Below are 71,157 nucleotides of genomic sequence, written 5' to 3' on the forward strand. Positions count from 1 at the left end.
GTGAAGGACCACATTGGAATGTTTGCTTCATTTATTTTATGCCTTCAAGTGGATCTCACACGGTTTGGCACAAACAGTGCTGCACGGGCCTTTGTTTCATTACAAGCTCTTTGCCGTTACGCTCTGGAGGCAGCTCACACTTCTCTGGCTCTTGGACCAGTAGGGAAACTTAAGTTTTCCCACCTTCTTTATAGTTAAAATACACTCAACTTTAAACTACAAGTGTTCTTTCTACCCTCATTCATCCACCTAAATTCCATATTGAGATGATCTGTGTTCCACTCACTTCTATTTTTTTTAACGTAGTAGGAAGAAATTATTTATTAAGAGCTGTATCTATACTAGAAAACTCCTAAGTTCTTTCCAGGTAAGTTATTAGTATCCCTTTTCTTCCTAAAATATTCTCTTTCCCTATGGAATAAAGGGTGGGATGGACAGTTCAAGCTTCTCGGTGATTGCCTAATAGTAAAGAAGCAGATGAGAAAAACCCCCACATACACTGCTTGTGTGCTGTTTAACTGTGACCTGTAGCAGGGACACGCTGCACACAGATATGCAAGTAGCTGCTGTTATTAGCCCAGTGTTGGATACTACGGTCCTTTCCATACTGGTTTTGTGTTTTTCCAGCTGAAGGAAGTGTATGTATATTTTCTCAACTGTTTCATTTTGACTCGGACCATATGAAGCACTTTTTATACAAAAGAAGTCTACAGGGAGATAACTACACTAGTTTTCAGTGATGAGGTTTATCTGTATTTTAACAGTTAAACCTGCTATGTTAATAAAACTTCTGAACAATAATCCTGCTCAGTTGTATTTTCCCCGTTCATCGTATTTTAGAACGTAAGTAGATAAGAATTGTAAAGTACAGCTCCGTCTTTAATGTAGACAAACTAAATGCCACCTTTTAAACTCACCTGGCAGTTTTCTACACGCCAGCTGCATTACTAAAAAAAGACCAAGTTGCAAGTAGCCACTGGGGTTGTTTCACCTGAATTTTTCACTTATTTCCCGAAAAACGTAACTTCTCGTGTCTGAAAGTGTCTATAATCTACTTGCAATTTAAGGAGTTCTACCCAGCTGTATTGCTGGGAAGCTGGAAGGGCATCCCCGCGTGCCCGGGGTCCAGCGGCCGCGCGCTCGGGCCAGTGGCCCCTGTCCCACCACCCGCCGTGATCCAGCCCAAGCCGCAGCCCCTGCTGCTGCACAGGGACCAGACCGGGGGATGCTTCGGTCATTCTGGGGCTTGACACGGAGCTACAGCTTTCGGGGCTTCTTTAATCTCCAGAAGAACTGAAAACAATTCACGTGTTCTGTTGCTGAGTGCTTAAAAATACCGTGTGTTCGGACAAGCAGCGTGAAACTGTACACAGAGATAGATCTATCTCCGTAACGCTTAGTTTAAGAGCGTGGAATTACAAACGAGATGCTGGATTTAAGACAAGTTGTCTCAGAAGTGCATCTACTCCAATCAGTTGACCTGATTTTGGGTTGTCAAGTCAAAGTGTGGACATTTACCACTGCTGGAGCTCCTGAGACAAATATACGGGACTATGTGATTACAAAATCCTTGCCCCGCAAAGGTGCCTGTGAGCTTTCCACTGTATGATGTATTTAGAGATAAACCGTTAAGAATGAGAACAGAACAATGTTATTTCACTTTCCTAATTGACGTTTGACTATATTAAATATGAAGGAATATTCCAGATGAGATATGTTTGAAAGGAATTTGTTCTACAAAGTTTAGATGATATTTTTGTACCAAACATTTAATTCAACAAAGGATTGATTACATTTAAAGTGATGGAATTTGAACAGAAAGTAAACAAAATGCATATTCAAGATAGTTTAATATGTATTTTCTGAATTAGAAATATCACTTTCTTAAATGAATGAGAATTGCTAGTGTAATGATCCATTACTCCCCTCCCCCATCACTGAATTACATTATTTATACATATAATACAGAGCCGATTGCAGTTGGAAACAACAATATTAAAATAAATGTTTAATAGATACAAAGGTTCTTTTCTCCACAACATAGTTTTTCTGGTGTCTGGACACCAATTTTAAAGTAATTCTCTATTAGCATTAAACTATTTAAGTGCAAAACAAGTTTGTTTTAAAAATCTACGATTGCAGCATCCATCTTCCTGAATAACATTTTGAAGCCAGAAAGTAATGACTTTCATTTGCCATGAGTGCATTCCAGGCTGTCTTCTAGCCATCTCTGGTTAAAAAAATCAGTGCAAAATAAACAATGGTGAAGTACTAGTTTAACCATTGAACTTACTTGAATTTAAGAAACATACTTTATTTTACACTATATATATATATATATAACTTTTATTTATATATTTATAGAGAGAGATTAAATTACACTGGACTTGAAAAGTATAAAGAAAACCAAAAATGTTACTTTTTTTTTTCTGCAGCACCAAAGGAAGCATTTTTAATCTTTTTCCAAATGAAAACTCTTCCTTGGGTGAGCAGCCTAGCAGTATTAGCTGTAATAAGAACTCATTACATTATGCCTTTGCAAATTACTATGTGATTCACATAACTCCATGTTTACACTCTACCACATTAGAATTTGTGATGCTCTTTGCCTGAAGAACAGCTCCTGGTTCCACTGTCATTACTTCTTGTCCTGCGTTCAGAGGTTTGCTAGCAGTAGTGTGCTGGCTATACTACAGTTCCACTTGGAGAATTGGCCTGGTTTTGGGATGACAATAAACCCTGCAAACAAAGCAGTTTACATTAATCCAGCAAGAGAACCTGACATTGATTTTATAAAGTTCTTAGCCTGAAGCTAAAATGAGTACAATTTATTTTTACCATCACTTGCTTACTTGAGACATCAGCACCGTCTTTCCTACGACAAATCTAAGCCACTACTGTATCGGTCAAGCAGCACAAAAGAGCTTTCAGTAAGTAAGGAAGCGTGTGCGTTTCGGACACACGATCAATTTGATTTAATCTACCTTACATTCTGAGTCATTGTGAACTGTGAAACTGTAAAAACCATACACCAAAAATGTGATCAGCATTTTATTAGGGTAGCAACAAACAAACCTGTTCCAATATTAACAAGTTTGACACCTAACCTGATACAGGAAAACGCTCTGATCTCTTATATGCTCTTGAATATTACAAGCTTTGAATAGAAAAATAGATTATCTAACCAAATATTTATTTTGGTAATTTTATAAGAGAATGAAACGCTGAGCAAGAGTTCAGTAAAGATTTCCCATCACAATTTAAGCTTGCGTTCAGGAAAACCTTTTTTCCACCAGCTCATTTAACTATGTCACCGGTCAAATAAAATGAAGCTCACTTCATTTCAGACGTAATCCCGCCACTGCACAGCACCACTTGCTAGACAGAGGCTGCTGCTCCGGATTAATGCAACTACACCTTACAGACAGACACCGATGGATAGATCCCATTTTTCATTTACATAGAGTAGCCCCTTTTTAATCACTCACATAAAATCATGTATCAGACTTATGTAGGAAAAGCTTAATATCAAAATACAATTTAGTCCTCTTGCAAAGGTTGATATTTAATTTTAACAAGCGCCAGCAGGCTGAGGAGCACGAGAGCAGCTAAGCTGGAAGCACAAACGAGTTTCACGGCGCGACTCCTCGCCGCGTAGGCACAATAAATGCACTTTTAGCGCTTCCTCTGAACAGCCACCATCACAGGTTCTTACCTCAAAACTAAGATCCTGTGACTCAGATCCATCAAACTAGACAGGCTCAGGCAGCAATTAGCACAATGGAGAATTAGGTCCCATCTTCAGAATCTACAGGAGCTCTTTCTTGCTTGGATGCAGGAGCTGGAAGGTCATGGCTGATGGAAGGAAACCCTGACCAGCGAGGGCGCAGGTGGAAGGAGGGCTGGACCGGCTGCGTTCAGGTCATCACGTTTCCACTAAAACCATAGTTCTTCTTTGTAAAAAACATCTACCAGCTCAGACATGTGATGAACATTTGTAGGATTTACAGCAGACGGTGTGTGTGTATGTATATGCACACGCACACATTTGATATCACGTTTATATATAATAAGTTACGTGGCACAATTTGGTGCTCTCGACAGATCACACCTGCAAAAGGTGGAACACTTTATTTTTGACCTGTTTATGTCGTGGATATCTGATTCAAACACTGCTGAGGTAGAGACTGGAGTGGGTTGGTCTTTAAACCTGATGAACCTTCAGGATGTGCAAAGATACTGCATACTTCATGAGAAGAGAACAAAAAGTTCCCCAGTTATTAGTTACGGAACAGATGGTGAAGACAGAATTTTAGAGAAAACAACGGAAGCACTTCTGAGAATTTTTACCAAGAAAGTTGTGTTCTATAGTGACGAAGATGAGTCAGAACTCTATAGTTCGTTACCAAAGCATTCTGCAGAAGTCTGTTAAATCCAGCAGCAACTGGAAGGCCTTTCTTGCCAGAAAATTGCATCCACCACACAACTTGCAAGTACCCTGGAAAAAGGCATCCAGAGGTATTATCTTCAGCCTTTAATAAATCAGTGATCCAAACTGTTCATATGCAAATAGGTGCTTTATCAGCACACAGAAAGTACTAGGGATGGCATAATACGAAGTGGTTTTCAGCAGGCTCATAACCACGCTCTACGGATGAAGAGAGATGAGCGCTGTTCTAGTATCGATTCACACTGTCATCTAACCAATGGTTGGGAAGCAAAATGAAGAGTCATTCATTTCCCTACAACCCCTCTAGAAACAAGCAGCACGTACAGAAATTCAGCGCGGTGCCCTGTTCCCTGTGAACTGCCAGACCCTCTGGAATTCAGGTTCCAAGACTGGGAACAAGGAGTCGCTCAGTCCTGCATTGGTCTCCCAGGCACAAACACTCCCTGCTTTGAAAAGCACGAGCGCAGTGCAGGTGGCTCCAAGGAACTCCATACTCGGAGCTCCTTGTATTTCAATCCTTGCTCTGAATTAGTTCTGTAACTCCTCAGGCGAGCCAGAGGAACACCAAAGCGGCAAGAAGCTCAACATCAATATCCTTGTGCTACTGCAAAGAGACATTTCAAAAACTTTGCAGGTAGTGCCTTAAAACTTGACCAGGATATTCCAGAACTTCACTTTCGTGACAGAGATCAGAAATGTTATGAGTTCTTCCAAGTACTTAATGTCAGAAGACATCTTAGACCTTAGATGTTAATACACAAAAAGCAAGAATAAGAATTTGGGTTTCAGGCACAGAAGTTTCACCTGAGTGGTGAGTGTTCTCAGGGGATCTCGAGTAACAAAAAAGATTACATAGAATTTTGCCATTATTTCAGAGCCTTTCAAGCAAGGCCATTTAAGAAGTTACGCTGGGTGTAACAGAGGATAAAGCCACGTTAGAAACACAAGTGAGGGCTCAAAACCAGTTACAGTTTTGATACAAAAGTCACTCTATAAGAGTCTGATCTGTAATACAAATGGTGTGGGACTAGAGTATCTGTAAGCACGTTCTCTGGGAATATTACAATGGATAAGGCTATGAAAAAATATAGAAAGCTCCTGCCTGTAAAAAAAAGAATAAAGACATTGGACTTCAGTGCCTTCTGCGATGAAACCACCCAGATTCATCAACCAGGTGGTAAAAGAGGGAACAAAAGACGCCGCAACTTAAAGCTGCGGAGTTTAACAGCCGGGACAGAAAACATGAGCCGAGATGCGCCAGCTGCAGATGTGCTGTGCAGTACCGTGCATCAGCTTCAAGTTTAAGAACTGACAGATCATACTGAGCAAGCAGCAGAAACAGAGAAACTGTTCAAATGTATGGAAATAAATGTAGCTTTTTATTAGTAGTAGCATTTTGTCAGCAGGGGGGTCTAGCAGGGGGTGGGAAATGGAACAGTTGTGAGACCCACGTCAGGAGTTTGGTGAAACAACCTTCAGCAGCACCGCCGAGAGGGCCCTCCAAGCAGGTGCTACATCATCTGCCACCTTAAGAGACTCTCTGGGGCTGAAACGTGCTGCTTGGGCAGAGGCCGGAGCTGTTATTCTCAGGTCAGTCAGCAATGTATTGAGAGTATTGAACACAAACCGCACCCATTGCCGGGGCTGTTCCAAATATACGGGGTTTTTTCCAAATACATGAAACACGAGGTTTCACAACAGAAATTAATTATATGAAAGATCAGCATGTAATTGCTGTATGAAAAAAAAAATCAGGATGATACTATTAAGTAGAAAAAAAGCCATCAGTAACTACCGAGTTAGTATTTTCTTCATACAAATTAGAACAGGATTAATTGGAGCCAAAGATGCAGTCATATGCAGTTTCACTAATCTAGATAATAAACTGCAAGTCTGGACACATGAGCCGGCTATGGGAACATGGAACAGCTCAGCTGACCCTGGGTAACTTGCTGGATGTCCGAGCTCTGCACGGCTTTCCTGTTCTCTGGTTTGGAATTGAAAGGCAGAAAAAACAAAGCAAAGGGTCTAATGTAACAACCAACCAATGTAAAACAATGACAACCAACCAACAAAAACCAACACCACGAACAACAAACCCACCCTTTGGGGCATGTATAGTTTAAAAGGGCTCGTAGTACACTAATGCAATTAAACCAATTTTTAAAATAGCTGAATGAATACCTATACAAAAATGGCACTGATTTGTTAAAACATTTCTGCTATTGCCAGTAAATGAAATAATCAGAATTCATTATTTGAGGAATATTCCATGGGTTGTTTATTCTTGTCCAGAACTGAGATATTCCTGGTGTAATTTGAAAACGTAACCTGGACTGAGACCTTTGCTTGCCAAGAGTCCACAGTCCAATACAGTATTGGAGAAATAATAATATGCTAAAACAGAATGATATTTTTCACATGTATAATTCTGTAGTCAGATCAGCCAAACTGGTTTTAAGATTTGCATGAACAAAATCTCCAACAGTTTCTTATCCAAATGAATCAGCATTTATTAGCATAAGCCTCTGAGCTCCATATACTCACTAAATCAGATATTAATCTCTAACGGAGTCATCATATTAATTAACTGAGAATGTTCAGGGAAGTGCCTGCTGAACATTCACATAACATACTGAAGAGAAATATTTTGTATGGGATTTGGGAGGATACAGCAAAGATACCCATCTTTACACAGCCTACACATTCCCTAAACAGACTCTGAAATACATTCTTTGTCTTCCGTTTGTCTCCTCACCTTCTTTTTTTTGTTCGAACAGTGTTACAGAAAAATAGGAATGTTTAAACCATTTGACACCAGATCTTGTAAAAGCCTGTAGGGGCATCAAGGAGGTTTCACTTGCAGCTTCTCTTCTGTGCAGATAAAGGAGTTTCTCCCCTCACAGACACTTATCACCATTTCACTCATTGTCGACAAACAGAAAACTGAAGGCTGCTAGAAAACCAGCCAGCTAAAGCCACCTAAAAATCTGTCTAGGGGTACGAGCAAGATGACTTCAAGACGAGTATATGGCTGGCAAATGGAAGACATGCATGTTCAAGAGGAAGAAAAGATGCAACTGCTTGTGTGCTGGGAAGCAGAAACCTGATCTGGCTTGAGCAATGGGACCTCAAGCTTCATTTATGCAGCAAAGGCTCACGTGCTTAGAATGGTTGTTTCTCCAGCTTCCTCAGCCTACAAAAATCCGGAAGGTTTAAAATTTTCAGAATTAGAAAATAACAAAGTTGAGATAAACCAGGGAGAACGTCAAAGCAAAGCATATGACTTAAGGCAACCCATTTGGGTTAGTTGTAAAAGAAGTGTGATCTCAGCTGGAGAAGGAATGAGCGAAATTAATTTGATAAGGTGGACCAGTCCCTATCTAAAAATCCAACTTCAAAACCCGGAAAATAAAGTGATCATACAAGTTATTTCCTTGACAAGCTTGTGTAATGTTATTAAATAAAGACAAACAAGATTACACGTCCAAGATCCCAGACATCTTTTGCCCAAGTATCTTCTGCGGCCACAGAGCTCGTGGAGGTTTTGTTTGTGCTCACACTGACTGCTGAGAGACTGGTTTGACCAACCGTTCTTGCACCATTTGATAGAACTGGATGTTCCCAGCAGCTTTCAGAACAGATTTCATTTTGTTCCTGCATTGGCACTTGTTCTTAAACATACATACTTGTTATACATATAGACCACCATAGTGGTCAATCAATACCTTCTGAAGTACCAGAAAGTTCTCATGTTCACATAAGAAAGAATCCCCTCAGCTTTAGTCTACAGAGTATTTTTGCCTAAGAGACAAAGAGAGTCCTGCGTCAGTTGGACTGGGCCCAAAGTAACTGACTTGTTCAGTGAAATATCTCAAAAGTGCCTTCGAAACACTGGAGCAAGTCTCATTGGCTTGGCGCCTTCACTGGTTAACACAGAACCGCTGCTGTGAGGGTGATGCAATTCCTAGTCCACCAGATGGAAGGGCAACGTCTTAAGTCTTTGCCTAAACTGGTTCCAAGAAATTTTGCAACCAGTTTTAGACAAGTTTGATTCTAGTTCAGACCAGTTTAGTTCTAGACTGGCCACAGCTTCTCTAGACAGAAAACAGTTGAATCATCTGAGCGAGCCACGTCCTGAGGGCTGTGAGTTCAGCATTCGTTAGGCAAATGCCAAGATCCAGAGCTGGAACAAAGAACATTCCCTGCACCAGAGTCCATGGCGGAAAGAGCTCCTGTAGAGTCCTAGAAGGAACCACAACGCTCCGTCCCAGCTCCTGTTCGACAGGTAGGCAGAGAGAAGCCAGATACATCCATGTCCATGTTTTACTGAATCTGAGTTCAAGCAAGTTTGATAAGTGGTTTAATGAAGCATTCTATGTCATATTACTCTAGTCCTAAAAAATAAATATAATGAGACACAACCTTATCAGCAAGATTTGAACACCAAAACATATGCATCGTCTTGAGATGAAATGAAACATTTACTCAGAGCAGGTTACAGGATGCGACCAACTTCTTATTTTAAAAGATGGCAAGTTAACAGCTTTCGTTGTGGCCATTTGTTCAGCACAGTATGACAGCGTAAGACTACCTAAGGACTGCAGATAAATTAAAACTCAAATGTGGAAAGGACTATTGAAAGTTATCTACATTTACAGTTCAATCACACATTTTTATTTAACATCAGTATACAGAAGACAACCCCAGCAAGTTATTTTGTAATGTCAAGTATTTAGTAAAGTTCTTCAGCTGTAACAGTGACAATAGAACAGCTAAAAATAAGCAGTATGAAACAAACATGATCTTCTTAAAATTATAAATATACCAACAACACTTCTTAAAGCTTAATTATTGCAACAGTTAAATTAACAATAGTTCATGTTAGAAAGGCTCTATGAAATTTATTCAAGTTGTCAAGAAATTAGATGGAAGTGTAAAAAGGAAATACATATGAATTTTACTTTTGATTTTCACTAAAGGTAGTCAATACAATTTTGTACAGTATCACCTAACACGTCAATCTTGAACAAACTCCAGTATACAGAATTCATAAAATGCAGAAAAAAATGGTTTAATCTTTACATGTAAATTGACAGTAAATTAACTGACACAAATTTTATTATTGTAACATAAGCAGGTCAGCATTTTAAATATTAATTTAGTAGCTTTATGTTGTTAAAGGGGCAGACACATACAGTCATTCCAAGTACATAATCAAATTTTAAGAGGTGATAATCCAGAACATGGGGTTTCTAAAAAGTGTTTAGTAAAAGTCATGTTATTTCCTAATGCAGACATCCTCATCATAAAGCCTTTACAGGGTTATGATCTCTCCTGGCTTTACTGGAGCCACTAGTCACACCTCCTCACACACGCACACACACATACCTTGCTATAAATATCACACCAGTGTACTAGGTTTAAATTCCCCCTGATAATGCGGGTATGCTATGTGCAACTTTGCCATTATGCACATTACAGAAAGCTTCAAATTTTAGCATGGTAACCTGAAGTCATAGAGCTGTGTTTCAGTTTTACTATAATCATCCCTGAAGTTTATACAGATACCGTATCACGTTGAAAGAAATCTATTTGATAGTACTTAAATACCAGCAATTGAACTTCAATTGTAATGATGAAATGCTCCTTTCCACTGAGGAAGAATTAGTATGTATAGCTGCTCATCTCACTCAAATATAGTACATGAATGTTTAAGTACTTTCACTAAAACAGAAGTCATACTAAAACATGATACTGTACTACAATTGTAGTTAACTAGAAAATTCAAGGATGTTATAATTTAAGTCTAAGTTTTCCTGTACAATAAGTCAAATAAATAAATTCCATGTGCATTTGTTTTACAAAATGGTAGCATGTTTATCTTGCTAGGTTATACACGGCCATTTCACCTGCTCATCCTGCCGGCCAATCTTACCTTGAGCTTCCTCACAAAGGAAACAACCCATCGGCAACTTCCATTTAGATAAAACGGAGTCCCTGTACAAGATGGTGAACACTTAATTCTAAAGTCAAACACAGAAATCACATAGATACTTCCTCTGATCGTTAAGTTAAGAGAAAACTTGTTTTGCACATCCAGGTCCCACTTTGGTTTTTCAGAGGTTTTGTGGATTTTTTTTTAACGTAAATGCTTCTGCGGGTCATGTAATTCAGTTTGAAGTAGCTATGAAGATAGCACATGAAATTTACCTTGGAAATTTACTTGGTACCCTTAAAATTATTTTTGTATGTTTTCAGATTCGTGCAACAGTTCTACAATCCCATTTGGGTTTCCCCTCAGGGCCTGGGAAAGACAAGGGGGAGAGGCGGCAGCTCATTGTCGCCACGTTGAGAAGAAAGTTCATACTCTTGTTAAGGCAGCCTATTGTTCTCATCACCCTGAACTTTCTTCCACAGAAACAGGCTAACACAGAGTAAAAAAAAATGGAAACTAACGAACCCTGAGCCTCACTCGTTTCTAATGGAGTTTTGCCATTCACTTCACCTCACTCTGACTGGGAGTTGGTAAAAGAGCTGAGGAAGTGCAACACAAGGATGGCAGATCCAGTGAGGAAACTCAAGGTATGATTATCCGCACACCAAAGCAGTAATTTGGGAAGTTTATAAACAGCCGGGACACTCAGAGCACTGTACAGCCCATAAGATTTCATAAGGATCACAGCTGAAGAGATATTTCTGGATTTTTTTTCCGCTAAGCCCAGCCACAAAAGTGAAGAGAACTTGTCATACATTGTCCAATTATCCAGAGTGTCTTTTGAGGGCTGTTAAAAATGAGAGGCAAAGGTAGTGCTGGCCCAATGGAAATTCCATTAGACACTGCAAGCCTGCTTCAGTTTTCCATCCAATCCTTTCTCTAGGCTGGCAGTGGCCCGAATTTAATGAAGGCCTTTTGAGGCAATGATGGAAAAAACAGCAAGACTCAGAGGCTTTCACTCCAGAGTTGGCAGACAAAAAAGTGACGGAGTTTTAAGATCACTTGGGGACCCATATTTCAAAAGGAAGACTAGAAATAGCAGCTTTAAACCCCAGAGTAATGGAATAGGCTAGGATAAAACAGCTGGCGAAACAGAAATGAATGGTATATAACCCAGTAAGAAAGACATTACCATGAGTGTTTTATACTTTGACAATTTTCGTTAAATAAAATTATTAAGTGCTTTCCTATAAACAAAAAAGATGCTCATCATGTCCTTCTGGCACAAATATTGTCCTATCAAAGCCCTGTAAACATGTCACCAAAATTTAGTTTTTACCAGCAGAGTGAGCTCACTAGAAATGCAAGTGAAAACAGAAGAACAAATTCATTGAAAATTTCTAAGTAAATACTTCCTAAACAATATGGCATTTACATCAGTGTGCAATATATTAATTTTGAAAATGATAACTCAGTATGAAAATTACTTACCTGTAATTAAAGTTTTCCATATTGGCCAATACATAAATCCTGATTTTTGGTACTGCATACTTTATCTCTGAAATATTTGAAATGTCATATTCCAAATCAAAGTCAATACACAAAAATATTTAAGTTATCCCCACTCTTAACAAAACCCACCTCAGCCACTGAAAATCAATTTAACAGTGTAGTGTTCAGTTGTATGCAAAGGGGTTTTAGAACAAAAAGAAAATATAGGTCACAACAGAAATCGGAGGCACTGCTGTACACGTATAAAGTTAATTCATAAGACACGTGAATTGCACTGAGTCACAGAAGCCACAACTGCTTTAGTATTTTCACTTAGGACAAACATTTTAAATAGGTTAGTGTTTTGGGGGTGCTTGCTTTTTCTTTTTTTCCCTCTCCTTAAATTACAGCTGGATCTGTAGTTCTCATGCAAAAAAGCTTTTAGGTAATACTCTCCTCCCTTCTTCCCAGGAAAGGGTTTACAAGTCTTGGTTTTAGATTCAACCTTTAAGTGAGCATTAAGATGCAGAGCAGACATTGCTCTCCGTGTTGTGGCAAATTCAATAACAAACCTACATTATACAAACACTTTTAAGAAAAATTATTCAGCTTAACTTAAAAGCTTATGGCAATGAAGATGTGGTATATAAATATATACAGTACCTCCACTTCGAAAGTCAGGTTTATGAACTAAATGGTTTTCACCTAATGAACATCAGATTTTTATTTAGGTTGTCCAATGTGGCAATATGCAGGTGTTACCAGACTATTTCTTTTTCTTTAGGTGGTAACCTACATTCCATTTCAGAAATTTTCACAAAAATATTGGTCCTTTTTGCTAGATTAACTCTGGTAATGTTTTCATAGCTATATTCCTTTACAATGTTGCTGGCCAACAAAGCTATCATAACACAAAGTACTTTTTAATAATATAATCACGTTTAGCTTCGTTGAAAACTTAGCCTTCTATACATTGGACAGAAGAGGAATAAAGTTTTATCTGTGTTCAAGTGCATTAACAACAAGAATTAAAATTAGTGATCTATTTTAAAGAAGGTTCAACTGATAGAACAGGTGCCACCAAAAAGCACGAGCTTGTCGATGACCAAATTGCCGAACAAAACCGAGTGACGTAACACTGAAGCGTCAAGAAAGCTCTGCGTGACTTTCCCTAACTTTACAAACACAGAGATCCACACCTGGCTAAAAATAGAGTTCCTTGATAATACTGACTCACAATTTCAAAAGCATAAGCTACAGTCAGTAAAATCTGTGCATAAAATGGCTGATGTTTTAATAGGAAGTGGTTTGACATTAATGGCAGGCCACCACAGAAAAGTATGGAGGAATGAAACACTTTGGTTTTAATTTTTTCAGAGGCTCACATTTCTCATTAGACTTAAAAGCAGCAGCTTTTCGTAAGCTACTCTCATTGGGAGCACGTGTTTTGTAGAAAATATTAGAAGGATTATAATTATTTTAGTGATTGACAGGTTTTACTTCAATTTTTACATAAATAGCTTTCACCATATTGTGGTTATGCTTAAGTATAAGAACACTGATCGATAGTTTAGATGCACAGTATTTATTTCTCCTGCTGGAAGGCAACTATACTTAATAACTGTATCCAAGACACTTCAAATCATTCAGAAATATGGCATGCAGTATCCAAAAGTATGGCTCTGAGGATTTTTTTTTTTTACATTAAGCATAAAGAAATTTTATATTCAACATTCATTTATATTTCAAGAAAACTACCTATTCAGAGTTCTAGTTCTTTGATGCAGCATTAAGGATTAAAACTTACCACTTTACCAGGCCTTGCCCATGTGCAAATAAATCCCTCCTGACAAGCAGTGACTATACAGTCTTCAAGAAAAATTAACACAGTCAGTCTTTCATGTGCTATCTTTTTACAGATAAGAGGCTCTAACAAGGGAACATCTTCCATTCGGGGACAGAGAGGTGTTCCCAAAGTTTTAGCTGGGTCCGTTTTGGTTTTAGTAACTAGGTTCAGTTTGTCACTGCTCTTGCTAGATATATGTCCCATGCTATGATTTCTCTTGTGATCTTTTTCGTGGTGTCTTTCCTTCCGATCGTGTAGCGATAAGGTTGCAAATTTACTAACGCCAGAAGCAATGGCACCATCCATGACGCTGCTTTTACTGCCAGCATTTGAGACTGCGGAGTGCGGAAGGCTGTTGGAGCGTGGAAGAGGAGGGGGTACAGAGTTTCCAGGTGTTGTGATACTGTTTCCGTTACTTCCCGGGTTAGTTCCACCACTTCCAGCAGGTGGACTTGTGGCATTCATGACGTTTGTATGTGTCCTTGCTCTTGAGAGGGGTTGGTGGGGGAAGAGGATATCTTCTGTGAGATCCCACAAACAGAGCTGCGTGTCCTGGCCTACAGACCCAAATCTATACGTAACACTTACTGGACGACTGTCCGTAGAGTTCCTTTTGGATAGCCTAGATTGTGTACTATTCGCTCGATCTCTGCCAAAATGAAGGTCTTGGAAATCCTCATCGCTTCCGCTAAATTCCATCGGGTCGCTCTCCTCTACACTAGTGGTATACGGATCAAACGCGACAACGCTGACCCACGATTTATGTCCGTGGCCTCTCGCTATTACTCGACAGTCCACGAAAGACCAAACTGTTACCAAGTCATCCTCTCCACCTGTCACTATGTATTTCCCATCGGGACTCCAACACACACAGAGCAGTCCTCCAAAGTAGCTTTTCATTGTACCATGCAATTCCACTGAATCAAAGTTAAACACACGAAGAAAACCATCCTGGCTCACGCACGCCAAGAACTTCCCATCTGGGGAAAAGGCAAATTCATTCAGGGCACCCTCACCTACTGTCCATTTAAGCAGAGGGTTTCTTGTGGATTTACTCTTGCAAGTGTGAACTGCAAAACTTTCTCCTTGTTTAAGTAGCTGGTAGTGCGGGGCTGTGGTACCACAAGTGTGCTCCACGTTATACAAGTACATATTGCCACTGGAATGAGCTACTAGGAAAAGGCTTTCCGAACCTGGTACCCATTTTACACAGGTTACTCTGGACTTGTCTATTAGTCTCTGTGAAAAACAAAGAAGATACACATCAGAAAGTCTGAAAATTAACTTTTTAATTACTAACTGTAAATCTGAGCTTACTGGGGAGGATGGGGAACAACACAACCAAGGTGAACTCAGCTTTCTGGAAAGGAGCTATGTTACTGTATTTGCAAAAACTTATCATCTTATCAGGCAGTGAAGAGGAAATTATTTTTAGACAATGTGCTACCAAAGGTTATTATTAAGGTCCAGTCACATTGGACAAAGAATACACTTCAATCAAGCCAATCTGTTGTTATCAATCTAAAGGTAGTGTTCTTAGGTTTATTTTTCACTGTGAAGGTTGAAGAGCATGAAAAGGAAACAATCAAGAAAACACAGAATGAGCTAAAGGGGAAAAAAAGACAGTTATTCGTCTGTTCTACACAGGTTACAAATCAACAACAGTAAATTTAGGCTATGGTTTCATCTGAAATCGCAAATAAAATCCATTCTCTGGAAAAAAAATAAAAATAAAAAGAAGGAGGCTTGAGGATGAGGAGCCTTCACCAGCTTTTACTGATTCAGAGAGCAAAAGCTACAACCACAGTGTCCCTGTTATCATGGGGCTGGAAAGTCAGTAGCTAAATGCACAGAGTTCACCAAATTCAGAAGGCACAATGTACTCTTCACCTTGGAATCCCCACCCTCCAATTACTTTTCATTCATTAGTCAAGGACCTGTCAATACTGTCAGTTACCACCTGATTAAGAAGTTTCCTTAAAAGAAAAACATTTTAACAGAGTCCATCATTGCAAAATAATGAACACACACACACACACACAACAAACATTCCTGATCATTATGTCTTCAACGATGTAAGAACCAAGAGATGAAGTTCGACTTTTTGAGTTTGTTAGCATAGTTCTGATGGGCTTCTAAAACTTACCAAGTCAGCCATGGCACCACTGAACTGCAACTTGGAGACAATTCTTTACATGCACATTCAAGATTTGTAATCGGTATGGATTAACTACAGGCTGAAAGAAGAGCTGAGCTACACAAAAGGCAAGAATGCAAATACAAAGAACCACTAGAACAAGTTACAAAAGCATTAAAAAAAAAACAAAGCAGCAAAAAAATCCCCTAAACATCTTGCTATGCTCTTTATCACAAATAAACCCCACCACACCCACAAACTGCTGGATAATACATGGACTATTATCTATTCTAGGCCTGTGACTATCACTGGAAAACAGCACCTTGTCATTGTAGACTATACTTTTGCACACACTTTTGCTGCTGCCAACCTCAGCATAAGACCAGGAAGACTATTCTGTAATCTCTCATTGGTTAAATTAGCCATGTTGTACTTGAAAGCCGAGAAATGTAACTTTGTTCATCAAATGCAGTAGTTTTAAAGTAACATATTCTTAGCCTCTCTTGCAAGATTTAAAATAGTTGGTCATGTGTTCACTGATGGATATCATTCACATCTCAGTAATGGTGATACCAGAAATATTAGACTGAAAGTTACCTGGTATACCAAGGGAATGTGGACAGGGAACATCTGCCCTTGCTTTAGGCAACAGTCTTCTCCTTACAAAACTACCAATAATATGGCAACAAAGTGAAATTATCATTCTTGCTTTCTCTACTGAAGCAGCTCAACCTGACATACAACCTCTGCTCATTAGAGCAGATGCTCAACTTTTACACTAGAAATGGCATTTTAAGTCCATAATCATATTGGGTACATGACCTCAAACACTGTACCAAAATCCTGCAAACCTGATCTTTACCCCAAGGAGGTTTTGAGTAAAACAGACCATTACAATCTGCAGTGAGAACAGATCAGCTCAGAGACAAGATGCAGAGAGACTTCAAACTGATAGGTAGCAAGCGGCTACAACTCATACCCTTCTCAACCAACAGAGCTTTAAATTCAGCAGGAAGATAAAAACTCTGAAGTTACGACCTTGTGAAGTTTTAAAAGCTTCCAACTGGCTTCACATGCTGTTGCAGCACAACAAAACAAGACCTGAAGTCAGTATGACTGGCAAACGCATCACAAGAATAGACTGAATGGAGAATAAAGCAAATCGGTGCAGCAGCTGGGATAAGGAGCTTATGTTCAGTTTAGTGAAAGAATAGTAAGTGAAGGAACTTCAGTCACTACTCAGGAAGACAAGCCAAGTAAGATTATCTTGGTAGCCGTGTTCTGAACAAGCTTGAAGAGACAAAATTACAGGCTACAAAGGCATGAAAAAAAATTAGGCAATCAAGGAATATACACTAAGGTCTGACAAAGTGCTTTGGCAACACAGGTACAGGAAAAGTCGATTAGGAAAAAATGCAGACTAAGGCTTTTGTTTAAATAATAATTTTTAAAAATAATTTAAAAATAAACAAACATAATTGAATTGACTCGCTTGAGAATAACCAACTATCACCTGGAAACAACCGAATCTGTGAGGTTTACTTGGATGGTTTTGGTAATAAGAAAATATCACTAATTTAATTCTCACACAGCTAGGAGAAACAGCACTGTTGATACAGACCGATTCAAGCACGCAGCCACAAGCTGCATAGGATCACTCACCTCAGCCTTTCAAGACCCTATTGTCTTCTACATCAATAGAATTTAAAAAAAAAAAAGGGGAAGAGTAACAAGTTAGACTGCATCAATGCTATTGCATTTTCATGTCAAAATAACCTTCTATGTCATAACAGGTTAAATTGTTTCACACATCACACATGATTAAGTGCTACCCTGATTGCTTTATCACAGGTGATAGTCAAAACAGACTTGGGCTACCTGAATCACTAAATTACTAAAAGGACACACGGTGAATTCTATTACCTCTATTGTTCCAAGACTAGTGCTAAATCTGTCAAAAGATGTAAATACTCATTTAGATCACCTCTACCTATGAAGACATGTTTATTCTCAAACACTATCTAATCTCTAAATATATTCAAAACCTAACAGGCATCTTCATCTTGAAGCAAATGAACTTGCTCTAACATCGATGCTCACTAATGTTTCCCTGAAGTGGCTTCTAGATACAACCCGGAACTTCCAAACAAGTCCAGGACAAACTTCAATATTGTAATTGATACGACTAAAAATACAGAAAAGTTTTAGAATTGATTGCAACTGCAGATAAGATCAGTGTAGGAAACAAGAGTTTGTCATTTAACTCTAGCCTACTGTGCAGGTAGTTCTAGTAGCAGCGAGCAAATCCTTATGTTAGCTTTGTAGAAAATAGATCATCTCCACTGAACTGTCAAAGGATGTATTCCCAGCAGTGAAGTAATACTGGTTATAGCACAGAAAAAAGACAATACTATCTAATGGAAAGTGACTTCAGTGTTTCCACAGTTTGTGAACTACCACAGGAACTATTCAGCCTGCAATGCAGCTTTCTGCTGTAGATACTGGACAGTAACCAGCATCAAGGCATGTACACATGCATTGGATCTTTATGTAAGTATTTCAGCAGAAGTTTTTCCTCAAAGTAACTACTGTTCATCTGCAAGAGTGGGAACTGCTCTGTGATATGAAACTCTAGCTGTTTACAGTATTTCTGCTGTCATTTGTAATACTTACACTATTATCACACAGTCAGAGCTGCACTTACACAAGTAACTCATATCCACACTGGCACTCCCAGGGGCAAAGTTGCACCAGTGACAAAGTTTAGGGTGTTCTGGTTTGGGGTGAGCTGTAGTTTTGGGGGCGGGGGGGTGGTGCTAGTGCAGGGAGAGGGGTGTTAGGACAATGTGAAAATGAACATTTCAGCAACTTAGAGGTTTCTACCAGAGTACTCCAGCATCGTTTCCCACTCAACACATGCAGAGAAAGAGAACAGGTGGGAAAAAGGCCAAGTAAGAAGAAAAATACCCCTCTTCTGATTTAGATGTATCTACTTTTAGAAAGCTGAGGAGGAATTAGACAGTTCTAATTATAAAATATCCCCATTGAGAACAATACTTCAATCTTCTTTGCACAGAGCAAGGCATCATCTCTCTAAGGTGGCAAAGATATGCTTGCTCAGTTTGAAAGCTGAGCAAGGCTTAGGTTCATCTGCAGAACTCTTATCCAGACTTGACATTTCAAAAAAAAAAAAAGACACCTGAAAAGCACTTTGCTATTATCCCCACACAATTCACCTGCAGAAAAACACAAAACACACACCCAAAACACCTAAACATACCCCTGCAAACTACCCAAATTCCTATAGCTTATCATCTGCAGAAAATGCTGTCTAAAGTCCTATCAGTTACCATATTTCTTTCCTTGACAGCATCCAGATGCTTACTCTTCTAAGAATGCCAATACTACCAGAAAATCAGAGCCAGTGGTCTTGTAACTCGGCATTAGTCCACCCCATACTACTCCCTTCTCTCTTTCTTCATTGCACAGCAGCACGAAAAGCAGATGGAGAGTTTCTTCCAGGAACATAACACATCCAAGACCTAATAAGCCTTCAGCTTTTTTCTATGCAGCATTCAGCTTGATATCCCAGTCTTCCCCATGCAAGTCTTTAGTAATTCTTGATACAAACGGTTTCTGCTGTAACGTCCTGACTATAAGGATTGGTATTTTTACCTTATTTACTATTTTCATCAGAATATGTTAATTACATAGGAGCTTAAACGTTCTCTTCTTCATTCAGAACGAGAAGCTGCAGAAACAACTGTAGAGTATATGCAGCAATGTTTAGAATTGTAGACCTTTTTTCTATCAATTAATTGTCATTAACTCTAGTTACTGTATTACGCAAACCAGAAAGTCCTAATTTCTCATCTTAACCCCCAAAAGATTTCTTCATGAATAACATTTCCATGTTATGCCAAGGTATGCCAAGCCAATGAAATAGCTGAAAAACAAAGGTAGCAGCCCAACGATAAGCTGTATAGGCAAACAGAGACAGCTACAAAACTTCAATAATCTGGGATGTTTAATACTACAAATATATTTGCATGCAACAATGTTAAGATTTCTACTTACTTCCTCATTAAATAATTTGCTAGTTTCTTTTTTAATAGGGTCTATAAGTTGGACCTGGCCTGCAGAGAAGCCCACTAGAAGAGACACACTTTCTGCTGTGGCTGTTAAGTGATTGAAGTCATGGCATGTAGGTTGTGTTCCTTTGTATATCCTTTTGTCTATTGGTTTACTCAAGTCCGCAGCCTGCAAAAAGAGCAAACAGAATTAAGACAGTTTATCACACTGCGTGCACATAACCAGTTCTATTTGCAAATAATGTTTATACTAGGCAACAATTTATGCACTCACAAAACCCTACTTTAAAAAGCAGCTTTGTATTTATCAAAGACAACCAAGATAATGTCAAAAGGTTTATCTTTTCATATAACACTATACCCACCATAGGCTTTGCAAGTACGTCACGGGACAAAACAGTGACAACCAACCATTCAGCAACACAAAGGCTCCAGTGAGTTCAAGACCAACCTATTCCCAGAAGGCATCTCCTATCAGCAGAGTTATTCCATCAATAGAGATGAGATACCTTCTAGTTTCCCAGTAAGAGCAGCTTTCTCACTACTGAATCTAACCAATTTTGGACTAAAAATAGCATATTCTCAATCACCTGATTCTTATACTGTAAGCCTATCCTTTTATAACAGGCAAACATAAAACATTGGTCTCATAAAAAAAATTATCAGCTAGATCCTAGGAGAGCATTTTCTAGGAACACTGGCTCAAGATGTTGGTACTGTGATTATAAAATACATTTTAAGCTATGAAGCTACAAAGTAATTGTGCTTCTCACACTGAACAAAGAATTCAAATACAGCTCAGACAAAATAAGTGCAACAGGACTGAGGAATTTCAACATAAACAACTGAAGATCCAGCACTAAAGTGTCAGAACAATCAAAAGGAACAGAAAAGCAATTTTAAATGTTCTTGGTTGTGTAACCCATGTTTATCCCCATATCACTTCTGAACAGACAACCTAATCTTTCATCATCCAGAGATTAAAACCCACACATTTAATATGCAAGATCACACATCAGGTTCAACTTTTTTTTTTTTTTGTTAAAAAAAAGCCTCCCTATTTACTAGATTCAGAGTCTGTAATTAGAAAGCTGCAGATACTCAACAATACCACAATCCTGAGATGCAGCTGTGATTTGGGACTCAGATTCTGATTTTGATATCTACTTCTTCAGTATTTTTAGGCAGAGGAAATCAGGCCAGCAACATAAGAAATAAAACTTTGAGGAAGAGGACAAGCTTCACATTTAAAAAAAAATGCTCCAGTGGATTAAACCTTTGAGGATGAGGTCTAAAGAGCAGCAAACCCTTGGTGTGCATGGAGCCACACAGACGGAAACTAGACCTGACAGCAGGGGAAAATCATAACCAGCTACGCAGTGAATCATGTCAGATGAGCCATTTCCAAGGCAAATTTAACTATAAGATATAAACGATAAGCATATATACACAAAAGTATTAAAGCTGCACTTATGTTTTGGGGAATACATTATAAACCAGCTAAATCAGGTGTATGGCCACATGGCTGAAAACTCCAAAATGAGATGATGTATTCCAACTTCTAAAGTCAGCAAATTAAAGAGTTATTCTCCAGAGCCCAGAGATCCATTATAAGCTAAAAAAGAATATTAGCAATTCCTTTTCAAGGAGAACTTAAATAGACTACTAGCTCTACTGGGAGATGATAAGGCACTTGCCTACCAATGAGCACTCACAGACACATGTAAATCTGTAATTTGAAGCTGAAAGCTCAAATCCTAGAGGCTGTGCAGTCCTTATACAAGATTCCCTTGTCCTGTATCACAACAAAATCAATTATATCAAGAGGTAACTCTCAAAATTGACATAGCATTTCTAACTGGAAGACCATTCTTCAGAAACATATAGATGCCACCCTCTGTACCTCAAACACAGAGTTACCACAGTTAACCTGTGAGACATGAGATTGTGTCCTCTGGACAAAAGTTCCAGCAGAACCCAATGCCTCAAAAGGAAGATCCCTTTTAAAGTAAATAGAACTTGGCCTGAATCCTGTTGAATGATCAGAGAACCAGAGACACTCCAAGCCAGCAGGAAACACAGGTATTCCCAGGTTATTCTCCTGAATCTCACTGTACTTTTAAGCAGCAAAGAATCAACAGGTGGCTATTTTCAGACTGGAACTATATCTTGCTCTTTTGTCTGGTTGAGGTTTTATATCAATAGCTTTTGCTTTTGTTGTCCGACAAATTTGGTGTGACTGAAGTTCCCCATCTTCTGAAATGGTGTGACAACAGATCTTGCAAGACGTGAAATTCTGATAAATTAAATCTAAGTGCAGACTTCACTGTGCTTGTTCTAGCTGTTCTCTGGGAGCCAGATGGCAGTGACAATCTGTCAGAACTTAAATGGAGTATAAATAAACCAATTCAACCCACAATTACCAGGCTTCTACTGACAGGGATGCACCGCCTTTTATTTACATGCAGCTAGTGTTCTCAGTTATCATATAATGTCCCATTGAGATAAAGTCAAATCTACAAGCACAAAAGTAATCTTTTGGTCCTGATCTCTCTTAACCGGAAGGGTAGAATTAATGAGCATGAGAACTAGGAGACATTTTTTTCTTTCTGTGCAGTTAAGGGTTGCTACTAGATTTTGGTAAGAACAAGAAAAGCGCTTACTCATAAAATTCAGCCACGCCTGAGACTCAGTATTTCATTAGCTCACCTCTAAGTATACTTGCTATAGCTGTTTTGTGGAAGATTTGATTTTCAGAAACGAGCTTTTCCATTAGATCCAAGTCCGCAACTGTCAAATCCTATGATATGACACTATTTACTGAACAAGGTGATCTGAACTGCCCCCTTCTCAGAGGAATGGTGATGTACTTTGGAAGAGAACAGAAAGGTCTTGCAATTAAGTATTACCAAACATGAAGGCTGAAAGCACAGGATCAGGCACCCTCACCCCTGCTTGAGCTGGCAGCAAGCTATTTGTATGCTTCTTGTCCCAATTCCTTTAAGATTTTATTATGAAAAAACACTCAGCACTATTCCAGCCTGTCCACTTTGAGCAACATATTCCATTGTGAATGATTCACAATCAGACCAACACTTTGTAATCATGACTGAAAGAAGGTTGGGGCATCTAACACAAGGTGAAGAATCAATATCATCCACCCTTCAAATAAAAGTCTGTGCGAGCCACTGAAGTACTTCTTAGCTAGTCCAGACTCTGGCATTAGCACCTCGGCCAACTAATACCTGCATTAGAAGTCTGTTCCTTCCAACCTACAGTGGTATTTCAAGTACCCCCTGGGCAAAGGAACAAGGAATAATGATTATCGGGCAACAAGAACAAGAGTAATCTCATACCACACCTGTCTGAAGTCAGTGATGCAACCGAACAAAATTGGTGTGGCTTGGGCATCAAAAGCTTCCGAGTCCTGTCTTTGAACAGTTTAAAACATTCTAGAGAAGAAGAAAAATTGACCAACTTTGCCATTTAGTTCTTTGTGATGAATTCATACTCTAGAAATACAACAGGAACTATGTAACTGTCTTGGGACTTCCTAGCCCCATTTATTTAACACTCACAGCACAATATTTTAGCAAAATTACTCCCACTGTGCTGGGCTAAGGAAAAAAAAAAATAAAATTAACAGTCTAGAAGTTGCTCGTTCACCCTGAATCATGACTTCCAGCTTAAATGCAGTCAAATGGAGTATCTTAATGACAGCTTTAAGCACCTAAACACTAGGAAGAAGATGGAAAAAAAGAAATCAGTTACCTCAGTCTGAAACAAACATTTAAGCTTTCAGATTCTGATGTTTGAAATGTCTGATTAGGATGGGCATCAATAACCTTGGTTCTGTAGCTGTATGTAATTCTAAGGTCAAAACCAGATTAATATCTATCCAAGCTTCATTCTTTTCATTTACTATTGATCTGAGACTTGGAGCTTTCATACTAATGTTTCCCAAACATTGAATCGAATTACTTCAAGTCAGCATTTAATCACGCTCCTTGACAGATGCAATTTCTTCCTGTATCTTTTCTTTTCCTAACTTAAATCTGCAGCTCTCTGCAAATTTTAGTTGAATGAACTGTATCATAGATGCTACACTTCCTTCCAAGCTAAAAAACATCTGAGATCAGAAAGGAAAGGAGTTATTTATTAACTTGTCTTAGATAATTTCAACTGTATTCATCAAAATGCTGCTTTTAGATACTTTTTAATATCACATTTGCCAGGAGACAAACTAAGTGAGATCAAGGTAGAATATTAGGTCTTTAAGCCTGTGAGGGCAAACATTTAATAAAAGTTTTACTTCCAAAAATCCTCTTAAGAAAATCTCTCATGTCCAGGTAGCGAACTGATCTTGAACAGCAGATTACGGATCAGCTATGTATGTAGAGTTCCAGCTCAAAACAAAAGACACAAATAACCAAAAGATTATACTTTTGAAAACAATTTCCTCAGCATCTCTGGAATTCACAACTTACAACGTGTAGCTTGGTATCTCTTCAATACCTTGCTGTCCAGGGATTTAATGGTCCTTGGTCTATAAACAGAACAACTTGAGAAAGCTGTGCTTGTTACAATGCTATACAAGTAACAGGGGAAATCAACTCTTAGAATTATTACTAAGTGAACTTTATTGAACTTCACAGATGCTCTTTAAACCCCAGCTGAAAAAAAAGAGGCAAGGTAACCCTCGCTGCAGCGCTTTGCCTTACAGCGTCCCCTAGTGAACAGGGCAGGGTCTTCCAGGACGAACTCACTGGCTTAGCAAGGACAGTGAAACCAAACCACGAGGCCCCTTCCAGCTTGTTTGTTTATTCTTCCTCCGTGTCCATGCAGACTTCCTCTATTCTTCCTCTGCAGAGACTCCTGCAGAGCAGCAAAAGGACAGAGCAAGCTGAGGAACACGGCTGGAAAGCTGAGCTATCCAAGGCACTTTTGTAGAATTTTTTTGTGAACTCTATTCATTGTTTTTGTAGACAAGTCTTTCTGACAGAAATACTAGTTTCAGTACTTCATGCTGAAAATAAGGAGTAGATTTACAGATTTATTTTTTTTTTCAGAGCCCAAATACAGCTAACATATATTATCAACAGAATAATTTCTAGTTACTTCACTGTTATTTCAAGCTGGTCTGACCTCATAGCTGACCCTGCTTCGGGCAGGAGGTTAGACTAGAGACTCTCAAGAGCTCCCTTCCAACCTGAATTAATCCTGAGATCCTAAGCTTAGGATCAACTAAAGCAGCAGCAACAAGGCCACTCCCAGCTTACTTAACAAGTCTGGTTTATGTCTTAAACTAACTACATGCAGGAAGAAAGCTACAGGAAGAAGTCAGCTGTCTTTCCCTATAAAGAACAGTGATGTAGAGCAGAAGTTCTGTTTAATTTATACAAGACAGACAACAGAAAGTCCAGGAAACACTCCCTGCGACTGTACAGCCCAATTAAAACACCCTCCAGTGCAGATGACAGGGCCATGGCCAATCAGTACTAAACTGGCTTCTACAAATGCAATTTTATGTAACCTGACGAAGTGCTGACTAATCACTGACCTTAGCTTGCTCAGGAGAAAGTTTAAAGTCTGGCAAGAACTCACATCAGTCCTAGGATCTCTTCCGATTCAACAGCACAAATCTTTCAGGTAGTGTACAAGTGAAAACACATTCAGGGCCACTTCAGAAGCCCCCAGAAAACTTATGAACTAGTTTGAAAGCTTCTGGGAACACTTACAAATGAAAAGAAAAAACACAAAAAACAAACAAACAACAACAACAACAAAAAACTAAACCAAAACAAAACAAACCAGACAAACAAAAACAAACACAAAAAACCCCACAAGTACAAATACTCTTTAGAATTCTATAAAAAGCCAGCAGATAATCACCCTTTGTAAAGTCCACCTACTTACATATTGCTACAGTAGGTTAAGTGTAAGGACAGTTTCTTAAATAAGTAAGAGATGCTTTTTCCATAGCCGAGTGTTGTGCTCAGCTTTAAGAGTTGCATAATGGATATTTTGGGTGTACGCACAGTCTAGCTTTAAGTGTCTCTTTAGCCTTGAAAAGACATTAACAGTATGGAAATTTCAGGTCTATTTTGCAACACTGCATTCAATGCACATGCTTTATAATAAAGTCACATTTGTAAACCTTAAGAAAATTATTACATTTTGCTTTTAAAGTTTAGCTGAACTTTCAGCTCTATGAATTGAAGCACTAATAGCTTAACACTCACAATGGCACAACCAGTGCTGTATTTGCTGCCAATTAATATAAGGACAAGTATGAACTAACACTAAAAATAAGCACAGACATTCACTTTCCTTTTGTCCTCTCTATCTGAAGGCAAGAGGACCTAGGAGAAAGAGAGAAAAGTTGCACTGGACAACCCAAATTTTGAAAATTAAAAACTAAGAAATCAGGACAAAAACAATTAGCAGGCATGAAAAAAGAATCTGTTACTTTTAACACACTGACTTTCCATTAAGGTACCTCTTCCTTTCTCTAGAAAGTCTCCAGCAAGTGCAGCTGCCAATGTGTGCCAGTTTGATAAATCTTAAGACATGATCATTACTAATTTGGCTTCAGTGGCATACCTTCTGATGTACTTTTTCTAATACATAAATATTTTTCATGATCTCACTTAAGCCTGAAAATACTTTGCATTTATACCCACATAAAACAAAAACATTTCAAGATTTATTTCCACTCAACAGAACATTTACTCTCCTGAGCAACACTGTTCTTCGTAAATGGTTTCCTGAATATTTGCAGCTTTTTTTATAAGGTACAAAGCACTTGATTAAATGCTGAACAGGAACACTTAAGGCATGTGACAGAGTTTCTAGGATACTGTGTAAGAACAGCTCTGTTAGTAAAACAGGGACGTCAAGTAATTTTATTTAACTTAATTTTTTCAAGTGTTCCACACAATTCCATAACAAAGTGTTAAAGATCAGTTTTGTACAAAGCCACTTGTAAATTTGGGAAGCCACTTGATATTCTTTTCCCTTTTAGATTTAACTTCCACTTGGGGCCATACAAGACATACACATTTTTTGAAAGGATAAAAGCATTACTTAGTAAGATTTCACCCTTTATTCATACAGCAGACAACTATGACCACATACATTAAGATAAAACTCTAGTCCAGACTACTGGACATAAATCCATATTTAGGCAAAGATCAGTTTAGTTTCCTGAAGCATCCAATAAAATAATCATACTCTATTTCCAGAAGAATTATTCCAAGCACTGAAACAGCAAAGAGCATGCACTGCTTTGAAATAAATCTATTTGATATTAACTGAACCAATGGTTATATAATTGGTATGATCAAGAAAGTGGATGTGAACACCATAAAAAACACACATGAAGCACTGTTTGATTTACAACTTACCATAACAATCTTAACTGCATTTTAGTAAGGCTATAAACCAAGATATTTGTCTGGTTACAGTATAGATCAGCACATCCTATTCATAGTTAACTAAGGTGAAAGCACCAGTCTACCAATAAGCCTAGAAAAATTAGTCATTTTTATTTAAAAAGAGTTCAAAAACCAGAACAGCAGACTCATTAAAAACGAAGAAAAACAATCCTTTTTTTGTTTGCAAAACTCCATTCACTTCACAGGTGCATATGGAATCAACTTACCCTTCGTTTCTCTAGAATACTGGGCAAAGGGCATTAAAGTAGGACAGGAATGGTAATACATTTGAACTACTGTAGGCCAGAGAGGTTTAGGGAAATTAAAACAAGGTTTTGAACCCCTCCACACACAAAAAAATAGCCCCCTCTGTCTTCTGAGCAGAGAACACTGCTGCTGCCTCCGTCTGTCACAGACCAACAGAGGTCTCAAGTCACTGAAACTGCTCCTTTAGAAACTTAAAGAATTTTCAATTCAAGGTGTTACACGTGGTCAAATTTACACCCATGCTGACACTGCTCCTTTTGAGTGGGAGCCCAAAATGTACAACTTCTGACAGCGCCACTCAAAGAGTCAGGCCAGACCCAAAGGGTCCTAAGGTACCGACCAGAACCCTCAGCGCAGCTCAGAGAGAGTCCTGGTCAGTCCTGAGAAGGTCTATGAGCAGAACTCAGCATCTCCAGAAGAAACCAAAACAGGCTGCTCGCTCTAGGCCAAGGACTGGAAGTTCTCCAAGTAACTAACAATCTTCAGCTGCACTATAATCAAATCACTAAAACAGCAGGGAAATTACATGACACTGTAACTTAACTTTTCCAAAGGTGTTTGCTTCTACACAGTTAACAAAGTTAATTTTTATTACACCTGCAGGAGAAATACCTGTCCCTTTCCTCCCCAGAAGCGCTCCAATCCTTTACATCACACTTTGCACAACGCTGCTTTCCTACAACACAGGGAGAGCACAAGAGCTTTCACTTGTTCTTGAGCATCTCAACGATCACTCTGACACCTACCCTAAAGAATAGCTAACAAAAGCAGTATTTCACAGTTTTGCAAAGTTCACCTTATTGTAGGTGTCAGTCAATGACATGATCAATTCAGATAAAAATTAAGACTTTGACTTCACTGTTATGTGCTTGGCCACACTAAATCTGTAAACAGGCTGGTTAAACTCAACTCTGAATATAGTCACTGTATCACACACTCCCAACAGACGTGAACTGAATTAGATATTCTATTTTGGTTTAAGCAATTAGTTGCCTGCTTTTTTTTTTTTTAATAGGAAGAAGGCAAAAGAAGCTGTGATATCAGTATTGTCAGTGGCTGATCTACATAATTTTGGCTCAACTGTAGCTCAGCCTGCTGGATAAAAACCTCTCCAACAGAAACCTAATTCAGAATCACGTATGTGCTGCATGCGATGCAGACACCTTCCTCCTCTTCTCCCCCTACTCAGCTCTTTTTAAGGAGATATGCAAGAAAGAGAACTCACTGTGCAGTTTTAAGTTCAAACAATGATCTCTCAGGGCTATTAATAAATGATGGGTGCCAGGTCACATTTTCATACTGGTCTTTCCCTCACTGGCTTAAAAATTAAGACACAGATTTAACAAGTCATGGCACACACATACTTCATAATCATGAGCTGCAGAACTGGACTACAATACCATTTATTCAACAGTGGGCAGATATCGATATAGTTTGAGACGTAAAGACAAGAAGCATTACAAGCATTGATCAATTATTGTCCATCCTAGATTTCTTTCAGGAAGCCATTTAAATTGCAAACATGGAAGTTTAATAACCCTTTACAGGATTGTTTGGGGCTTTTTTTTCGCATTAACTCCTGCATGGAACTGTGAACATTACCAGATTTTAACACCCACTTTCTATTCATTACTTAACTGAAAAAACACATCCTGATAAAGTTAAATATGTGGGGAAAACATATCAGTTCTGCAGTTTGTTCCCCTCTCATTTTACTGAACACCTTGTTGTTCGCAGGAAGACAATGTTGTCGAACCTTCCTTATATACACAGCACTTACATTGCTCACTATAAGTAGTCTCATCTGTTTTAGTATACCCATGGCAGTTTTCGGCGATCACAATTTTCACAATTTCTCTGAATCTCTTTGTAATAAATCCCTTTTTTCAGATCAGTATAAATGCTTATAGATTGATCTACTGATTTATACAATGCAATATGATTTACTCCATTCTTCTTTCCAATACCCTTCCCCACTCCATTTCTTGCAATAAAGAAAAATTAGGACTCAGGTACTGATCAATTAGGGCGGTCATCCATAGTAGCAATCCCTCTTCTTTTTGTGCAGTGGTTTCAAACTGACTCAAGTTTTTTTCCTCCAGTGTGTGCCACTAGAAGATTAGATACTCCTGCTCATTCACCTGCCATAACTGCATCTCCTGAGTTTCTTACAATTGCCTCCTGCCTTAACAATAGGTTAGTTAAATTAATCTACCTTCAATTCTCTGCTTTTCTCCTTTATCTCTTTTCTTGAAGTTATAGATCTACCACAGAACTATAAATTACCATATGCTAAACTTCGCAGGATGAAACCTATTTAAAGTTTAATTTACTGTGGCTAATCAATGGCACAGTTCATCACTTCCTGTGGCCTCCAAGTCCCTACTTTCCTTTGAGCTAAATCCCACTTTAATCTTCCAGATGTTTTCACATCCTACTTTTGTGTTAATCATAAAGTGATCACTAAGTCCTTTTTAAAGAGGTCAGCAAAAAGCACAGACTAACCTGTAAGTCAGTATAACAGTTACTATTTGTAACTGCAGCTCAGCCTCTTTACACTTCAAACTCATGGCAACTCCTGAGCACCATTTCAGCCTAACACTAAACTGCTTGTTCATCACCTCCAACACCTCATGTTCCAGAACATCACTTCCTAGTTACGACGACATCAAGCCTTCCTTCCCAAGACAGATTAATTGTAGTTTCTCAATAATAACCTAAACTGCTTTCCCTTAGCCTCCAACTACCTAACATCATCTCCAATCCAGACTATGCAACGCATGAAGTGATGAGGTGGAGTCACATTCCAGTGTAAGGTGCACATCACCTCAGAGTCCAACTACGACTCCAGCCCCTATCTTCAGGAAGTTTTGAAAAGTAGCATATCTCTCAAACCACAGATTGACCATTTTATATAACTGCTTCTCCTTTGGGGGATGAGATTTTGGGAAATATGCATGTAAATATACATATTAATTTACATTCCAAATGAGAAAAATAACTGCAGGATTTGCATATGACCACACCTATGAAAGACTGCACAGCAAGTCACATGCAATAATATCAGATATTGCCATAATATACTGACAGGACTGCAATACAAAATACTGCGCTCACAGACAGTTCGAAGACAGCTGATTAAACAGGGAAACTATCAAACTGAGAATCACCTCATTAGAACACCAATACATAGATCTTTGTTACAGTTAGCAACCCTTAAGACAAACAGCTGTGGGAAAGTGAACTAAATACTTCAAGATTTTAACATACACAAATCATCAAATATATATAGATCATATAGTTATATATCATGTAACATACACAGAATTATTAACATAGACAAATCATTAAATATATACACACACTATACTGGTCACATCTGTTAAACAAGACATGGCACACTGAAAATATGCCAACCTTGATTACAGTATTTAAGTAATTTATCTGTCTCCAGGAGATAGATTCTATTCAAGAGATTCTATTCCAAGAGATATTCTATTCACTCAGTGCCCTTACAGTTAGAGGGCAAGCCAACAAAGAATGTCACTCTTCCCTGCTCGGGCATATTGCCTGCTTTGTGCAAAACTCTGAACCAGCAATTAAGATTTCCTTGAATAAAATAGGTTTTTAAAACAGTATTATTTGGAAAAGAGACTCTAATAAATCATAAACAACTACACTTGCCCTCCCAAGTGATTATGTCAGTTTACAAGTTTTCTTTTGTGTATCTTAGTTTCCAAACTTTGGTATAAATTTCCTACTCTGTTTGCCATGGTAACCAAGCAGGCTGTGCTCCTACTTAAAATTCGGTTTAACTGTTTAGTGCTGCATTTGACCAAGATACATTAACATCCTAATGCATTCCAAGGAGTAAACAAGCAGTTCTCATACTGGAGGAATCACCTTACTAACTGCTTACAAACCTCAAATGATTTTTGCTGCTGTTTAAGATGGGAGGGTAAACTTCATTGACAAAGATGTGCACAAATAGCTACCAAATAAAGAGAACGCGCTCAGATGGGAGGAACAAGGTATTATATATTCACTGTGTAAGGCATTGCACTAGAACAGCAATAGGTCTTGTCTCCTGGGTATAAAGACTTTGCATTCACAGGAGAAGTGAAAATTTGTTCCAAGACTGCATTTAAATGAGAAATAGAGTTTCCATACATTAAAGCTTGAACCCTGGTGGAAAACCACTCTGTTCTGGTGCAAGATAGGCCAGGTAACTGGCTTACTTGAAGTTTTAGGATTTACTTTAACAGGGCAAAGCCAAGCCACAGTTGCTAGCTTTTCTTAGTTTCCATTTTAGAGAAAGATCTTTCTTCAAATATTCAGCTCAAATACAGAATTATAAATAAGAAAACATCTGTTTTAAGCAGATGGGATCTTTCCTAATTCCCAGAATACATATCAAATACCTTCGCATACTGAAATTCATATAAAAGTAAATAAAGAACAGATTACAAAATCTTGAAAGAAGAAAGTTTTACTGCTCAGTTTTTTTCAGTCTCACTATGGCATACGATAAAAAAAAAAAGGAAGTAAAGGTTGGCTGGTCACCTCTTTTACAATAAATTAATGCACCATTACCCAATGTTATTATTCAAGAAAATCTCATCCTGTACTCTGCTCATGGTTAAAGATAGGATGAAATAGTTCTGACCTTCAAAGCCTGTTGTATAAATGCAGATTTACAATACAAAGAACTATCTCCAAGAAAAATCTAAAAAAAACCAAAACAAAAACGCCTGAAGCTTCCTTACAAAACTGCTGGGATACTGTTACCTTAAAACACTGTGGATATCACAGCAAGAGCATGCTAAGACAGCTGTAATTCTGTTCTTTCATTAGACTTCAGTGTCTCCAGCTCCTCAGTATCTTGCACTTCATCATCTTTTCTGGATCTAAAAAGCAGTAAGATGGCCTCACTGGGTACCACACAGTTCTGTACTTCCCATAGAGTCTATAGCCTAAAACACAACAGTATTTTCATTATGCAGTTCAACTATTCACAATAGCTTACATCAGGGCTAGTCAAAACGCAGGATCCTTCTGAATTGATCGTGAATTTTGCATGATTTGGATTCACGGGAGATCAGGCAATGCTTCTCATACATCTAGGGAAGGTTTTGTTTATTTATTCTCTCCTTTCTTCTCTTCTTCCTTTTAGAGCTTTAAGAAATAGTGATTGATTAGCTCAGCTGATTGAAAAAAAAATCACACTCTTCTTTCTTCAGTTTTACATTAGACACCATCTTCTCCTAGTAACAGGAGTTGAAAACGACTTTCATCAACACCAAGCAACTAGAATTTCATACAATATTAAAGCCACCTTTTCAATGCCTTGTGCAACGGCACTAAAGACGCTTCCTTATTTCCGTTTGCAAACCTCATTTGATACATCTTTGAATTGCATTTACCTCCTCCTGCCTTCAACAGCTGTACCACAAGCTGGCTCAGCTTGTAATCAACATTACACTCTGGTTATCACATCTTCAAAGTTTCATGGCTGAAGAAAAAATTCCCTAATTATGTATTTTTTTCAATGAAATTTCACTTCAGTTACTGTTCTGATATTAGCTTGTTTCTCCTTATAAAACACTCTGATTATGAACAGTGATGCCTCCCAATTTTGTTAAGAGAATTTCATCATGTACATGCTCTTAATTCTTTGTCCCAACATTATTAATGAAAATATTGTTTCCAAAGCCACTCCTGGAACACCTCAACTTGAAACTCTTCTCAACAGTTGTCAGTCCCTGTCATCAGAAAATATGTAAAAAGATATCAAGAAATAAGCATTTTAATTCTCTCCCCATTTCAGAACAGAATGAGTTTAAAGTTCTAGAACTCTGTCAGTTAAAATATCTATTATACCAATCTAAAATTGCTAGTTCATATAAGGATGTGAACTTACCATTCTCCCTTACTACCAGAGTATCACACTAGAAAGGCTGAGCACCTTAACTTCATATAAAGCTGTTTATATAATACATGTTACACAGTAACATTTTTCTTCTGTCTACACCACAGGGAAACAATGTTTTATTTTAAGCAAAACAAACTAACACAGAAGTTTACTACTTAGGAAATATAAAACTTAAAACTGAAAGTAACTTGAAGCAGTTGAGAATTCTTCATAGATTTTTTGGGGTTCTTTTGTTGTTGTGGTGGGTTTTTGTTGTTTGGGGGTGGGGGAAAGCAGTGTGTAGTGCTCTTGAATGCTTTTCTCTGTGTAAATACAATCTAAAATAAACCTCAAGAAAACACCTGCCTGTCACTGCAGTAACAGGCAGCCAAGGGGATTTTAACAGAAGTTTTCACTGTTGCGAAGCAACTGATTTCAGAATAGTAGAGAGCATCCCAAATATTCACAGCCATTAAATAAAGTTCATGCTGCAATACTCCTTATGGACTGCCACATATTGTGAAAACAATATATCACCTTCTGTAAAGCCTGGAATGCACTGAAGCACATATTTTAGTCTCTTAATTTTATCAGTTCCTCAGAAGTGAAGTGCACTACCACAATTATCTCCATCCTTAACTACAATTCATAATTAAGTTCTGCAAGGTTCACTTAAGATATATGCTTAGTTAATTGTAAGTCCTTTTTCAACAGTTACAGTGTAATAAGTTATAACATATTTGTAGCTCTAAAGTAAAAAACTAACAGCTATCTTTCTGATCTCCTCCTTGTTCCTTATTCTCCAGTGCATCCTTTCATTTCCTCCCATTCCTACAGTCTAGTCACACTGTTGCCTACACTTATCACTCCTTTCTCACCTGTTATAATGCTGAATGAGGCATAACTCAGATCAGCTGAATACAGATAAGATACATGTACTAGATGTGAAAAACATATTAAAGAAAAATAGGTGTGTAAATATTAAATGGATTCCAAGTAAAGCCATGCATTCTAGCACAATTCAGCAACTGTTCTCATTCTGTTTACAGGCTCAGTTGGAATACTTACTAAACACTTAGTAAGTTACTTTCACTGGGAAATGGTTTAAATCCTTTCAGCTCTGCAAGTGAAATTGATTAGAAAATTTTACCTGTTAGAGGTGATACTCATTTAAATTACAGCTGGCAGGCTGCTTTTAGATGGCCCCCAAAACATGGAACAAACTGGAAACATTGCACAACCTAATGACAGAGCTGTTCATCTGCTCCCCTCGCACAAAGTTACCTGACCTGTTGGACTGCTGTTCTAGTCAGTCACACCTTCAAAGCAATTACTTTCACCTCAGCTTTCAACCTTAGCTTTTTCTTCTCTAAAGCATTGGTATGGTTTTGTCATGTTGTCAGAAAAATAAACTTTAACAATACATGCACATGTATCAATAGCATCCTTTGAGGTTGACTGTATATACAGCTTGCCAGAGACCAAACGGCTGCTTTTGTTTTTTCTTTCAAGTGATCAGACATCCAAAGTATCCTCAAAATACACCACACAAAATAAAGTTCCCTGTTGAAAGACTAAGGCTGCTGTAGCTTCATCAATGAAGTTGTTCAAATTTCATTTCTTCCAACTTTAGAAAGATCAAAATACAGTAACAGTCAAGAGTTGGCTTTACAAGTGTTGCAAAAAAAACCAAACAAACCCCAACACCCAACATCTGCAGTCCCTTGACAATACTCTAATCTTTTCTAATTTTAACAGGGAAGCTTGAAGAACAACATTCTCTTTCTAAGGGAGTTCAGAAGTACCAAAACAAACAAAATATACAGAGACTTTAAACATACAAAGAACAAATAACCAAAAGTCTGACTGATTCAGGGAATCAGCAGTAGGGCTAAACTAAGTTGATTTACTTGGAGTTTGCCAGCTACTATATGACCATTATTATTTAATTTAAGCAAGTTCAGTTTCATGTAGACTTGTCAACAGGTAAAAGTATTCATACTACATAAAAATATAGCCAGTATAGTTCCATTATACTAAATAACATACAGACAAGTAATAGGAGGTTGAGTTTCCACCAGTCTATCACTCTGGTATTCATCTTTAAAAGTTTCCCCCGTCCCCTCTTCAGGACATAGAAAAAAAAGCAGCAGCAAAAGAGCTCAGGATTATCTGTTGCTATAACAAAACAATGTTTTAATCCAACAGTGTAAATTCGCTGCTTGTAAGAAAAAAATATCCGTTACAGAAAAGCAGTGTGAATAATTGTACCCTGCATTGCCCTGTTGCTATAGAAACTTATTTCACTGTAGCACTTGTTGATCAATTTGTAGTTTTTTCATTACAAAGCTCAATAAGAGTCAAATGCAACCCAATAATGTCTGCCCAGAAAGTCAGAATTATGTCTTTTCTGGCTACTGTTGGATTTTGCAAGCTCTACAGGAATGCTGGACATTTTTGATACAGTGTTATCAAGACCATAACTCCACCATGTTGCAGCATGTTAACAAAATATGACTAGAACAAAACCCTAATTACTTTTGTGCTAAAAATACAATGTAACTGTATGTTATTCTAAGAGCCCCAGAACAGTCCTATAGAAGTTATCTGATTATCAGCCAAATGTTTAACCTATGCTCCAAAATCAGAATGAAGCCCATTGGTTTATGCTTTTTGTGGTCATACTTAGTAACAAATAGATAAAATAACATATTTGCCTTGACTCCTGTCTTTAAGTTGTTAATTTGCAAGGCATCTTCCTTCTGGAGCTGAAGACATTTCATAACAACCCAACTCAATGAGGCAAAAAGTGTTGCAGAACAACAACAGGAGCACAGGCCACCGGAAGTCAGATACCAAGCACCACATCCCTACCAGCGATCCACTGCACTGAACTCAGATGTCCCGCAAGCCCACACGCACAAGGTCTATGATATCACTTAGTTTACAAACCAGAATCCTGCTTTGGAAGTTTTAGAGCAACAGGCAGCATGTTCCAAATTACAGCACCAGCTTTCCCAATAGCTTTATTCTAAAGTAAGCAAAGTATTAAGATACTTTAAGTAATAGTAAGTGCTGACAGTTCCACTGGTAAAGACATTATGTGGGGAAAAAAAAAATAAACAAAAAACAAACCACAACACCTTTTGCCTGCTATTTATCACTTTCTTCTAGAGCTACCATTAAGGGGCTAAGAGTGCCTATATGAGGGCACAGAACTGAACACAAGATAGTGGCAGAACACAGCCCAGCTACTAAATCACCCCTCCCATTGATATGGGCACACTAATACTATGCATGCTAGGGATTTCTGCTGTCAAAAATAATCACACCTTTACCTAGCACCAGTATCAGCAGCCTGTACAAATATAAATTCACCTTTACATCAGCTTGCCCTGGAAATGCCACAGTTGCAAGTCACCTACTAATCAGAGGTGATATAAATCAAGAAAGGGTTCCCAAACAACTCAAGAGAAAGCACAGCAAAAGCATTTTCTAGCATCGTAAGACTGGACTTCCCCAAGCACTGATCTTACCAACAACGCCCTTTGTCTGACTCTCTTATGTACAAGCAAAGCCTCCATCAATTTAGGACTAACAAAAACCAATACACAGATCAAACAGATCAATGTCAGCCCTATACTTTTTTGCAAAACGGGCAACCTATTGCTCAGAGGGAACAGAAACAAGCACACTGCTGCAGTGCAACACAGAGCCAGTGAGCTGCCTCTAGACTGCTGCAGTAACTTAATGGACAACGAGCACTTTGTTACCCTAACAATGAGAAGTATGAATCATCTTGAGCATCACTAAAGGCAGCTTCATCTGGACATCTATTTGAGTTGTTCAGAACAGTTGTCTGCCTCATCTCTCCGATTCAAAAGTGCTAACGTGCCCACATTTAACCACACCAGTTCAGACTAGTGCACTTTCACAGACACAGAATCTGCATTTTGGCTAAAACACAGAACTATGCTTGAAGTCACTTCATTGGCACAGAGTCTTCCCTGCCAACAGGTCAGGAATTTCATCTACAACATCATCTTAAAACCTTGCAGGCATTTGCTAACTGCACATGACACACAAATGTTATTGTGTACAAGGGACCACAGTTTCGGTGCTGAAGGCGAGAACTGCAGACATTCCCACATGTTCAACTGACAGGAACGCAACTGCACGGTTCCCTTTAGAGGGAATAGTGCATAAGATCCCACTCTGAACGAACAGCAAGATTTTACTAGAAGTCATCTGAGATATACAGTGAGATATACAGTTAATGCTATCAAGCAGCGATAACACCCTAGCTAACTCAAGCATCTCTCTTTTTACAAGCTCCATCCTGTATTTCTGAAAGTCTTCTTTGAGAAAAACCACGTCCTGGCACACTATTAAAACAAACAAACAAACAAACAAGTGTTACTTATAAGCAATAGAGCAGTAATTTGAACTGAGACATGCAAGATGGGCTATAACTATAAGACAGGTAAGAAATATTACAATCTGCAGTATACATGGTATCAAACTTTAGAAGTGGTATTGTCTAACCATGCAAATATTCCTGCCTTATATTTTTAAGATAGACCATATTGACACCCTAAGTGCAAGCAGATAGCTATTGAAGCTCTCTGCCCCTCTCTCCTATTAAAACAGCTAAAAACCCCAACCAACCAAAACACAAACCCCTCCCCCAAAACAACCCCAAACAAACTCTAGAAACACTTTCATCTAAAAAGAAAGTCCAAAAAATAAATCCAACTGTTTGCAATACAGAACCTAGTAGGAAAGAAAGGTGGAAATTTGAAGGAAAATGCAGACTAGGTCTCTACCTATGGCTTCACAAGTTGACTTTTAGAGATTATGTTTGCCATTCACACCACTAAATTATGCAAATCCTAACACCTAAACTATAAATCTTACTAACATGTCTTTTTTTTAAAAAAAGAAAATCATTGCATAACTATTTTTCTATCATACTGAGGACAGTAACTAACAGAAAATCAGAAAAATCAAAGCAACAAAAAAATACAACTTCTGCCAAAATTTAATTTCAATGATAGCTTCAAACTTGTGTCAGGGTCATACTCCAATATCCACCTCAAATCTAAGGAAAACCTCCCCAACTTCTGTGGAAGTCTTAGTTACAAGAACTGTGACCAAAAAACCAACCAACCAACACAACAACAAACCACCTTAGAAATAAATTGCCACAGTGAAAATATTATGAGACTATGACTTGTAAAATTATATATATGTTATAGTTACATCTTAAGTCAGGAAGATACGTGACTTAGATTTACAGAACTATCCTTTTGACTGTGCAGGCTAAATTGTTCTTCAGGCATTGTTCTAATAGTTTATTTTACCAGACTCACGGATTTTTAACAGATAGTTTCACTATATATCGGCATCTACTCAGCCTCCTGTTGCCACTGCTCCATTCCTTTAGCTGAAAGGGAGCACTAAAGACATAAACCAGAGTCCACTCAAAGATTTATGTGGTATGACTTTCCCGGCAAAATGTATGTCAGCTTCCTGTAAGATAACAAGAATTACTCTTTATTCCTAGGACACTAGGAATAATCAAGTTTCATCATAACATCCAGTGTTGTCTCCATATTCCAGGGCATTTTTTAGTTAAAGTTCTTGCTTAGAGCAGTATTTAGTCTAATATAGCACTGGAAAATCTCAAGGTGTAAAAAAATTAGGCATTATTAAGCCAAGAACTACTTAGTAGAGCCATCTTCCAATCCCACAGTTGAAAATGAAAACAAAAAAGTATGTCTTGGACCATTACAGCCACACAGAGAACCTTATGATTAACTCATTAAATTAAAGACCAATTATAGCTGGTAAACCAAAACTGAAATCAATTTGCAGAAAGTATCTATTAGAGATCTATAATTCCATTATGAACAGCTTTACTGAATAATGCAGGAGAAAAATCCCAACGCAAGTTATGACATGGCCACTGGAAAGCTTTCCACCGTAGCAGCTGGTGGTCCTGCGTACAAAGGCTACAGGGCTATATCTGATCTACCAACAGTCTGCAAAACAGAAGCCAGAACAAACAAACACAGGGGCTTTATTTTAAGTTACAGGGAACAAGAAATAGGAGGTACGTAGATGGTAGAAAATGGACTGCATATATATTTGAACTTAAAAGTGGGGTGCGGTAAGGAAGAAAATTCCTTGATTTCTGAGAGGGACACAACAGAATATTATTAAACTTATGGTATGGCAAATTTAATATTACTTTTTAGTTTCCTCAAGCTTTCTAAGAGGACAATGGCATTATTAGACATTATTGGCACTAAATGTCACCATTTTCAAACACTAATTTGTCCAAGTGTGTCAACTCATAGTCATGGCTACTGGACAGCAAGTGGCCTCTGGATACTTGTGCTTTAAAAGAAAGTATTTCAGATGGTTCCCTTTAGCCAGAGAACTATGGTAAGACTTCAAACTAGGGCATTAAATTTGATTCTGGAATGTCAAACGACAGTTATGGCTTGCAATCCTCTCAGAGGTGGGTCTAGGCAATGTCTAATTAGAGTTTGAGGCATCTTCACTGTACATTTTAACTGGTAACACTTAGCTAACTGTTTTGCAGACTGTCAGATGTCAACACATAATGCAAACTCCTTGTAATTTAAGCACACAGCACAACTCTTTTGCAAACATTCTGACACAGCTAGCCCACAAAACTCACTACAGACACAGAAGTGTTTGTTACAAATGACCATTATTTGCATCTGTGAAGCATTATGACTAAAATGTTGTCAGTCTGCAAATAATCATCACAATGGTTTTACACTAATTTCAATTCCCCCAACTGAACTGGTATAAGTGCAATATTATTACAATTACACTTCAATACAAAACAAAAACTGAGTTATACCTACAGTGGCACAAAAAACACCCAAAACAAACAAACAACAAAAAAACCCCAACATACACACACAAAAAAAACACCATAAAAAAAAAAAAAAAACAAACACAAAAAACCACCAAAACCAAAAAACAGACACACACACAACGCACACACAAATTCATTGGTTATAAAATACTATGCACCAATTTGGGGTTTGGCCGGCATGGCCACTCTCAATCATGCCAGCCAAACAAGCAGCCATGGATAAATGAACTGTCACCTCAGAGAGCAATCGTGCAGAGGATACACAGTAATAGCTTCCTGAAGTCAAACAGCTGTGATACAAGCTCAAAGCACAGACTAGGAGATAGAGAAGCACTACAAACTGATGCCACTATCTACAACTCAGAAGTAGTCCCCAGATAATAATCATCTTGCAAGCTCCCTCAAGCATAGATATTTCATTCTCTTCCACAGCAAGAAACCTTTAACAGTGTAACAGTATCATTTTAAAGCAGCTTTTTAGTCTTTCCTCTTAGTCTACCCCGTCCTAGTTCTATATATGCCTCACAAGGAAGTTAAACGCCTAGAGGTACCTACACTCCTGTGATCTGCATTAGCTCTTCACTATTTCCTTCAAAAGTGTCATTGAAAAAAAAGAGTTGCCAAAAAAAAGCACTTCAGAAAACTCTACAGGAACATTTTGTAACACGTCTTGGCAGTCTGCAGTGCAGCCCAGCTAGAATGAAAACATCTGTCTACACCATAGAACTCGAGCTGGTCAGTATATCCATCCATTAAACACTTGAAACAAATTTCAAAGAGACTTTCAAATAACTTTACAAGAACAGATCAACAGGTAAAGTACTACTGTTTTAGCCACAATACTTCCATAGGGCTGGCAAATCCAGTCCCAACATAACTATTATCATCTACAAGACAGAGAAGAAAAAACTCAACAAGAAACAGGACTACACAAATTCCTCCAGCACAGAAAAATAGTATCTTCCCAGTTGCAGGATGGGACCAGATACCTTTGACAAAAATTCCGCTGTCTTTACTGTGGTACTTCCATTTGCCACCTTTGTCTGCCATCTCTTTGACAACAAGAGTGATGCTTGATTCTGGCGTAAATAAATATTTAAACACAGAACACTTTCTAGTAGAATTCAACAGTCATAGTAGTAAAGCTTTCTTTGGTATCAAAAGCACTGAAACATTACAGACTGTAAGCACATAGACAAAGCAGGGAAAAAAAAACAAACATCACCACCACCACAAGGAAAACTTGGCAAAATCAAGCACCAAACTGATCTAATTGTCATCTTAAAAAAAAAAAAAAGACCAGAGAAAAGGTCTATAGCAAATATAACACATGGGTTTTAAGTTCTATGAGGTATTTTTGCTAACTCATGAGAGTACACATCAAATTTGTGAATGACATCAGGACTGGAAGGATTTTTTTACAGTATGCAGCATGAAACTGGAAATAAAAACACCCTCTAATCAACTTAATAGATCAAAATTAAATGGAAATGCTATGTGGCATTTATAAACAACAATGAAAAAGTTCAAAGTATGGATAAAAATGGAGAAAAGCAGCAACACAGTAAGAAACAATCCAAGTGAGTCAACATTATGAGTAGGATTCAAAAATGCCAACATTATTGAATACGTTAGCGACAATATGAGAAGGCAGACACAGCAGGAAGTACTATATCTAGTTTAGGTACCACAACTGCAAGCTAAGAGCAACCAATATAGAGGAAAGCAATCACACTTTTGGAACTTCAGATCTGAGAAGAAAGTTTAAAAGAACTTATTTATTTACCTTAGGAAAAAATGAGACAACAATGTAACACATTTTCAAATATGTAAAAACCAATGGCAATAGTCAACTGTTCTCTATGGACACAGTAAATAACAGCATTCAGCCTGGGTTCTGTTCTGGGTTCTGTTTGGTGTGTTTTTTTTTTTTCCTTGAACAAAAAGTAGTTTAGTAGATATTGCAGGGGGGGAGAAAGAAAACTAAGCATGAAAAGAAATTATTTAGGGCAGCTGCGGAATTCTTGTTACGCAAGTTTAAGATCTGGTCAGATATAGGTATACTACACTTCGCTTCAGAGCAAGTGTATCTTCAAAAGATCATTACAAATCTCAGCATTCTTAGAGCTTGTATATGCTATTAAAACTTACATCTGTTTCAGAGGCCTGACACAGCTTAGTGATCTCTAAATATACAGTAACACAAACTCATGTTCTCACCACATCTTGAGAAAATTTGCTGGTTTTCTCCACAGATTCCAGCTTCCAACCCAGAATTGTCTCACCCTGCTCTTCCAAGAGCCATAAATTAAGCACAGTGAAAATGCCACCCATTATCATTCTTTGAGACAAGGTCCTAGATGAACAGTATATACAATGAAAGTCACCAACAAGAACAACACTTCTCAACTAGACAAAGACTCCAGTATCAAACCAGACATAAAAAAGGTAATTTCAAGAACTGCAAAGGGAGGAATCCTACACATCATCAGTATTTTTACTGATAACCAGGGACTGACAGTATGCCTCTTTTCCTGAGAAAGAGGTTCCAAAAAAATGAAACAATCAACGTTAGGAAAGCCTGGCACATACTAACAAATAGAATAGGTAGTGAAAATTTAAATACAATGGAAAAAGTCAAGCATCATACAATAAGCTAAACTACACATTCAAATTGAGTTCCCAATTGGCTATGTAAAAACCAAGACTGCACTGTGCAACACTACTGCTAATATGTACCTGTATATGACTGTATTGCCCTGACAGTTGCAGACTAACTTGCCCAGAAACCTTTACAATCTACAGAGAATAACACATTAATTATCATACACGTAATTTCTTAGAAGGAAAATGTACTAGCTTCCCAGTAGAAAGAAAAACAGATTTGGTAGGCAATGTCAACAGTAATCTAGAAAGCCTTGTTTTGTCAGTCATCCCTAAGGGGAGGAGGATGAGGTAGCAGTCTCATTTTCCAGCCTAATGAATCAACTAACAAATCATTTTGTGAAGCTAGCCACAAGCCATATTCAAGCACCCCAAGATCATCTCATAATCAAGAATCAAGAAACAGCCCTCACTCCTGATTTGAGGCTGCACAAAAAGGCAACCCATCCAAAGCATCAAAGCATCATAGTTTGAACAATAATTTTTGAATTATTACCTCATAACCCTACTCCATAAAGAAGCAAACACCTAAAATAATGGAAAAAGCCTCCTTTAACACCTGTGATTTGCTTAATCAAAATTAAGTTAACAATTCCCCAAGAACAGATAATTCTGAATCTGACATAAGGCTGAAGGTAAAGGCTTTATTCAGGTCAGACCTCATAAGGCGGTAGATCTGCTCTGGCAGGCCAGGCCACTAAAGTGGGCAGCTTTATTCCTTCGCCCCACCCCCAACCCTTTCTTTGCTATCACTGTGCCTGCTAATATCTGACCCCAAGCTGAAACAGGTCAACTCACCAAATCAAGAGCAAATCCGCCCAGAAAAACAGCAAGTATTTTGCTGCTGGTTTAGCAAGCTGAACTAGCCCAACCAGAGGCTGAGCACAGCCAAAGGAGATCGAAGCACAGTGCCAAGAGGATACTAGACTGCTAGACCATCACTTTCAGCTGTCACTAGATCAGCTGAGTTCATGAAAACTGACCCCTCCTGTTTAACAAGAAATCACTGTACACATCTAACCTTAAGGCCAGAGATAAGGACTGAAAGGGAAAGCCCATTGACACTCAGTGCAGTTGAGAATAATTATACACTTACATAAGTAAAGCAACCACATCTCATTCCATCACAGTTTAATTTCTCCTTACTAAACTATAGGTTAATTTCTCTTTTCAGTGAACCCAAATCAGAAAGCAGCGGTTTTCTGGAAGCATGCATTGCGTTATTAACACAAGGAGAGCTGCATAAGTTTCATTATAAAAACAACAATAATTGTTGTGCTTTCTATGACGTGGAAAATATGGAAACATGGTAACATATTTCATGCTAATAGTAAAGTTTAGTGATAACATGGAAACATGAAACAGTAAAAACTCAGCTTCCTTTTTAAAGGGGTGAAGAACAAAATTGAGAGAAAATACCTTTTTGCTTCAGAAAGTCTTTTAAGACAGCTTAAAATGCTGTCCAAAACTCTCCCTTGTCTCTCTACCAAACTATTATCCCTGTCTATCAGTGCTCCAATCTCCACTCCACTGTCCTGGACACCAGACACAACTTTTCAACCAAGTTTCTTGGAAGACAGATCAAGGTTAAAGAAACATCCCTGCAAATGTATTTTCTTTATACAAGTTAAATATCCTAAACAGAAGACATACATCAGTAGTCTACTTAAAAAGATGACTTACAGACTAGATGTAGCACATGCAATGTATTTAGGATTTAAGCGAAACTAAAAGAAAGTTTAGCATCATTGATTTCAAGAAATATCCTTTCAAGTGTTATCTTTGACTCAATATTATGTTATTTACTCTTAAGTGTCATTCATGGCTTAAGTGTGACTCTTACTTGATGTGTACTGATCTGCAATGGATTACTGATGTAAGAATTATCTCAGTATCTAACAGACACAGTTACTTAAAATAAAGTCCTGGTAGTTCTTTAACTCATTTTAGTAAAAATATAGCATTTTCTTAGGAAGGAAAGAAGCAGAGCTTAAAAAAAATGTAGAAAGACAACATTATAGCTACCTGATACATACATAGTACAGCTTCACTAAATTCAACTCATACTCTAATATCCTAATATGACTTAGCCAAAATGAAAATTATAAAGTAATTAGGGATTTTTTTTTAAAGGATACACAGATAATTATGAACTAACAATTAAAACTGATGTTATTAGCATCTGTATTATGCAGAGGATCACAAATAGGTTGGTCTTCAACAGATAAAAGTCACTCCCACCCTCAAGAGCAGGAAAACGTGCAGTCTCACAGTTTGTCCAGTTTAAAGATAGAATTACACACTAGCAATTTAGGTAACGATAGTTTTCTCCCTTTTACAATAGTCACAAGATATAACTTTTGATTCTGAAAAGCTCAAATAATCAGTTGAAAGACTGTCAGCCTGTTCTTACGTCAGCTTTGTACATAGACAAAACAGTGACTTCCAATTGAATAGTTTCAAAATAAATTCCAAAGAAGCAAGTGTTACAAGTTTAAGACAGATCATCTTCCCCATTCTCATTTAAAGCATTTTCCTTAAGTGGACTTCAACCTATTTCGGCTCTTTCTCTAGGTTCATTCTAATAAAGGTAATGTATTTTATATATAGAATATACAGTGCATTTTACATTGTTAACACTGTAAAAGGTCATTGAAATGAATTCTGTTCTAAAAATACTTACGTTTTACACTATTCAAAGTAGTATTTAACACCCATAAAAAGTATGCCTCAAATCTCACAGGTTAGCCTGACAAACTAAAATTTTCTGTTACTGTGTATCAAACCAGCAGCTTTTAGCATCCAAAAAAATAAACTTAGCTCAAAGTACTTTTTTACTTTTTATAATCTGAAAAAGTTATTCAGTTCCCTATTCTCAATGAAGTTTCCAGCTTTAGATTATTATTTTTTAGAAGTGTGGCAAGAGATGACTAAGACAACTTGCAAGAATCACACGTACCATTACTAAACTACATAAAGGCCTGCTCTGTAATCTAAGTGAAAGAACTCCGCAGTTACTTCGTACAGAAAAATGAACATAAGATACTAGAATCCAAATATGGTAATAATTCAGGATAGAGATTTTCACAGATATTGCCACCCACAATACCTTGGAATAGCAAAGATAACAACCGCTTTTAAATAGCAAATGCTGTTTGATACAAAATACTAATAGAATGCTCAAAGAAACTATCGTCTAAGTATTATTTAAAACATAACTAGATTATTAAAATTAATTAAGGAGTGAAAATAAAAACCATACACACATTTTTCCATATAATTATACAGGACATATCAGATCTGTCAAGTCACAGTCAACAGATAAGCACATAGGCTTTATTCTCAAGCTGGTGCTTATATTTTATACAGAGAAAGCATCCATCACTAGCTCTCTGTGCCTTCGTCTCACGTTGAATGGAGGGTAAAGAGCAGTAAGATTTCAAGGTACTCACATTATGGCAGCTGAGTCCCAAATATGTAAGATAACAAACACCTACTTTGTGAAAGGTAAAATAGAAAGCTGACAACCATTACATTTGTGTTTACATATATTAGCAGTGACACATGGTCACTCAGCATGACAAATTCTGAATCCTTCTCTAAATCCCATAACACTGAGGACCTTAAGAAACAAGTAGAAAGGGTTTGTTCATAAATACAGTGAACTGAGAGATCAAACGCATGCACTGTTAGTCCTGTGCCAAATTATGACAGGTAAGGAGTCTCTCTCAAGTGCATCAATGGTTCTTTCCTGTAAAAGCAACTTTATCTGTGTTAATTATCTGACATTTAAAATTCAGCTCATTGCACTGCTCCCATTTAGAAACAATCCTAAAATCAGTCCACACTTCAAAGTCACAATGAAGGCCTAAAACTATAGTGAATACTGTAGCCAGTCAACCAAAGCTAGAAAGATCCTGGAAGCAGGGATTTGAAACCATCATAATCACACCAAGTGTCACTGTCCAGCAAACTCAGACCTGAAGCAGCAGGTGAAGGAGGCCCAGGGCTGCGTCGCCAATGGAAAACCAACCCTCATTCCTGTACTCCAAGCAGAGCCCAAGCAATCGCATCCCTCCAAAGGGGCTCCCCACACACCCCTACCGTCGGTGACACAGTATCTGACGTAGCCCGCCAGCACCAGTCCCCTCATCCAACCCAGGGCCTACCCCCGCCCTCCCCAGCCGCTACCCCGCAGAGCAGTTAATCGGGGCACGGACTGACTCCCAGCCACAGCCGGGCAGCCGCCAGCCCCAAGGCCGCCGCGGGGGAGGCGAAGGCGAAGCGGCCCAGAGGGGGCGGCCTCCGCCCCCCGCCCACAGCGGGGCTCCCACAGCCCACGGGCAGCCCCCGCCACTCCCTCCCCAGCCCGGCGGCCGAGCTCCGGTACCTTGCGGACCCCCTTGTAGATGTAGAAGTAGAGCTCCCGGCCCACATTGAAGCAGAGCCGGTCCCCGTTGCCGCTCTGGTCGTTGACGTTGACGAAGGAAACGCGGACCGGGTTGGAGCCCTGCGAGTTGAAGGGCACCCGGTTAGGTCGGCTGTACTCCGAGTGGCTCAGCAGCTTGTACAGCCCCTCCCGGGTGGTGAACTGGGTCTTAATCTCGTTCATCTCCTTCCCTCCTCCCTCCGCCGCCATCTTGGAAAGGAGCATTCATCCTGCCCCAGTGCCCGGATGTAGCGCCACTGCGCAGTCGCCGGCGCTCGGGCGGCCCTGCGCGGAGGCGGCCACGCAAACGGCGTAAGGGGGAGGAGCGGCGGCGCCTGTTTACTGCGCGTCTGCGCAGGCGCCGGGCTGCCCGCCCGGGGGTGGGGCCTCGGTGGGAGGAGGCGGGGCCTGAGGGGTGTGGGAGGCGCTCCGGGGGGCGGGGCCCGCCTGCCCGGGGTTGCTGGATATGGCGGCGGGGGGGCGGGTATGAGGAGGGGCTGTACGGGGGCGCCTGCCGCTGGCAGGTGGGGACCGCCACCGCCGGAGGGGCCGGGCTGGAGTGGGAGAGGTGTCGGTGTGCGCTCAGGCAGCGCCGTTGTGTGGGGTGATGGCTCCGGGTGAGAGCCCCAGCGCGGGGCGGCAGAGATGGGTTGAACCCCCCTGGTACCTGCGTGGGCTTGTTTGCGGTGGCCCTGGCCAGCTCTGTCCCACAGGCTGGTGCCTGCCAGCTTCTGAAAGCCTGGTCAGATGGGGCTGCTGACCCCTCTGTGGGTTAGTGGGTTCGGAGGCAGCACACACTGGTGTGCAGGTGTACTTGGGCGCTTCATAGAATCATTTCAGCTGGAAGAGACCCTCAGGATCATCGAGCCCAACCATAACCTAACTCTAGCACTAAACCATGTCCCTAAGAGCTTAGTCTAAATGCCTTTTAAACACCTCCAGGGATGGTGACTCCTCCACTTCCCTGAACAGCCTGTTCCAGTGCCTGACAGCCCTTTCCGTGAAGAATATTTCTCAATATCCAATCTGAACCTCCCCTGGTGCAACTTGAGGCCATCTTCTCTTGTCCTGTCACTTGTCACTTGGGAGAAGAGACCAACACCCTCCATGCTCCAACCTCCTTTCAGGTAGTTGCAGATGGCGATAAGGTCTCCCCTCAGCCTCCTTTTCTCCAGGCTGAACAGCCCCGGTTCCCTCAGCTGCTCCTCATCAGGCTTGTGCTCCAGACCCTTCGCCAGCCTCATTGCCCCCTCTGCACTGCCTCATCGAGGTGTTCCTGCTCCGGCAGGGGGATTGGACTAGAGGTCCCTTCCAATCCCTAACATTCTGTGATTCTGTGATGTCAAGGCCATACAGCCCCTGAAGGAGACAGTACCCACAGCCCTCCAGCTCTGCACCAGCCTCTAGACAGCCAGCTGCACGCAGAGCCAGACCGGGGAGTTGACCTGAAATGGCAACCTGAAAAACTGGTTGTCAGATAACCCACGTCATTGTTCTGATCATCGTTGCAACTCCACAACAAGCTGTGTTGCACAGGGAACCGGATCGATGTCAGAAGAAAGTGGCACAGGGCTGGAAAGGGTTGTTTTAAGTGGGCAGGGAGGCAGGACTGTTTCTTTTGGCAGCAGTTTCAGCTTAAACATTTTGTCTAACTACAGCTTCATGATTGACCCAACTAGTTCAAGACTGATCTCCAACTGTAAAAAAGGGCCTTGACCTCTCCTCTGTCTTCAGGTATGTATTCCATTACCTCCCTTGCATCAGTTCTAGTAACCGTGCAACCAAAGAGTGAATCAGGTCCACTTGAAAACTAACATGCACAAAGAAATGACGGGTTCTCAGGTAAGCAAACTGTTAATCAGCAAGCAGGCTGATCCAACTCATAGGGTTGCTAGAGCCAAAATAAGGAGTTGGGAATGTGCAACTAGGGGCAGATAAGCAGCACAGAGTTAGATCATCTTTTATTAATACAAAACATGGTTTAAAGGTACAGTTTCATGCCGTAGCTGTGTTGCTCTAATGCAGCTGCTACCGAAGTGGTTGTCCTTCTCTCTTCATTCTTGACTGTGACTGTCTGCTGCTACAGCACAATGATCATCTGACCCCACGATGAGCCATTTCTGAAGATAAATTGATATAGAATTGAACTCCCTGCAGATATTAAATGAAATCTATGAAAAACACTGACTGTGTAAGGGAGGGGACAGCAATGCACAGCAGAGCTGGAGGGAAGCAGGACCTGCCTTTCCACTAGATTAGCTCCATCACAGAAGTCCACTCAGACTCCAGGGGTTAAAGAGATTTAGGTTCAAATCAATTTAGTTGAAAGAGGTTTAGTTTGCAGCTAAATACTATCTTGCTACTCACCATCAAAATACTAGTATAAAGTAGCTGAGGGACATGAATTCAACAAAGATCTCCAGGTTAACTCATGCAGAATAGAGTATGTGAGTGCATAGGTCAACAAGCACAGACAGTCAAACTGCCAAAAGGCCAAATATTGAAGCCTTGCTTGAAATTCTTAAAATAAAGTCAACCAATAATGACCAATAGATCTTGCAATCTTATCAGCCAGCCCTGCCAGGTGGTATTGATGACTTCCTAAAAGCACATGAAGTAAGTGAGCAGACCTGCAATTATTTTAAGAATCGTTGTCTCCAGAGTGGTACTTTCATGTGGAAATGTCATGAATGGACTTTCAGAGAGAAGGTCAGAATGTTTTCAGTCACCAAAAGCAAAGCAGGAAACGCAGGGATCTCTAAATAATAATAATGATATTCAAAATAGACAAGGACTTGACTAAAAAAATAATGTTGCTCCAAGCAGGCATACTCAGTCTGTCTTATTCATTACACTCTGACAACATTGGATAGATCACTTTAAGCAACAAAAGCAGGCAACCTTGGTAGAAGAGCCGTGTGGAATGCAAATCATACTGCAGCTGCAGGAGTTCATCTGTCACCGATGGAATGAGTATGATCCAAGGAATAAACAAAGTTAACACGTACCTGGTTATCAGCAGTACATGATGGTGCAGAAAGTCAAAGAATTGATGTAGTGTTTAACATTTACCAAGAAACATCAATAAAAGCTGCTGAGAGGTTCCACAGAGAATCCAAGACAAACATTCATTTGAAAAACACAGCTGCAAGTCACAAGAACACTATTGTATGGCCCCATCAACAATACTCATCAAATACTTGGCTAAAGAATAGGAAAAAATATTACAGATATAAGCCCTATTAAAAAATTCTCTGTACCACTTGTAAATTCTGTCTCAAGCTAACCAGATGATAGTTCTGAAATGATCCCATGAGGACATCCCTAGATGTTTTTATGCACCGCACAACAATAAATAGTAGTAGGTCAGAAGCACTGCTGTATCGTGCCTTTAGTTCTCACAAATGTTTTGGCAAATTGGAAAACCGACATGAGCAAAATTCACTAACATTAATAAAATAGCGTGGTCCTTTGAGATTGATTTATGCAGAACATAAATTAGTCCTGCAGCTTTTCAGGATGCAGCATAAATAGTGGTTTTGCTGGTCATGAGGAAACTGCAGCCTTAAAACTTGGGCAATACAAGTACAGTTGTCAACAAAACTTTTCAGTGCTTGCATTTGAATGCCATCTGTTACTTCTCTAAAAGTGCAACAGCTGATATTAGTGATGCTTTTACCACCTCTACTGAGCCAAGGGAAAAAAAAAGAGAGGATGGTGACTGCACCCATATCCATTATGCAAACAGCATCTATTTTAGCACACACTGCCTGCAGATCATGATACAGGAATCCAGAGACCATCTCTGCAGTGTCTGTCAACTATAGCAGGTCTGTCAAGTCTTGCTTAGACTTCTGATGCCAAAACCAATTGAGGCATTTAGTGCGTGACTGGCTTAAGAGTCAAAAGAGTCAAAAGCTCTGCAATGTGTCAAATTTTAACAAATTATGAATGTGTGTGAGTTACTAACAGAGGCATACAGACATATGTAAGCAACACATCTGAACCAGCCAAAAGATTGATGCTGGTGAGAATGACACAGAAGCTCCATTTCACATGAGGATAAAAGAATCAGTGTTGGAAATATGTTTCCAGTGACTTACATAGACTTTAAAACACATTTAATTTGCTTTCATCGTGATAAAATATTATTTATGGCATAGTTTCTTAGCTCCTTATTTGAATTATGAATCTTTTCTTAACCACTACACACATTTAACACTGAATACATGAGATAATGCATTGTAATATGTACTACAAAGTGAAAGTTTTATCAGTGAGTTTCTGCTGTGCTGGAATACATCGTGTGTTGTTTGTACTCTCATCCCTTCTCAAGAGCAAGAGCACGTGAAACATTTTGTTTTCATAGTTCAGGGAGGGGGGGGTATTACTTAAAAATAAACAGATATTTTTAAAACCAAACATTTGAATTGAAGAAGGCAAGGTAAAAGAAATCCTCTTTGCATTTAGGATTGGATGACAGTGAATTCTCTTGTGTTTTTGGAACATTTCATTTTGCTGTTTGCAATCCCTGTAATGTGTCTCCTGAAGAGACTACTGTACCTCCATAGTGAAGAGTGCTGTTCTTGTCAACAACAGCTCTTATCTTGAAGCTGTGGCTGTCCTGGAAGTTCTGCTCTCTGAAGATAAGACTGAGATAATGAATTTAATATAAATTCTATGGAAAGCCAGAGAGATTGGTTTGATATGCTTACAAATAGCTTGTGTTTCTAAGATGTGCTACAGCAGTATGTACTTCTCAAGAATCCCTAAATAGGGAAGAAATTTTATCCATACATACGGTATTGCTGTAATCCAGCTGTGGAATGACAAACCTGTGAATAAGTAAGGTCTGATTGTTGGCCAGCAGCAATGACTTTCTTACAAAACTGGAATTTCTAGACAGTGATGCTTATCAGTGCTGCAGTGTGAGAATGTGCCATCGAAAAGGCCAAGAGCACTCCTAAGCTGCAGTCTGCAGTGGACTCTTGTGTGTTTGTAACTTAAGCAACAAAAGATTCTGTACATAAATGCTTCAAAATTATTTTTTCTTCCATCAGATTCAGCTACTTAATTCAGCTGTTTTTCACTGGGAAGCTTGTGGTTATCGTGTTTTGATAATACATGGTATTAGCAGGTGTTGCAGGTCAGCCAAGCAACCAGTAATTGGTGTGACCAACAGTCAGATAACAGTCACCCATGTGAGAAAGTGGCTGCCATTGTGTGATTTAAGACTCCCTAAGCAGAATGGGAAATAAGGAAAGCTGAGACAGGTGTCCTTGGAAAGAACAGACTTTAACAGCCAAAGAAAGGGAAGCACTACCAGCCTAAAACAAAGAACAGAGTAAGTACTAAAAGGCAACCAGATTCAAGAGCCTCTGAATGCTTTGCACTTAAGAGAGGTATGTGTGTGGATGCCTTAAATTTATCCTGGGTTCTTCAGTCTCTCCAGGGTCATCTGCCTAACTTTTGAAGAGATCTTTCTCTTCCGTTTTGTTGTATTTCTCAAAGAGGGACTGAAAACTTTTTGGCACATTCTACATTCAGCTTATCACCGTTCTCACATGAGGCAATATTATCTCAAACATGTTGCAGAGAGCTTGAGAAGAATGGCCATCTGCTTTCTCTCCAGTCATAGGAGGAGATTCTCCACAAGTGGCATAAGTGTAATTTCAGTTCCATGGCCTGGATGACTGTCTCCAAATTGTTTTAGATGAAGCACCGAAGTTTTAGATGGATGATCTTCTAATGGGACTATGAGTTTGTCTATCGAAGATAAGATGTTAAATTAATGTATACTGTGATTAAGTTACAAAAGACGTACCCATCATTAACCAATTGACATGGTAAATGCTTTCTAACCAACTGCAAAACGAGAAGATATTTTTCAAGTTTTAGATCCTTCTGCATGACAAGAGGGAGACAGAAGAAGAAGTGATACATTGTTTAGAAGCAGAATACTTAGTTTATATTTAACTAATAATTAATAGATGTATTGTAGGTAGGAAACTAATAAATTATAACTAACATAATCAATTATTTCTTGGTATAGATGTATGTTAAAGATTTTTAAAAAATGTAATTAATATGTAATAATTGTGTGAATATAAGCAACGCAAGAGCGTCCAGTTGTTGGAGCACTTACAGAGGATGATCCCCAGTGTTCCCCAGCGCTGATAAAATAAGGAATGCTGCTTAACAGTATCATTGACTCTGTTGTTAAGTTGATTTATTTGTTTCACTGTGAGCTGACTGAAGCACAGGAGCTTTGGATACTGCATAGCACCCTCTGTTTGTTCAGTGCTAGTTGAATCATTGCACATTTAAAGAAAGGAGAGCTAATTTCTCTGAATTGTGTGCTGGCTTCATTATGGTCGTTATTATGGTCCTGCTCATGACCTTTGTTTACAAGTCAAGAAGGGCAGAATTTAAATTCACAAGTCTTCACCACCCATCTCGTGTTCGGAGCTTATTCATATCTAGGAACTGGAAAACTGGTGAGTGGAACTGTGGAACCGTTTAGGTAAAACTTCCCAATACAAATTTTCCATCAAAGTGGAATATTTTTTTAATGTCAGGGATTTTGTTATCTACAAGACAAATGCTGAGGATAATGGGGATTTATTGCTACGGTGCATATATTCTTATGATAATATCATATGTACCTTATAATTTCATCATACACAAAAAATTAATTAATCACAAATCAGCAGTCAGGCTTTCAGGAGGCTAAGTACTTGTCCAATGGGAAGTCTGACTTCTACCATGCCTAATGAGACTTGTTCAGTTTCTCTCTACTCTCTCTTGCTACATATATATAGCAAGTGATGGAATTACTAACGGAAAGTGTGGTTTGAAGATTACCTCTGTAGAGTATGCTCTTGGATCCCTGCTTTTCTGGTTTACCTGAAAGTACGATCCTTATCCAGCTCATGCAATATTATGTTCTTATGTAACATATACTTACCAGTAATCATTTCATCAGGTATGCACATTAGTATGACATTCCTTTTTTTTTTTTTGCCTTCATGTTTCTATGACCAGGTTCTAGGTATAATATGATTTATGTAACTTCCCAATAGCTGTTCAGTCGGTTGAGTTAAATGCCGTCTGATGTCTATTTGTTCACTGTTGGTTTTATTTCCGTAAGTAGGTATAACGTGCTAAAATCAAATATAGGGTAGATACATCTTGATGTATTTTCATCCCCTTTGAAAGTAATAGTGATAGAATAGCATATTAAAGACACAGTAAAACATAGAGAGCATCACTCTAACACCTTTCACAGGCAATTACTTTCAGTTTTCAAATACTAACTTCCCGATTAATTGATTTGACACAGACGAGGACTTCTAATAGATGCACTGGCATGCAGGGATTTCCTTTTTTAAAAAATCAGCAAACTAAAACTTTGCTGCAATGCCTAAATATGTCCAGAGCCCCTACATGAAACTAAGTCTGGGAGATGGACTGAGGAGACAGGATCAGTTTCTGTATCAGTGTATCACATGAAAAGGGAAAGCCATACATATTTGCAAGCTTACACTGATTTTTACAACTTTTATTTTTATTTTTATTTAAACATAGAAAAAATCATAATATCTTGGAATTGAAGACAACACATACCCTTCCATTTTTATAAATGTGGTTTTATAGTTGTTTAGAGATTAAAAAAAAATAAAATAAGCGAGCCTGTTCTAACCTAGATTTCCTGAGACAGTTATCGGTTTGTGAGATGATGGTGAATGATTGAATAGTTAAACATATAATTAATAGAAAACTATTGAAACAAAGTATCTATTATAAATAATGGACTTATTGAGGGGGCTTACTTAAAAAATACTTTCAGAAGGTTAAAACTCCTATGCCATATATACAAATACATATTGCTCTCTCTACCTATCTATATATATTTGTTCAGTGTGTCTTCTGTAGAGAATATTTATATTTGCTGTATTAGCCCCATCTGGTGAATTCTAACAGCATTGCAAACTCAACAGACTTGATGCTAAACTCTCATGTCCCAGCAGTGGGAGGGTAGTAGGGCAGACGCAGAGATGCATGCTCCTCCCTTTGCCTGCTGCAGCAATAGGGCAAACACCAAGGAGCAATACTCATTAGTGTGTTATTAGCAGAATTTCTAAGCTTCTCTTTTGCTTTAATGGATTCACCTTACAAGTTAGGGGGCTGGTATCTTCAGTTGCATTCAGAAATATGATCAGACCATTGGCGCACTTTAGGCACGCCCCCATTCACAGATAGGTATATCTTCCATTTCTGTCCTTCAGTGCCATTTGAGGGACAGGGCAGAATCAGCTGCTCCTTTAGAAAGTTTAGCTTTAAGATTCTTTCTGACAGAGGGATGTGGTCCAGTTTGTGTCATTGCAAAGGGATGTCACCCACCAGTGAGTTCATTTCAGAGCAGCTATTAGTGGAGATAGTTGTGGGCAACCTGCTCTGGGTGCCCCTGCTTGAGCAAAGGGGTTGGATGACATGACCTCCAGAGGTTCCTTCCAACCTTAAACACTCTATGATTCTGCAAGTTTACCCGTATCATTTATATTGTGCAATATCAATATAAGTCAACACTATTTTGAACAGGTAGCATTTTACTTGCCTTCTGTCACAGGATCAGGATCATAGTTTCTAAACAACAAATGAGGAGGCTGCTTGCCTCTAATATATGTGTTGGTAAACCCGGTTAGCCTTTGATACATGGTTTGTCAGAATCCCTCAGCACCTGTCTTGACTTGCTCCATGCCCAAGGAGTCTTGTTCAGTTTCCTCTACTCTCCTTCTGCTGCTGCATGTCTAAACCAAGTGATGCGGTGGTTTGTTTTTTTTAAGTGTTGTTTGAGGTTACCTACATGGAGTAAATTCTGCAGGCAGACAAGTGATGACAGGGATTCTCTTACTGCCAGACTTAGCTGATGAAGATTAGTTGCTCTGCTAAGGTAAGCTGAAACATTGCTACAATATGTTCCTTTCCATCACTTCCATTTGGAAAATTTTAACATAATCCTGTCATAATCCTTCTAGTCAGTCTAAATTGTAATTTATTCTGTCTCTTGTCTTGTTTCCTTGCCACAGCTGTGACAGGAGAGAACTGTGGGCAAAATAAAACCAGCTAGTAGCGAGACATGAGGTTCTCATGGTCTTTATTCAAAACAGGTGATTAAATGGGGCTGTTTAAGCATAATTTAAATAGGAACATTAAACAGGAGCACATCTTAAATAGGAACTCTACATCTTTATGTGGTTTCAGCCTTGGTTACCATTAAATGATCAACAGGAGGGACTTTACACTATAACATGTCCCTTCAATAAAATCTCTTTCCTTGTAGTATTATTCTGACTTGAATGGATTATGAGCAAGTCTGTATTAGTCTCATCATTATGCCAACTAAGCCCATGTCTCTCATTCTTCCAGAGAAATTTCAAGCTTATTCTTAAATCATTACCTCAGAATGTTCCTATACAGGTAGTGTTTCAGTTAAAGGAGAGTCAAAATCTCCAGTCTTTGTTATTTCATCATAACTGTAAAATTTAAACCCTGGAATGTCCCAGAATGTAAAAAGGAAATTAAATAGTGATAATAAGTAAAATCTTGTGATGACTTTTCTTGCTTTATAATACAATCTGACACAAATACATTTAAAAGCCTACTAAATTTCTCTTGATTAAATAATTATTCATCCTATGTCATCTTCATCTTAAGCAGGAAACTAGAAATCAGAAGTGAAAACCCAAAATATACACTGGAATATTAATGATACATCTGAAACAATAATTACGTTTCTCTTTCCTTTGTTCTCAAGACATATATCCAAAATTATTTGTATTTTTTCATTCATATGCCATATACCACAGTCAAGTGTGTGTATGTATAAAATATACATGCTGTAAGGTTTCAGCTGTATGTATCCTTACTAACACTAAATCTGTGCAAACTCAAGATCAGCCCATGGATGAAGAAGAGAAGACTCCTGCCTTCCAGGCTGAAATAATTGCTCATCAACACTTTCTATTCCAGCAAGAAAACCTTTCTGAGGACACCAGTTTGCAATTCGTCAGTTGCTATTAACACGACTCAGCCACTAAAACAGTGCCTGAGTCCATAATTATATCCTGAGAATTCTTGAGCTTTCTGTTGTGGTCTGTGGACAAAATCGGACTCGAGGCCTTGACTCATCCAGACAAGCTGGATCCTGGGAATGACTGACCTGACAGACACAATTGCACTCTGACCATCATGGATTCAGACACGGGATGACCAAAGCTTATCCCGTTACTACTGTGAGGTCCAGCAGTGGAGCTTTAGTGGAAAAATTACTTGTGCTGTTGTCTCCAGGACTGGTTACTTCAGGGTTGACTTCTGCCTACCTGATTGCAAATATTGCTGTGCTCACAAAGCAAAACGACAGGCAGCGTGTATGTCACCTGCAATTCAGGGCTCTCTTGCCATTGTTGATAACGGTAAATGTTCATGAACAAAATTTGCTATTCTTTTGTCTCTTGTGGCTGGCTAATGTCAAGTGAACACATTGCAGAGCAGCAGTGAGAACAGAGGTGCACATATGAGACAATAATATCTCCTAACTTTAGCAGCAAATTTGCCCTGCCTGGGTAATAACCATCAACTGAACTTTGTATAGCAAGAGAATGAAGATGGTATCACACAATACAGCACCGCTGCTCCATTTCATTTTTAGTGTGTATAACATCAAAGGTCAAACTTAGTGAATTTCTGCATTATAAACTCCCTCTTGCTGTTCATGTGTTGCTGTGTACTGCTCTGCTTCAAGAGGGTTATGAAATTTGGGGGAAATACACATTGAAATGGTACAATTGCTGTAGTTGTTGCATTTGCTGGAGCATATAGTAGGTAGAAAGCACCAGTTCATCACTATCAGGTAGTCAATGACGATTAAGAATTTCTTATTACGATTATATTAACTCCTAAATTCAGAAAAAGCTTGCTATTTGGCCATTTGTGTTGCCACTAAAACTCTCAGGTTTCATTCAAGGGGAACCCCATGGCTGTAGAACAAAGATTATCCTAAATCTGAGAGAAGACCAAAGAGAACATTTGGAAGAAAGGTAAATCAAAGAAATTGTGAAGAAGCATTCTCAATTCATCAGCTATCCAATTACACTCTTTGTAAGTGCCTTGTTTGAGATGCTAATAGTACCTGCTTTGAAACTCTAGTTGCATCCCTAATGTCCTTGCATCATTCCCAGATGCTACCAGTACAACATTAATTAAGCTCTCTGTACTGCCAGCATTAACATTTATAAGAACGACTCTACATTACATTGTGTGACAATTTCTTGCTTTATTTTCCTAATTATCTCTTTAAGAGTACTATCTATGTAGGATAGTGTTATACCACGTATCAGTTGAATCTAGGTGTTGAGCTTCTCGTTCACCAACCAGAGGATGTCTTGGAAAGCTCACATTCATATTGGTGAATATAGTAAGACACAGTTCATGCTTTTGTTAAAATCTGGACTACTTGACGATGAAAATACATGTTTGTAGCTGAAGATCCTAGTTATGCAGGTGAAGCAATAAACTCTAAATATGTATTTTATACTGATATATCCTAAAGTTGTACATTTGGGGCCAAGAGAATCTCCTGACATATTTGGATAGGCCTCTGGAAGCGGTCTGGTTGGCACTGACTAATTAGTAATTCTGGCTTTTAAGCACTACGTGTTATGGCTCCAGTTCCAAAACTAAGAACAGATGAGCTGAAAGCATTTTAAAAAGGTACTTTGAATGCCAGGTGTTTCAGTATTATTTCATGAATGAATTCTACAAAGCAGAGTTGGAAATACCTCTTGTATGACCAATAATGACCAATACTCTTGAAAAAGCAGGAACATGCAGGGAAGTCAATCAAGATGGAAATAACATGCAAATTAAATAATATAATAGGAATGTGAATGTAGAAGTTTCTAGAGAAAAGAATGGCTGGCTGTAATTTTCTGTCTTGGACAGCTAAGGAGAAGGAAGCCAAGCCATTGTGGTTATATTTGGTATAAATTCAGAACGCTATTTCTATCAGATGAAAGAAACTTGGAACAGTTCTACAGAACTAGAGGTAAGAGAGAGATTTCATTTTGAACAAATGGTCTGAGGAAATACAATTTTAGATAAGTCATTAGAAAGAGCAGCTAAGCCCTGAGGAAGAAAAGCTGAAAAATCCTTTCTTTTACTATCCAAATCCTTTACTGTCCCCTCCTGCAACTTAACCTTGTAGATCTACTATGAAGGACGGCAAGAAGACAGAGAAAATGCACTCTGTCATCAGGTTTTTATAGTTTCATTTTATAATAAATAACTTGTCTGATTAGAGTGAACTTGCTGCTTTTAAACACTAGACATCTAAAAAGTAAATAAAATTTGACAAAATAAAGATACTTTTACTGTTCCAGACATATCCATATAAAGTGGAGATGGAGATATCCTGGGCTGTCAGCATCCAAAACATGCAGAAAATTACAGCTGGCCATTCTTTTATCTACATTCATGTTCCTGTTATATTCTTTAATTTGCATGTTATTGCATGTTGTTGCAATTTTGTCAATCATGGGAGTCAGTGTGACTCCCACCGAGCTGAAAAAGCCATTCTGGAGGGTTTTTCCTCTGTCTTATTTTGTCAATGGTGAGGAAAAGAAGGCAGAAATATCTCTTGACAAGTATAAACCAGCACCACTTTGATTAAAAAATAACCCGGTGACTTTTAGTAACTCCAGCCTGTCCCAGTTTTACAATGTAGAGCAGCTGCATTATACTGACATGCATATTAACCGGCTGAGAATACCCTCAGCTCAGCTGACTGCAAAGCAGGATTTCAGTAAAAAGAGCCAAGTTACTTCAGGAGCTTTGCCTCAGTGTGTCAGGAAGCATCTCTTTGAAAGGGATGAAAAACGACTTTCCCTTTAATTCACTCCGTCTGGTTCCTGTAGCCTACAGATAGGTTTGTATATGATTAATCAAGTACTTACACAGCTCTTGACAAAATTTCTCAAAGTAGCTACTCACAGTCAGCTTTCATCAGAATTATCTTACTGCCACTATCCTTTTTTTCAGCATTCTTTTGTGGAGAGAAAGCTGGGATTCAGAGCTCTCCTGATTTTTCACAAGAAATTAATCTTTATATCTGTCTGACACAGCAGGAAAATAGCATTAAACTGTGCCTAAGCACCATGTTCATCATGGATAGCTGTGAAGCCTTTATATGTGATTATCTGAAAGCACTCCATAATTTTGGTATTGTGGTTTTTTTTTCTTAACAGTATCTCTCTAATAAAATGAAAGTACTGTCTAAAATATGGAAAAAAAAATGTATCAACCATGTACTAAGGACTCTACCTGGACCACAGGGACAGATTTAAACTATTTTCTTGCCTTTTTCTTACAAGTATAGAGTGCAAAATTAAAGACTATTTTCTGTGTTTGAAATACTAGAATCAACTTCATGGACATCTATTTTAAATGCTAATAATCCCCCTTCTTGCAAAACGTGGAACCGGAATTTGCAGGTTTTTAAAAATCCATGTAACTTCTAAAACCTTTGTTGGAATGTGTTTCATGATGAAACTGAAACTTCTAAACATGTAGCAGACTCAGAGTATAGTCCGGTGTGTACTGAATTCTCAATAGCTGACTTGAAATATTTCTCCACAAATATTGCAGAAGAGCCGAATTATGAACGCGACAAGAAAAAGTGTAATAACAGAATTCTTCAAAGTTTTCCTTTACCATCAGACGGAAGCAAAACATAACAAGTTTTATAAACAGTTTTTCAGAATATGAGGTGCTCTAACTGGGCACCTTGTTCAAGGAGGGACCGGGCTGTCAGGGTGTAAAAGCAGAGGTCACTCCACAAGGGACGGTGAGCCAGGAGCCAAGGGTGTAAGCAAGGCAGGCAGTGAGCATTGTGATGAGGGTCATCATCCACCTGAAAGAGAAAGGAGAATTGGCCAGTGATGTTTCAGCCAATAGCTCAGTGATCACCACACAAATCTATAATACTGAGGTAGGTCCAAGGACAAGACAAGGAGTCAGGTCAGCAAGGCAAAGCACAAGGCTGAACCCAGGCACAGTTACAGCACAGCTTAGGCGAGGAGCAACACCAAGGGCCAAGGCTCAAATGCAGCTCCTAAGCTGAGATGGGAAATCCCTGGCCAAAGTTTCTTGCAGCTCTTCCTCACACTGTTCCTTTCATACCGATCAGATCCAAGGTAACTGGGCTGCACTATATCAAAGCTAGTTTTGAGCTGTAATTTCAACTTATTAACTAAAAACTCTCACTGCAAATTCTTTCTAGTACCAGGCTTTTCAGATTCTTTTCTGCACCAAATTAAACAGAATTTCTGCAAGAATCTTCAATTCTTTCAATTTCTGTGCCCTCTTAAAAGTCCAATGGTTGAGCTTATTGCATGGTCAGTATCCTCAATAAAAATGTGTAATTGATCTTTTTAACCTAGTGTACCCTGATTCCAGCCGTCGCTGCTTGGTAAACCTGTTTTCCCAACGCTAAACATCTATTAACAAAATTAAATTAAAAATTAAACAACTAAATCAGAAAGTGTAAGTGATCTCCATATCAGATTGCTCTCACTCTTCCCCCGATCCTTTGATTTCTCAGGTAAACCTTTCTCTGAAGGTTTTTCTCCTTTGTCTCTAGGAACTGTGCTTATTAAGTAGATGCCTCAGAAGTGTTCCTGAAGTACAAAGGCATTGCCAACAATTTTTCTTCTTGCTTTTGCTGAAGGCACTAGAACAATTTGATCCCAAATATGTCTTCTGTATATAAAATATCATCTTTTTTACAGAAAATCTTCTTTAACCAAAACCATGTGATCTTTCCAGTACAGGTGACTGCATGAACTACTTCCCTCAAATCTTCTTACCTGCTTAAAATCCAGGACTAGAACTTATATTCCGTGTGTCTATTTAAAATTTATCCAAAATTTATTTCCTACTATCAACTTTCCTGTCGTGTCCTAATTATCTAACTGAACTCTTAAATGGCATCTGTGTTCACTAATTTGAAAAATAAATACTATTGCGTCAATAAGTTAGTGACATACAGAATACATGCTTTGTGACATAATTTCTGATAATATATAGCTTCCTAGTTTTAAGTAATTTAAGATTTGAGAGTCTTTAGTTGTACTGTTTTGGAGGTGGCTTGAAGGATAGTTTTATCACCAAACGTACCATTCACACAAAATAAGGTAAGTGCTCCATACATACCCATACCTGTAGTAAATATGTGACAGTGTTTCGCTCTTCCATGTGCTAAACCCACAACCTTTCCTGTTATACTGAATCCAATCCTTAGAACTTGAATATATACAGGGAAAAAAGTATCGGGTTTATTTCCACATGTGTTGATGCTGAAGCTCTATTAAGTTATTTTTCTAGTGATGTGACTTTACCATCACTACAACTTTTATGTCCTCATGGGAAGTCTAGGATTTTGTTTGTCTGGGGACTTTTTAGTTGAACCTCCTGCTCTCTGGAAGAGCTTTTTCTCCAACTTTCCTTCTGAATTAGGATCTATTGAAACTTCTGCCTATGAATGGAATAAAGCTCTTGATTATAAAAGTTACTGCTACCACCATACCTATTGTTCTTCCTCCAAAGCTAACATTTAAATGTAACTATTCCCAATTTAAGGGGGATCTGATGGTCATGACATTCCACTGTCATTCTCCAAACCACTGTACTGCTATTTTGGTGCCATGCTAGACAAAGACAGCACACAATTCCACAAACAGGTGCTTCGGTCACCTTGCAGTGCTCTTAAAGCAGGGAGCAGAAACAGACACTGTAAAGAGACATCCATAATTCTCTGGAAGACTAAGTGTCCTGTGTTGCTAAGTTTGCATATGTATAATTCTTGCTTTGTACATGTATTAATAATTTCAGCTAAGAAGTGCAAAATTATGCATGTATTCTGGGAAAGTGTAAATTATGATATAAGGTATAAAACTATAAAGACAGTATCCCTTGTTCCAGTCACAAGGGAATATTAAGATGAGGACCAATTTAAAATATCAAATTGTAGTGGTCATAAACAACCTAAGCTAGTAATTTTGTAACAAACAGCATATAAAGTATTGTATGTTAAGATTAAACAATTATTCTGGGGCCTTGTTAACATTCTATGAAGCCAGGCCTTTCCATGCTCATTTTCTCAGCCTTTCTATGCAGCTGAGGTTTTAATATAAATTATGCTTGAAATTTGTTAGTAGTGGAATTGCTGATTTTTGCTATAACAACTATATTTTTGTTAAATAGTTTGAGTCCCTTCAGAATTCCTTCTGAGAGCAATGACTCTGACAGTTATCACACTCCCTAACACATACTTCAAGAACCACAAACTCTTAGAAAAAACGATGTGTACCTATTGCCCTTGGTCCATACAACTCTTGCTGCCACCTACAGTTCAAAAGAACAAGTACATTTTATGAGACCGACTTTGTTCTCTGACTCTTAAGTACATTTTCACAGCAAAAATACTCCTCCTAAGTCACCATGGATTCTATTTCTAATATTAATCACTTTTTTTTTTTGGTGACCTAAAAGATCTTATGATCACTTCATCCTCCAGTAAGACATGAGAAAGTAGGGAATGAGAGAGCCTGAGGAAATTTTAAAGCATGAAGCTTTGCACAGAGATCCCTAGCCAGCTTTACATTTCATTATGATAACACAGATTCTACATGCATAATTCCATGTGTTAAAGAAAGCTAGACACATATTAGCACATCTTTCTACTTATGTCAGTCTTCTGAAATCTACTGTTTGGGTAATTTCAGTTGCTGCTGTTTTGTTTTCCTTAAATAAACCTTGAAGCATCAAGATAAAAACACAACAAATGTGTCAGAACTCAAACAGAATTAATTTCAAAGCAATGTTATAAAAGCATTAAGGCTACAACACCAAGCCTTCAAAAGTTAGTTAAATGCTGGAATTAGAATTCTCCATGCAAATGTAATTTAATTTCTTCTTATAAAAATAATAAAAAAAGAGAAGTCTTATTCAGCAACACTGAAGAAGCCTTTGATGGAATCAAGAATAAAACAGTTTTCCTGGGTGTTACTTCAAGGCTTTGAACATTAAATAACTTTCTTCCAGCCATTTTTTACTTTGTTCTTTTTTAATTTTGCAACCTTCATATTGCAAGGAATTCTATGAAAATGTGTAATTCAAGACTTTATTACGATGCAAATGTATATGGGGAACAAGCAGGTGACTAATCCTTTGGAAAAAAGCAAATATAAGATTGAGGCCGATGCAGTTACTGCAGCAACACATCCAACTTCCTACCACGTGGTGTTGGCATGGAACAGCTTCTGGTTAAAGAATATCTGGTTCTTCAACATTTTATTCAAATCTGCATTTTCTGAAAGCGAAAGTTGCTTAGATTCTGACAAGAAAATGGCAAATTAACTACCTGCCTTGGCTTTGAATTTTGAATTAGAATTGAGTATTGTGGTGGTTAGGTTTTTTCACCTTTGCATTTACAGTAATGTTTGAAGTAGTAAATCTTACTGAATGAATGGTAGTTGCCCCATGTTATTTATTTTATTACTGTATAATTGGAAAAAATGCAATCCCATATAACCATTCATCAGATATTGGCTACAACAGTTATTAAAAAAAAAAAAAAAAAGAAAATAAAAAAGTTTTTATTCTACTTTCCTAAGGAAATGAAGCACATGCAATAACATGGTTGTTGTCCATCACTACCTTAATAGTTCTGAATTAATTCAATTGAAGTTAAGAAAAGAACAGAGATCACAGAGATACTAAGGTCTGCAAAAACCAACAGGTGGGCAGTAGAGACATGTGCTCTTCTTGCCTCTTCTGAAGGAAGTGGTAGGGAAAATTCAGCTTTCTCCCCGCTGTGTGGCTGCCCTAACAGCTGGGAGAGAGCAGCCAGCTCTTCACTGAGCACATCTGGGTGCTCGACCCAGGCGGAACCTTAAAGGCAGGCAAATGAGATAGATGGGTTTGGGGGTCAGGGGCCTCTAGGGGATATGGGATGGAATGAGTCTGTGTGAATGTAGGAAAAAATGGAACTATTTTGCTCAGATTTCCCCCCCAAAATTAACTCTGATGTAAACCACGTCTGGAAACAAGCTTTTTTAACCTAAAAGTGAAGCAATACAAAACTGGCATCAGTTAAAATAGAGTAACTGTAAAAACAAAGTACCAATCTTCACTAGCCCTCACTGCACAACAGAACAAAAAGAATATAGATTATTCACAACTCATGAAGAAAATATTTGGTTTACACAGACACACAGGAATCTGGGTTATGCGGAGCTGGGAAAACTTAAATGGTTTGGTATGAGATTACTTTCTCCTAGTGCACTTGTCAAATAATTTGGACAAAAGAAATCAGTGTGCTTTTGAAAGCTGAGTAACATGACCGTAAGGGAGAAACAGAATGATTTGACTGTTACATTAGACACTATAAAGGCATGTGATCCTGCAGACATATGCAAAACCTGCTATAGGTCTTTACATGCTTAAAATTACATATGTCCCTAAGTCTGAATGACTGAATCCACATTAATCAAGAGACTAGAAAGGAAAAGATTTTCTTAAAAAAAAAAAACAAAACCTTGAATATTTTTGTTCAAGCACTCTTTAAAATTCTGGGTATCACAAAAGTAAAAAAAAAAATGCTTGGACAGATTTCCATAGATTTTAATAGCTTAGCAGTCCTCTAAAATCCAAAGTTATTTTGACCCAAATATATGTTGGAAAACATTTCAGTTAATGGAATCTGAATGTCAGAGAAACTCAGCCAGAGGGCATGTCCTATAGAATTTGTACTATACCAGGACTATTTTTAATCTAAGAAAAACATGAAAGTTACATTGTTATGCTTGGTTATAACTGTCACAATTTATTAGGATAGTGGTAAAAAGCCATTAAGCTGCTTTATGGGAGCAGACAACCAAAGCAGCTGTCGGACCACTGAAATCATAGTCACTATGCAAAGAAAGGAACACGTCATACTCCAGAAAGCATTTTAGTGCTTATTATTTTGTAGAAGGGTGGGTGTTTGAGAAAAAGGAAAAGCCCTGAGATGCACCACAAAATCAGACTCAAAGAAGGTACAGAAAACCACCAGCCAGAGTAAGCACCAAAAAGATGACCCAGACAGAACGGCAGAGCTTTCTAGGCTGAGCATTGGCTGAAATCCAGCCTCTTCAGTGGCTTAGAACTGCGAACAAATAACCTCACTCTTACAGATGGATTTCTTCTGTGTGCTGTATAGATGAGCAGCAGCTCATCTATACGCCCTCTTATGTTATTGTTAACACCACAATTAATCTTTTCTTCTAACTAAAATAACCCGAAGGACCCTGTATTTTGGCTGACTGCTTGGGTCAGAGCTGTAACAGCACTACCTAGCAGGGCCGAGTCCTGGAAGTCATGGCACCAATGCAGATACTGGTCCAGAAACTGCAATGAAAGAAGCTGTAATTTTAACTTCTTGTCAAGTCCTATGTGACATCTTAAACACAAACTTAATGTATCTTCTTGTCAGCTACTGAGAAGTATTGAAAACTCCCTGAAAGACATAATGCTGAACCAAGACTGTAGGCCCCAGTTCTATCGGATTTGCTTTTCTAGGTCAAACTGCGGGATAAAGGATGTTAAGAATGTGACATTCAGAATAAGGGTCTCCAGTTAAATGCATTAATGGATCTTCGTAATATCTAGTTAATGGGGCACGCTGCCCAGTGTAATTTAGGATGCTTAACTGGCAGAAGGGCAGACTAGCCAAATAAAACTTGCCTTCCCAAAAGTCAGCCAGATGTTGAACTAAATAGCTGTCTGGGGTACATCTAAGAGCCAGCAGAAAATCCTAAGCAGTTGCACCTGTGATGAATTTTTGCTACAGAAGCAACATCCTTTTTATTCCTTAAAAAAATAAATAGCTCTTACTTAGAGCAGGGAGATTGTCTAGATTCATGCTTATATCGGTGTACAATTGTTAACATGTAGCTTCACTTGGTATTTATATCCCAAGAAGTGGATCAGCTCCAAGGAGAAAGTTTTAGAAGCCTGGTCTGGAATACATGTGATGCAGATCATTCTCCGGAGACATGGAAGACCTGCATTTAACTCCCTGTTCCAAATCAGGTCATTCAGGATATAAAAATAACCCCCTCTGTTACATGCCATAATCACAGAGCTACTGGGTATAATGAGACATGTACTTATCAAAGCCTTTATGCAGGATGGATAAATATATGTATAAAGGTGTCTGTAGCTGTGCTCTTTGAACATGAAGTGATATTTCCCATAGATTAGATGGCAAAGGCCACATCCAGGCTGCCAATCCCAGTGGGTTTCAGACTTTGGCCTGATAACAAAGAGCACTGGCATCCCTCTCATGTCTAGTATTAGCACATCAATATTTTAAGTTCCTGCACTGCAACGTAGGTCTCCAAAGTTTCTTGGATTTTATTGCTTGACTCTTTTTACCCTGAACAAGTACACAGGGGAAGAGGGGTGGTTTCACTCAACTTGCAGTCCGATACTTGCTGCGTGAGAAGCGATTTTGTTTTCCCTGATGAAGCAAAACGCTTTACCACTGCATCCCTAAGCTGTGATTCATCCAGCTACACCCCACAAGGCAGACACTCCCCCCCCCAGCATCCCCGGCCCGAGGGGGAAGCAGAGCCGCAGACACCTGCACAACCGGCCTGCGGGAGCCGCCCGGCGCGCCCAGCCTGCCCGGGGCCGGGCGGGCGCAGCCCAGCGGCTGCGGCTACGACGCGGAGACACAGCCTGAGAGGAAAAACAGCGGCTGCCGCGCCGCACCCCGGTTCTGGGCCCTTCTGCCGCCGGGAGAAGGCGGGGGCGGCCCCGCGGTTTCTAGGCCCTTCTCAGCCCGAGGCGGGGGAACGACCCGCCCGGCGCCGCCCGCTTCTAGGACGTTCTGAGGGGAGCAGGGCGGCCAATGACGTCACCCCATCCCTCCCCCTCAGCGCCGCGCGCGCCCAACCGCCACCCTGGGCAGCCACCGCGCATGCGCCCGCCCGCCGCCCGCCCCCACCGGACTCCCTGCCCGAGCCGGCGGTTGGGCGAATGGGGAGCGCGCGCGTCCGTTCAGCCGCCGGCTCATGCGCAGAGCGCACCCCCACCCTGACTGCTGGGGCGACGGCAGGCGCCTGCGCGAGAACCGCGCTCTGACGCGCGCCGGTCGCGGACAGCCACTGTTGGCTGCGAGAGGCTCGACCCCGCCTCTTAGCGGCGTGGCCGGGAGTCTCCGCCCCCGCGCCCCCCACCGCCGCACCGCCCCCTCCCCCGTGCCTGTCAGTGAAGGTTCCCGATGGTTCTGGAAGGAGGCGGCGCCGGGGGTATATAAACCAAGTGACCGGCGGGGAACGCGCACTAGTGGAGGCAGCAGCCGTACGGGTAGAGGCCGCTCGCAGCTTCAGTGAGGAGACCAGCAGCCCTTCCCCCCAGCAAAGGTGAGCGGTGGCAGCGGCTGTAGCGCTGGCCGGTAACACACAAGGGTTGACTCTTCTGAGGAAGCGGTTTGCCTTAAAATCCCAGCGGTTGGTGCACGGCTTTGCCTGGGAGTGTGAGTTGAGGGGGGTGATCAGGGAACCGCGTGGTGCGGGACGTGCCTTTTCCCCTTTTGTCCCCGGTGATGGGGACTCCGAGGGGTAAGCGGCTTTCAACTCTCGGTATGGTGAAAAGGGGTGAGGGGCTGATGGTTCAGAGCCCTCATTTAATAGGCATTTTTTTGTGCTTCTGAAGTAAGGGAGGGGATGAAAACCGGCGAGCAGCTCCTCATGGAGGGGGTTCTTCCGCTAGCGGCGCTGGGGGAGGGCGGCTTAGGATGCGGGTGGAGCAGGGTGTATTTTTTGAGGGGTATAAATTTAGGTCTGGGGTACAAGGGAGGGGGTACCTCCGTTCTGAAAGTGTAGTCGGGGGCGGGGTGGTCCGGGGCATGCGGTGGGGAAGGTTTGTTTCCCATGAATGGGCGCTCGGCCATGAGCGCGCAGGCTGGAGGCGCGGGCGGTTCTGGGGCAGGGGCTGGTCGCAAGCGCACCCCGCTCGGGGGTGGGGGTGGAGGGGGGTGTACGCGCTGCGCCGGGGGGAGGGGGGGGGGGTTGGGGGGGCGGTGCGGGCGCGGAAGGCTCTGGCAGTTTCTAGAATCTTTCCTGCTGCCGCCTCCAGCCCGCAGGGGGCGCTGCGCGGCGCGCGCGGGGAGGCTGCGCGCGCCCGGCGGTTACCGAGCCGCTCAGCGGGCGCGCCCGGTAGCCCCAGGATTCGCGTTATATTCTTCCTGTGTTACCGCTGTAATTCAGGATTGTGGTGTTGAGCGTGGTCGCTCTCCATTCTGTAGCGATTAAAGTGGGGTCGTTTTCCTTTCGGAGTTCATTCTGTTGTTTCTGAGCCTTGACTCATGCAGAGGATATCCGAATCAGTAGGTGGCCGCTCAAATTCAGGTAATATATCAGGACAGAGTAGTGAGGTCGGCTGGACTGCATTGGCACATCTGTTATAGTTGTGAATATATTTCCATCGTAATAGTTACGTGAATAGAACAGGAGGTAAATGGGAGGAAAGGAAAGCATCATAAATAGAGGCTTACTGCGACCGTCGATTGTAGAGTAATATAACTAACCTCTGAAATGCTAGGCCCAGGTCTTGGCTGGTTTTTGCAATGTGCAACTGGTCTTTGATGATTAATCTGTAAATCAGTGGAGAGGAAAAGTTCTGTGTTACCATAAATGGTGCAAGCTGAAATTAATGCGAAGCACGTCTGTAGTTTAAGTCTTGTGTTCAGTTTCTGCATTCATCAAGAATTCCTGAATTGTTACTGGTAGAAAGTAAGATCTGGGTTGTTTTGTTGTGTGTTACTTGTGTTCCTGTGGGGTTGCATTTAAACCATGTATTTAAATAGTTTTATCTCACAACGGTGTTGTCATTGTCTGTAAAAGGATCCGTGTGCCAAGCTGTTCCAGGATGGGATTTCAACTCTGTCTCTCCTTACAGATGCCGGAAGCTGTGCAAACTCAAGACCAACCAATGGAGGAGGAGGTGGAGACATTTGCCTTCCAGGCTGAGATTGCTCAGTTGATGTCTCTGATCATCAACACTTTCTACTCCAATAAGGAAATCTTTCTGAGGGAGCTGATTTCCAATTCATCAGATGTAGGTGTCTTGACTACTAGACTGGTTTGTGTCAGTAGAACTATTGAAATTTTTAGAAATAGTCAGGGAATGTTAAAGCTTGTTTATTTTCTTACAGGCTCTGGACAAGATAAGATATGAGAGCTTGACTGACCCAAGCAAGCTGGATTCTGGAAAAGACCTGAAAATTAATCTGATTCCAAACAAGCATGATCGCACTCTGACCATTGTGGATACAGGCATAGGGATGACCAAAGCTGACCTGGTCAACAACCTTGGTACTATTGCCAAGTCTGGTACCAAGGCTTTCATGGAAGCACTGCAGGCAGGGGCTGATATATCCATGATTGGTCAGTTTGGTGTTGGCTTCTACTCTGCC

General features: G+C 39.4%; 2 protein-coding genes across 11 annotated transcripts in view; one reads left to right on the forward strand and one right to left on the reverse strand.

The window, feature by feature from the left end:
- Positions 1-291: 291 nt before the first annotated feature.
- On the reverse strand, positions 292-47,849 carry WDR20 (WD repeat domain 20). Of its 10 annotated transcripts, none has more exons than XR_010472753.1 (5): positions 47,538-47,848; positions 19,940-20,122; positions 13,687-14,964; positions 11,880-11,946; positions 292-2,739 (listed from the first exon to the last, which is right to left on the reverse strand). XR_010472753.1 is itself a non-coding variant. In XM_065063450.1 (4 exons), exons 1-4 carry the CDS (start codon positions 47,799-47,801, stop codon positions 8,842-8,844), a joined length of 1,731 nt encoding a protein of 576 aa, XP_064919522.1. In that variant the 5' UTR covers positions 47,802-47,848; the 3' UTR covers positions 292-8,841. The 10 variants fall into 10 exon arrangements, 5 of the variants coding, with proteins under 5 accessions (XP_064919522.1, XP_064919521.1, XP_064919520.1 ...); XR_010472752.1 differs by having other exon boundaries at positions 292-8,847; XR_010472751.1 differs by having other exon boundaries at positions 11,880-14,964; positions 47,538-47,847.
- A 21,036-nt stretch (positions 47,850-68,885) lies between these two features.
- The window catches only part of HSP90AA1 (heat shock protein 90 alpha family class A member 1), an 8,033-nt gene continuing 5,761 nt past the window's right edge, over positions 68,886-71,157 (forward strand). The window contains exons 1-3 of the mRNA XM_065063463.1: positions 68,886-69,103; positions 70,641-70,799; positions 70,897-71,157. The exon at positions 70,897-71,157 is cut by the window's right edge and continues 106 nt beyond it. Coding sequence (XP_064919535.1) covers positions 70,641-70,799; positions 70,897-71,157 — 420 coding nt within the window. The 5' untranslated portion in view covers positions 68,886-69,103. The remainder of the gene's footprint in view (positions 69,104-70,640; positions 70,800-70,896) is intronic.

This window comes from Columba livia, chromosome 5, assembly GCF_036013475.1.
Source record: "Columba livia isolate bColLiv1 breed racing homer chromosome 5, bColLiv1.pat.W.v2, whole genome shotgun sequence".
NCBI lineage: Eukaryota > Metazoa > Chordata > Aves > Columbiformes > Columbidae > Columba > Columba livia.

Coding starts and splice junctions, on each gene's coding strand:
- WDR20 (XM_065063448.1), bottom strand. CDS start 47,801: ATGCTCCTTTCCAAGATGGCGGCGGAGGGAGGAGGGAAGGAGATGAAC. Junction 14,965..19,939: donor GCAAATTATTTAATGAGGAA/GTAAGTAGAAAT, acceptor TGTTTTTCACAG/AGACTAATAGACAAGTCCAG. Junction 2,740..13,686: donor GGGCAAGGCCTGGTAAAGTG/GTAAGTTTTAAT, acceptor CTTTGTTTGCAG/GGTTTATTGTCATCCCAAAA.